Below are 72,089 nucleotides of genomic sequence, written 5' to 3' on the forward strand. Positions count from 1 at the left end.
TGTTGTTGAATGTGTCTGCAACTGTTTTTGGATCGCTAACAAAATTACCCTCACTTTTGATTTGGATATTTTCACTACAAACTGCATTTTTCCCCGTTTCCTTCTTTACAAATTTCCAGATAGTTTTTACTTTGCTCGAGTTGTCAATTTCTGCCTCCAAGCACATGTTTTTGCTTCCTGAATGGTCTTATTCAGAACTTGATTGTAGATTTTATAGTGTGTAATCCTACTGTTATCATTTGAACTCCTGGCTGCAGCATATAGTTCTCTTCTTGTTTTACAAGAGATTTTGATGTCTTTAGTAATCCAAGGCTTGTTTCGAGATTTGAACAGGTTTTCTCTCACTGATTTTTTTAGGAAATGTTGCTTCAAAAAGGTTTGTAACTTCATTGACCATTTCTAATATTTTTCATGGATAAATTATTGCAAATATCCGTATCTACAAATACATTATCTATTAAAGTGCTAGAGCTGACAGTTACTCTAGTTGGAGTGTCCACCAATGGTACCACATTGTAACAGTACATTAAATGTTCAAAATCTGTCTTGTTTCTATTTTCTGTTGAAAGGTCCACATTGAAGTCACCCATAACAATGATAGATTTAGTTTTCCTACACAGGTGGGCCAGAACTGATTCAGCTTGTCTTAGAAATACATTTAGATTTCCAATAGGTGCCCTGTAAACAGCCAAAACAGTAACAGTTGCAGTGTCTGCTCTTAACTCAATGCCACACACCTCAAAATGTTGTTCATCACAGTATTTGCTTAAATCTAGGGACTTATACACTATATTATTTTTTATAAATATTGCAACACCATCTTTTTCCATAACAGATCTACAGTAATGAGTAGCTAAACTGAAGTTCTCAATCTGTATCATGTGGATCCCACTCATAACGTGATGTTCTGAGAAACACAGTATATCAGGCTCACTTTCACACTCGTCTTTTAAATTTATTAGCAACTGGTCTATTTTATTCTTGAGGCTACATATATTTTGGTGGAATAAAGACAAAGTTTGATTTTTTTCTCACCTCTGCATTTGCGTGATGTATGCTAGGAGTGGCTTTTTTCAGTACATTAGTTGATAGTTTTGCTTGAGGTGTGGAAAACTCACATTGAACACACGAGAGAGATGCTTCACGCAACTTTGAATCCTCATCTCTCGTGTTACTCACCATAAAAAATGTTGAGTTTGTTTTCTGTTGAGGTTGGACGGGCAATAGTTACCGCTGAATATGTTCTTTTAGCTGTTGGTTCCACCACTGATGATTCTGCTGCTTTTGAGGATGCTTCATTTTCTTTTGCTGAGACTGGTCCTACGGATTTTTATGTTAAATTTTAAATCAAATATTATAGTAGTTTGTCAAAGTCATAATAACTAGTAACAATGGATTATAATATTTTCCTTGGTCTTAGTTGTGTGTAATATTTTGATATAAACATTTTTATGCCAATTTTAGCGACCTTTTTGTCTCCCTCCTCTTCAACTCTTTTTGCACGTTTGTTTCCAGATTAACTACATGCTTTTACATATTGGTAATGAGCTTCCTTCGATTCCAGTCAGGCATAGTGTGCATGTGAAAGAGTCATACCAAAACATGAAAATTTTACTAGAAGCCATCAAGTATAATGATTCTCAATGGCAGATTTTTGTGGTGACTTGAAAGTAGTTGCACTGCTGTTAGGTATACAGTTAGGGTATACTGAATATTGCTGCTTTCGCTGTGAATGGGGTAGCTGAGCCTGTGCATCTCTTTACAGTAAATGTGAAAGTCCCACCAGAAAATATCTTCAACCAGGTATAAAGAACATTAAGAGTGAACCTCTAGTAGATCCTAAAAAGATTCTTCTCCCGCCCTTGCAAATCAAGTTGAGTCCCATGAAAAACTTTGTTAAAGGAATGAACCAAGATGGTGACTTGTTGAAGTACTTAGGGCAAAAATTCCCTTACTTAAGTGATGCCAAAGTCGAGGAGGGCATCTTTCTAGGCCCACAGATTTGAGAGCTTTATGGAGAACACACTTTTGATGGAATCATTCAAGGTGATAAGAGGTATGCATGGGAATGTTTTAAGATAGTCTGTTTACAGTTCTTAGGGAACAAACGAGAAATAAATTACAAGGAGATTGTAGATAACATGTCTTATGAAAAACTTGGTTGCAACATGTCTTTGAAAATGCACTCCTTACATAGTCGTCTTGACTTCTTCCCCAAAGATTGTGGTGCAGTAAGTAATGAAAGATATTGCTACATTTGAGAAGAGGTGTGTCAGAAAGTGAAGCCCTACTATTTTAGCAGATTACTGCTGGACTGTCCTAAGGGATGTTCCCAAGCATGTGTATAAATGTCATCTTCTGAATTTATCTCTGAATAAAATATGTAATTGTATATGCTGTAGATATTGACATTTAACATTTGTAATCCTTTATATACATTTGTGGCCAGTTAATTTATATATTTTCTTTTGTGCTTTACATAGTTCTGGCACAAAGTACACATGCAAAGTATTTTCATTCATGTAATATTACCTTCATTTTTTCTTAATATTTTACTTTTGTACTTCCAGAATGGTACTGAAATTTATCAATGGATAACGCATAACATAATTCAAGTAATTATTCACTCAAAATTTGTTATTCTGAAACTTGTAACATGAATGAATACTTAGTTAGTGAGTTATTTATACAAAAATGTAGATTACTTTTTTAAAAAAAAACTAGAGCTAAATATTATGAAGATAATGATTTTGTATCATTTTGTGTTGAAATAAACATAACTAACTCAAAAATATGCAATTTACATACTTTCACTTCAAATTTGTTATTCAGTGTAATCTACACTCCATCAGTCACCGTTTATATTCAGTGTCGCGGTATTTGTCTGGAAAAAACACTTCATTTGGAGGTAATGTCATACTTCGATTTATAAGGCTTGTACAGTTTTTAACACGGAAATTGTTAGTGATACTTGTGGGCACCTGTAGAACCACGACCGACTGTGATAGTAACATGGTCGTTGCCATCATGTTTTTAACATCTAGTGGCTTGTAAGACGGTTACATTTCTCTTTCTAAGACTCTGTGGTACCACTGGCAAGAAAAACTTATGAGACATGTCCACCCACCGCTGATTTTCGGTCAGTATTGTTTCGTATCGCCAGCAACCAGTTATTGGCGAAGTATTATACTTAGTAGTAGGGAACGTGTGATAGTTTCGCCTTGAGCATACCATGTGAAATTACAAATGTTCTTGTAATCCCAGTATCTGGAGATGATTGTAAAAAGCAAGCAAGCAGGCAGGTCGGGGCTAGAAACGGTAATGCCTTTGTGCTGAGGGGAACGCACCCAGCCTTTGTACAACAGTTCGGAGATTGACTTTGGTCCGCTGAGGGCATTCTGGTCATGTGTTGGGCTAGCATGTGAACAGTGGCGATTTTGCATGGCGTAGGATACAAATTGTATCTTTACTACATTGACACAGTACCTGGTGATATATAGCTGGGTTGGAGATGTTTCACGCTGTAATATTCAACCAGTGTAATTGAGTAAGTGTCTTTCCGTATTTGACGATCTGTAGACCACTTTTGCAGGGTTTAACTGTCAGTGCAATATGGCAATCTGTACAAAATAGTTTTGGTGCTGAAAGTCTTGTCTGCAGAAAGAAATGGCGGACAGTGCACCTGCACTGGCAGCAGCAGCAGTTTGGCGGATAAATTTAGTAAGAGCCAATTCACAAGACATCCTTTGTGCTGGGTCATAGGAGACTCTATATAGCAGTGAGAACGGTTACCGTTTCAGAGAGGTTTGTTGAAAGCATGACGTCACGATTTCCAGGAAAGGTAACATGTGATGAACAAGGTGTCTCATTAGGACCATCAGGAGGAATGCACTCGGCGTTATCCTGGGCTGTTTTCGTAAACAGGTCTTGTTAGGACAAGAATTTCCATGCAGACAAGCTGAGACATCCCAGAAGCTCCTACAGCAACGAAAGCGACTATTAACTATTTCTGCGACACTTTATGATTTCCGAGAGGTGCACTAGGCTATTATTTACATAGATATGTGAAGTATATCTCGCTCGTCTCTGGACCCGCAGTTCTGAAAGCTATGAATCAGCTACGGTAAAAACATGCGTGGCTAGACACATCTTGCATGTGGGACGGACTGTTCCATTAGGATCTCTAGGAAAAATGCATCTGCTAGAACTCTGTAGTGAACAGTTCACTGATACGTTGCGCTCGAATTTCGTAATGATTGTTCGAAAGCTGATTTACTTGCAATGAGTGTTTATGCACTGCATTACTTCGGTTGTTTAAGCGTTGTGAGCGTGTTTGCTTAGTGTAATACATGCATTATTTTTGATAATTTTACGCATAGTGAACGTGTCTGTGCATCAGTGTGCTGTATTATTTCGGTGATTTACGAGTATTTTGCAGGTCTGCAGGTCGTGCAATGCATTATTTCAACAGTTTACAATTAGGAAGCGTTTTTTCAGAGCGCTTTACATGCATTATTTTGACAGTTAACGAGTTGTTTGCATATCTGTACATCAGTGTACTGCATTACTTCAATGATTTACAAGTAGTTTGCAGGTATGTAGGCTATTTACTGTGACCCCAAGCACATCAGGGCACCTTCATTTGTATCAGTGTAATGATTAACTATGTGAAATCCGTCCCTCAATAAACTGTTCCAACTTCCCACTGAAAATAAATAAAGTACACTCCTTCCTCTCTCCTGCAGCTGGTCACAGACTCAGTCTTTTTCCTGCCAATTTTCCGCAGACAGCCGTGGGAGGACAGTGCCCTCTGGTGGCAGTTCTGTGTACTAGGTCAATAGGAATCTGGACCTGAACACACTGGATGGAGCTACTGCCTATGACAACTCAAATTGTTTAAATAAACACTGTATGCAAAATAAATATTTACATGCATCCTATCCAGCAGCCTAGCACAGGCTGAGTCCTTTTACCGCCAATTCCAAGTAAGAGGTAGTGATCAGATGACTTTGGTTAGTGGAGGTAGTCCAAGTGATCTGTTTTCCCACCACTTTCTTAGGTTAGTGGAGGTAGCCCAAGAGATCTATTCTCCCAACAAACTTTCAACTTCTCACCATGATGTCACTGCGACGTCTTGAATAAAAATGGTTCAAATGGCTCTAAGCACTATGGGACTTAACATCTGAGGTCATCAGTCCCCTACACTTAGAACCACTTATACCTAACTAACCTAAGGACATCACACACATCCGTACCCGAGGCAGGATTCGAACCTACGACCGTAGCAGCAACGCAATTCCGGACTGAAGCGCCTAGAACCGCTCAGCCACAACGGCCGGCGTGAAGGGAAGTGTCCAGGCCTCTCGGAGTGATCCAAAGTGATGTTGTTCAGACATGGAGGAGATACAGAGAGACAGGAATTGTCGATGACATGCCTCGCTCAGGAGGCCCAAGGGCTACTATTGCAGTGGATGACAGCTACCTACGGATTCTCGCTCGGAGGAATCCTGACAGCAACGCCACCATGTTCAATAATGCTTTTCGCGCAGCCACAGGACAACGGGTTATGACTCAAAACGTGCGCAATAGGCTGCATGATGCGCAACTTCACTCCCGACGTCCATGGCGAGGTCCAAATGGTTCAAATGGCTCTGAGCACTATGGCACTTAACATCTGAGGTCATCAGTCCCCTAGAACTTAGAACTACTTAAACCTAACTAACCTAAGGACATCACAAACATCCATGCCCAAGGTAGGATTCGAAACTGCGACCATAGGGGTCGCGCAGTTCCAGACTAACCGCTCGGCCACACCGGCCGGCGCATGATGTTTCCCTGGACGGTCAATAATGTATGTGGTTTTATCATTATGGTTCCCCAGCCCATTACGCAACTGAAGCACGGGAGGCATTAAACCGTGTTTACCCTGGTCGTTGGATCGGCAGAGGTGGCCCTGTTAACTGGTCAGCTACATCTACATCTACATCTACATGATTACTCTGCAATTCACATTTAAGTGCTTGGCAGAGGGTTCATCGAACCACAATCATACTATCACTCTACCATTCCACTCCTGAACAGCGCGCAGGAAAAACGAACACCTAAACCTATCTGTTCGAGCTCTAATTTCTCTTTTTTTATGATAATTCCTACCTAGGTAGGTTGGGCTCAACAAAATATTTTCGCATTCTGAAGAGAAAGTTGATGACTGAAATTTCGCAAATAGATCTCGCCATGACGAAAACGCCTTTGCTTTAATGACTTCCATCCCAACTCGTGTATCATATCTGCCACACTCTTTCCCCTATTACGTGATAATACAAAACGAGCTGCCCTTCTTTGCACCCTTTCGATGTCCTCCGTCAATCCCACCTGGTAAGGGTCCCACACCGTGCAGCCATATTCGAATAGAGGACGAACAAGTGTAGTGTAAGCCGTCTCTTTAGTGGACTTTTTGCATCTTCTAAGTGTCCTGCCAATGAAACGCAACCTTTGGCTCGCCTTCCCCACGATATTATCTATGTGGTCTTCCCAACTGAAGTTGTTCGTAATTATAACACCTAGGTACTTAGTTGAATTGAGAGCCTTGATAATTGTACTATTTATCAAGTAATTGAATTCCAACGGATTTCTTTTCGAACTCATGTGGATCACCTCACACTTTTCGTTATTTTGCGTCAACAGCCACCTGCCACACCATACAGCAATCTTTTCTAATTCGCAACTGATACTGGTCTTCGGATGACCCTACTAGACGGTAAATTACAGCATCATCTGCGAACAACCTAAGAGAACTGCTCAGATTGTCACTCAGGTAATTTATATAGATCAGAAACAGCAGAGGTCCCAGGACGCTTCCCTGGGGAACACCTGATATCACTTCAGTTTTACTCCATGATTTGCCGTCTATTACTACGAACTGCGACCTTCCTGACAGGAAATCACGAATCCAGTCGCACAGCTGAGACGATACCTCATAAGCCCGCAGCTTGATTAGAAGTCGCTTGTGAGGAACGGTGTCAAAAGTTTCCCGCAAAGATAGAAATACGGAATCAACTTTAGATCCCCTGTCGATAGCGGCCATTACTTCGTGCGAATAAAGAGCTAGCTGTGTTGCACAAGAACAATATTTTCTGAAACCATGCTGATTACGCATCAATAGATCGTTCCCTTCGAGGTGATTCATAATGTTTGAATACAGTATATGCTCCAAAACCCTACTGCAAACCGACGTCAATGATATAGGTCTATAGTTCAATGGATTACTCCTACTACCCTTCTTAAACACTGGTGCGACCTGTGCAATTTTCCAATTTGTAGGTACAGATCTATCGGTGAGCGAGCGGTTGTATATGGTTGCTAAGCAGGGAGCTATTGTATCAGCGTAATCTGAAAGGAACTTAATCGGTATACAATCTGGACCTGAAGACTTGCCCATATCAAGCGATTTGAGTTGCTTCGCAACCCATAAGGTATCTACTTCTAAGAAACTCATGCTAGCAGCTGTTCGTGTTTCAAATTCTAAAATATTCCATTCGTCTTCCCTTGTGTAGGAATTTCGGAAAACTGCGTTTAACTCCGCTTTAGCGGCACAGTCGTCGGTCACAGTACCATCGGCACTGCGTAGCGAAGGTATTTGACTGCGTCTTGCCGCTTGTGTAATTTACATACAACCAGAATTTCTTGGGATTTTCTACCAAATTTCGAGACAGTGTTTCGTTTTGGAACCTATTAAAGGCATCTCGCATTGAAGTCCGTGCCAAGTTTCCCGCGTCTGTAAATTTTAGCCAATTTCGCATGCTTTTTCCGTTGCCTCTGCAACAGCGTTCGGACCTGTTTTGTGTACCATGGGGGATCAGTTCCATCTCTTACCAATGTATGAGGTATGAATCTCTCAATTGCTGTTGCTACTATATCTTTGAATTTGAGCCACATCTCGTCTACATTTGCATAGTCAGTTCGGAAGGAATTGAGATTGTCTCTTAGGAAAGCGTCTAGTGACACTTTATCCGCTTTTTAAAACAAAATTATTTTGCGTTTGTTTCTGGTGGATTTGGAAGAAACGGTATTGAGCCTAGCTACAACGACCTTGTGATCACTAATCCCTGTATCAGCTGTGTCGCCGGATTTCTGTCTGTGGGGATATTTAAAAGATAAGGTGTGCCAGCAAATGCCAACAGGCCATGAAGACATGGATGACAGCATCAGAAACACTTGGAAAGCGAATAACTACGGGCATTGAAGTTGGCGAGACTATCTTCGAAACTTAATCTAATTATAAATATAGTGGTGCGTCGAGTAATCACTTGTTCGATACGTCAGAGGAATACAACGTTGCGAATGGGATATACAATTAGAAATTATGAAGCATTGGACTTCCCCGCACTCACAGCATGGAAATGGAGTCATATGTGACATTGGAAATTCAAGGGCCATTGAATGGCACGTCATTAATTGCGATTGTGTTCCCATTTCTATTCTTCCGATTACAGCGCCATTAATGGCTAAACGAATAAATTGCTTTGGACAAAACGTAGGTTTATTTTACCGTAGAATCACAGTCTGCAATAAAAACGGTGGTTTACAGTGAAGAATTAAGATTTCAAAATTGCCCCTCGCCACCCACACATGGGATGGGGTGTGGGGTCGGCGTGGTGTCACTGGATGTCCCCCTCCGAGAGAAACAGACTGGAATTGTAACTTGTTTTGATGCAATGTGTAGTTTTCGAAATATTTCAAAGGCTTCAGTACCTCCTAACTTCGTGTCGGACCTTCTTTTTCTCAGCACAGTGCAGCAACTCGAGGTGGCATGGGCTCAACAAGTGTTTGGAAATAACCTGCAGAAATATTGAGACATGCTGCCTTTATAGCCGTCCATAAGTGCTAAAGTGTTGCTAGTGAACGATTTTGTGCTCGAACTGGCCTCTCGATTATGTGCCATAAGTGCTCGATGGGATTCATATCGGGTGATCTGGTGCTTGTGGCCGTCTTCAAACGAGTCACATCGACATCGTGCCTCTTTCGATTTAGGTGCCTTGTTGGAATATATCGACGCTTGCAGCAGAAATGCATGGGCTATCGATATCCACTGTGTATATTGTATAGTGCTTCCTAATGGCGGTTGTAGGTTGATTGTTTTCATGAAACGCTGAACGTTTATATACATACAATGTTAGTAAAGTTTTCTCATGTAAACAATCTAAATAACGGAGTCACTTTAAGTGATGTTTACTACGTGAATGTTTCAGCCTATGAATAAAATATACTCGTGAATCACAAATACACAAGGGAATAAACGCCATAACGTTGTTTAACAAGTGCTGAATTATAAATAAACACTAAAAGATATGCATGGTATAGCCAACCCTTATTGCTTTAATGAGTATTCCCGTATGTTGAGTGAGAGTGTGCAGCTTACCACTTATTTAAGTGCAGACGCTAATCGTCGGAAAGATGCGGCATACTAAAGTTGTTCGGTGACTTACTGGAGTTTTACATTGCCACATGTAAGTGTATAGTTCTTTTACATAACATCGTCATTTTCATATAGTATGAAGAGCGAGGATTCGAATTTGATGACGGCTCACGAAATCTTTCGGCACCATACTGCCAGATATACATTTCTGTTTATTTGTTTTTAATTTGACAAGGACGCTGTCTAGCTTGTAATCTTGAAATAGCAACAATGAACGTTCTTCTGATGAAATAATCTGCCGCATTGTTAAAAGAAAACAGCCCACCAAAGTATGAGTGGGTTGTGTTATACGTTCTCTTAAAAGTAGTAGCATGGTGGAGGGTACTGCATGAGTTGTGACCTGTCAAGTTTACCTCATTTTTTAGCATACTATAGCCCTTTCTTGTATTGTTGTTGTTTTTGTTTTCTTGTATCTGTTTGGAGGAATATGGAACGCTGTTATTCCTTAAATCAATGCAACAGATATATTTCTTTGTTTTACTACCTCTGCATATGCATTTAAAGGATATAACCGTAATTCGCAGTCGCACGACATTAATGAATTTAAGGAAGCTGAACAAGTGGGGGGAATACACAGACATAAATTACAGAAAGAAATCGACATGTTATGCCGTGATTTTTTCCCAAACCGTGAAGACAGATGTTTTCTAAAAGATGAGATTTTTTAAGGCTTTGACATTAATTTTCGTAGTAAAATAAATGAAAGGTAATCACACATGTGTACATGGGTAATTTAGAGCTCTGCTTAGCAAACATCCTATTTCTCTTGGATGCCGTGACATTCATGTAGATAAAATATTATGTAGGAAATTTGAATGCATTTTATGTTCTGAACTTATTATAATTGAAATATAGTAAAATTTTGTACTAGTTTTCAAAAATATTTTCAGTGAGAGATTATTGTTTAATTCAGTCCTCATGTCCCCACACTTTTTTTTCTTTTTTTCCCTCCAGATATCAGCAGTTTGGTTTGAGCACTGCAAATGATTAGCCACTGTGATTTCGTTTAATTACAAAATTAAGAATTTAAAATGAATAAAATCACATCCCAATAACATCTTTGCTCCATCAGATTCTTGTTTTTTTTTTTTATTTCTGTGTTTCATTTTATTTTTATCTTCCAAAATTTGCCACTCTGACTGACTATAGGGTGGTTATTATACTTGGATTTTTATCTCACTCAGATAAGAACAGAGTGTGACCTTACTTAAAGAATGATCAGATAATTTTGCCTATGTGGGTTAGAGAAACTATGGAAAAGATTTTTTTCTGAAAGGAAGACATGATTTTAGTACCCTAAACATTGTGTCATCACTATCGTTTTTATGAAATGTATGGTGGACATTTGCTCTGCTCTTTCCCTCTCTAATCGCCCCTCCCCCATCCCTCTTCCACCGTTTATGTAGTACAAAGCATGATATAAGTTTTTAGTGTTGTTGTGTTTAATCTACTCACTGACTTCTTAGTATCGTTCATACTATTGGTGATAAGTTGCAAACTTTTACTAGCGTGTCTCACAACCCAGCTCTATAGTGGAAACACTTCCGTAAGTACTTGCAGCAAGTTTCTGAAATTAACTTCTCAAAGCAACATGCGGAAGTTAACAGTTACAAGTTTTTATGCTAGTCTAAGCATTTGCAGAAGTTACTTGCTAGTGAATACACACCTTAACGTTCACCTCTCGTCACGTTCTTTGAGGCCTTGATTTCTGTGGTTGATGCATGAGGTTACTCAGTTTAACATCTTCTGAGTTCTGGGTGTAATGCAATAACATTTTCGCTGTATAAACCATACTTGAGAACATGCTGTATTGGATAAGTATGAGGAAAGAAATCTGATATAGTCTTGTTGGAGGATCAACCTGCCATTTACCTGAGATAATTTTGGGAAATCACAAAAACAATATATTAGGATTGTTAGATTGGATTTGAACCCCATTCCTCTCAAATATAAATCAAATGTCTTAAAAGTAGTACCTCCTCACTCAACATCATATTTTGCAATCACATTAGTTGCCTCATCCTCCAGTCTCATCCCTTTTCATTCTTTCTCTGATGTTCTCTATTTCTACCAGTGCTTCCCCATTTCTACCAGTGCTTCTAATTCATGTGTCTGCTGATCACTGCTTTTCTTCATATATTCGCATTGCACTTTCTCTCCTTTTGATCCTTGTTCACTCTGACCTGATCACTGTATCCCTTTCATCTGCCATCGTATTTGACATCAGTTGCCACCAGGTCTTACTTTGTTAACTGTATTCATTCTGAATCATAAAGCTATATATTCCTCTTACAAACTTTTGTGAGAGAGAAAAACTGTATCATACTCTACCTGCTTCAAATTTTGTTTTGACCATTTGAAATATCATAAATTTAGACATTTTCAATGCAATCAGTTTGTTACTTGCCTCCTCCTCTCCCCCTCTCAATCTGCACTGGACGTTTGCAGGCCACTGTAACCCAAGTCTGTAAGGAAACATAGTGGTATGTTTCTCCAGTGATCTCTGCTTTATTAACATTGGTACCACACTTTTATATTTTATTGTGGGAAGAGTTTTGATTATTGTTATTATATTATTTTTTCCCCTACATGGTGTAGTGTGGTGTGGCCTTTGTGTTCTTGATGTTGTCTTTATCTACAACATACCATTTATAGGATGTAGCTCATAATTCATCATGAGCTTTTCATTGATGCACACTTGTTTACATATAGCAGTGCTTTTAAATGATAAATTTCGTTTTAGAAGTGTTCAGTGCCATTCCACACTTTTTCCGGGCATTTGTAATCCATATTCATTATCAGCATCAGAATGTTGTCATCAGCATACCTGAGATTATTACAGTCTTGTTGAGATCTTTAACTGTTCCTCTGTTTATTTCTTTGGAATATGTGTGTGTGGAATAATAAAAGAGAGAATTGACGACTTTGAAATGTTGCTTGACATATCCAGAATGTCATTCATTACAGCCAGAATTGCTCAACTAATTTCTCTGCCTTAACAGTTGGTATTTTTTGCCAGTAAAGGATAGCAACAATCTGCATATTATTCTCACATCTGTATGAGACTTGTAACTGTAAACTACTGTCTGTGTTGTGTTGTGTTAAAGGCCCTTCAAAAACAACCAAAGACAACTTGGTTAATTCTTGTGTATCTTTTTGCCATTACTTGAATGCTTCAAAGTACTTTGCTCCTAAAACCATATGAAATACAAAATGTGTGTATTTTATATTTTTCTTCAAGTTGCATACACAGAGGTGACAGAAGTCACACGATATCTCGTAATATTGTGTCAGACGCTTTTGCCCAGCGTAGTGCAGCAATTTCATGTGGCATGGACTCGACAAGATGTTGAAACTCCTCAGCAGAAATACTGAGCTTTGCTGCTGCCATAGCGAAAGTGTTGCCAGTGCTGGATTATGTTGATGAACTGGTGTCTCTCTTATGTCCCATAAATATTCTATGGGTTTATGTTAGATAATGTGTGTGGCTAAACCATTCACTTGAATTGTCCAGAATGTCCTCAATCCAATCACAAACAATTATGGCCCAGTGACATGGCATCATTGTTTGGGTCGCAAAGGGTCTCATAGTAGCTGAACATAACCATTTCCAATCAAAGATCAGTTCAGTTGGACCAGAGGACCCAGTCCACAGCATTATGGAGCCACCAAAAGTTTGCACAGTGCTGTGTTAATGAATTGCATCCATGGCTTTGTGGGGTCTGCCCCCACATGTGAATCTTGCCATCAGCTCTTACCAACTGAAATCCAGACTCATATGTGCAAGCCACTGTTTTCCAGTCATCCAGAGCTACCAATATGCTCACAAGCCCAGGAGAGGTGCTGCAGGTGATTTTATGCTGTTAGCAAAGGCATTCGCATCACACGTCTGCTGCCATAGCCCATTAACGTCATATTTCGCTTCGCTGTTGTAATGGATACATTTGTTGTACATCCCACATTGCTTTCTGTGGTTATTTCAGGCAGTGTTGCTTGTCTATTAACACTGACAACTGTACGGAAGCATCATTAGGTAAACGCTATCAGCCACTGCGTTGTCCGTGGCGAGAGATAAGACCTGTAACTATGGACCTCGGAATAAGATATTCTCTGATGATTTACAAAATGGAATGTCTCATGCATCTATATCTAACCACTATTCTGTGTTCAGAGGCTGGTGATTCTTATCATGCAGCCAGAATCACATTGGAAACTTTCTCACATGAATCATCTGAGTACAAATTATAGCTGTGCCAATGCACAACCCTTTTATATCTAGTGTACATGATTCTACCACCATCTGTAAATGTGCATATTGATATCCCATGACTTTTGTCACTTCAGTGTCTTGTAGTGTAGTAGCTTCATGCTAATGCCAGTGCTGATGGCAATGTGGCATGATTACAACACCAAAAGGACCATTGAACAGTTACAAGTAATGTGAAACCATTTACCGTAGACAGTAACTAGCTGCGTACAATTAGCAACCACAGAACTTTGTTTCTACAGAGTATTTACATTAGTTACATCATCATGTGCTTCTAAAATAAGCACTGTCCAGCCATCTAGGTTTACGTTTTCCATTATTTCCCTAAATTAATTAAATTGAATGGTTACTTTGAAAACAATACTGTTAATTTCCTTCCTCTTTATTGTCCTATAGAAATATTCTTTCTCCCCTTCTGTGTACATTAGTGATTTTGAATCCCTAATTGCTGTCTGTGTGTTCTATACGCCATGATTATGTGCTATTATTTCATAGGGTAAGTGCAGCCCCCCCCCCCCTTTCTCTTTGTGTGTGTGTGCGTGCGTGCGTGCGTGCTTCTAAGAGCTATTTGATCAGACGTAAAAGTAGTGCACAGAAGCTCAGTACTCTAAGCACATTAGCTTTTTAGTGCCTGTTAGCAGTAAGTGTCAAACTTTCTTTCAGTTCTGTACATCCTTAGGTCAGATTGGATGGCTCTTGGTCTTTTTAATACAAGTTGTGAGTTGTATTTTTTAGTTAAAGTTGTTTAGGGGCAGTAAGTTTCAAGCTGCTGTTCTTGGCTGCATCAGTGATGTCTGTACTTCCTCACATGCTGCCTGGGAGCACTTGACACTACAGTGCCATCTTACTGTCCTATAGTGCACATCACCTCAAAGAGCAGTGGTTCCTAACCTGGGGTAACTATCCCTAAGGGGTAAAATGGAATTACCTGAGGGATAAAACAAAAGGGTTCAATTGTATTTTGGCCACAAAACTAAATTATTTGCAATGGATCAGTATTTCATAAGATTATAATACTAATTGTGAAAGTTACCAATAATTACATCTTTAATGTCAAATACTACTATTAATACATGAGATACAGTGATGGAGGTTACAGCTTGCGAAACAAATGTATTAACATATTCCTTACATAGTCCACCCACTACACACATACTTTCTACCATATGCCTATGACAGTAAAATAATTGTGCCATATGTATCACATATGCTTACATATCTCATGAAAATGTCTTCTCCAAGTTGTAAGTAATTCCCACAATAGACCAGAAATTATTTCATTATTCACGCAACAATAAACAAGCTGATTGACAGCACAACACTATGGTAACTATGTAATTGCTACCACACTACCATTGTGTCTACACATTATTATTATTATTATTATTAATGTGTAGACCAGAAGAGGACCATGTGAAGTGTCCACTTGAGGTGATATTTTCTTAAGTGCCACAGTTCTTCTTATGTGCCACAGTTCTTTCATCTTCTCACTATGCATTTCCTTCCTTTAATCCAGCCAGGTTGTTCCTGACTTGAATGTCTTGACCTCTTGGCTCACTTTCCACTTGAGTACTTTCTGCTTGAATGTTTGTCTGTCATGTATATCTGATTCTGTTATTGCACCATCCTTCAGATCTCTCCTGACTTCAGTAATCCACATCATGTTTTTGATGCTTTCTGTATACTCAAACATCTGTTTAATTTGTCAGGTGTCTGGCATTCTCTTGATATGCCCATAAAATTTCAGTCAGCATTTCTTCATGTCACGTATTATCTTAGATATCTGTTTGGGTTCTTGCTTTCTTCACTATCTGTAGTCTCCTACCATCTTATTGGGCCCTAGGATTTTTTTGCTGACTCCACTCTCAGGTTCCTTGATATTTCCTAGTGTACTTTTCCACTCCAGGATGGATGTATCTGGTGTGTTGTGGTTTCTGGCATGATGACAGTGTTGTAATGTCTCACTTTTGCATTATGTAATACGCATGATGTAGATGTTTCCATTTCTCAAGAATGCTCTACTCGATCTTTTGATTTCTTTGTTCTTCAGTTTCCTTCTGTACCCCATTTGCCCATTATCAAGTCCCCAAGGTACTTGAATTTGTAAACTCCCTTGATGTTATCATATTTTGTCCTGATCTTTTTGATTTGAAATGTGTTCTGTTTTCTCAAAGTAGATCTGTAGTCTGACCTTTTCAGCCTTCACCAGTGAATGCCAGGCAGCCAGTATCTGGGGGTGGGGGGTACTAGGTAATATCTGATCTCACTCACGGGTAATAATTCAGAAAGGTCGGGAACCACTGTCATATAGTGTTTCTAAGTGTAGGGGGAGAAAGTGTGTGCAATATGGAGTTATGAATAGGATGAGGTCTGTTAATGTATGGTGGCATGTTGATACTCCTTACAAATTGTTGCTGCAGACAGCACTGAATGAAAATGTATGAGCACTAAAGGCTACAGTCTGGAGGAGAGCAGTTATTTACTTTCATTGTCACTCATGGCAGTGCACATGAAACAAGACTAAATCTCACTGGCTGCCCTTAGCAGAATAGGTTGCAAAGAATGGTTGAAAATTGGGCCTTCTTGTGACACAATACTGATTTTAAAAGAGATGGATTGCTATTATCTGTGAGTGATTGGTGGACTGTGCAGAAATTGTATGTCTCCAGGCTAAAGGTTAATTTGGGCACCTGTCACTTAGTTGTGCCCATACACCTTAAAAACAGCTATGAGACAGTGGCTGTTGCTGATAAGGTACCTGAAACAGCAGGAGTCACCTCACCTCTTTGGAACTAGGTCCAGTCTTTCTGCAAGGCTTGGACTTGCATCGAGCAAGGAATTTCTCACTATTGGGAGCTCAGTTGTGAGGCAGGTAATGCAGCCCCTCTGGGAAATAACAGTCAGATCAGGAAAAGTTCAGCTCTCATACAGTATGTTCCTGACAGATCATGTTCTGAATATGAAGAAGCCTCTGGTTACAGGTATTGAACCCAGAGGATACAGCCAGCCACAAGTTATGGCTCATATTGGCATCAGTGAGATATATTGCCTGGCTTCAGAGGATACTGTCAGTTCCTTTCAGCAATTGGAAGCAGTAGCAAAGAAGGCTGCTTACACTCATGGGGTGGAGGCACAGTTTGCAATTTATTGTACCATTCCACACACCGACTGCAGTCCCCCAGTTCGTATCTCAGTGGGAAACTTAAACCAGAGGCACAACAAATTCTGTAACAAATGCACGTTTCTTGACATTCACTGTTAGATAGAGCCATATTAACTTGTACAGATTAGGCATTAAGTCATTCACTTCATACAAGAAGCAATTATTAAAAGCAACAGAGTAAGTGTGGCATGCACATGAATATTTTTTAGGTCAGAGAAACCCCCTTTGAAGGCTCGACAAATAGTTTGTACGTCACAGAACTCTAAATGTGTCACCTGTGTTTGTTATGGAGCAATACACACCCTTGCAGATCAAAAGAAGTAAATGTTAACCCTATATTTGCTAACTGCAAAAACATTCATGGTAAGATCATAGAATTACTCTCATTTTTTGATGGTACTAGTGTGCTTATAATGCTTAGAATAAAAAGGTAGCTTGGCACAAAAATAAATGACAGTAAATTCTTAAATTTTGAATGGAATTTATGTTGGGAAAGCAGATTGGCCTCCAATTGTGGTGCTGCATTTATCAATGTAAAAAGTGTCACTAATGTGTAAGGGGATAAATCCATACTGGGAATGCCAAATAATCTGGATGAAGATAAGCATCACAAGAGGTCCAAAAATAGATTGTCCAATCCATCTGTCAAATGCCTCAATAACCACCTTTTGCAGTGCAGATCACTGCAGCATGTGAAGATATGGTAGAAGAGAGTTGATGAGGTCCTGGAAAGTACCAACAGGGATGTGGAGCCATGCCGACTCCAGTGGTTTCTCAGTTGAAGATCCATGGTGTGACAAGCCTGATTGAGGTTTTCCCTCAGATTCTCGATTGGGTTTAAATCCAGGGAGTTTTGTAAACTCATCCTGGCGCTCCTTGAACCACACACATACAATGCAAACTGTGTGGCACATTGCATTGTCCTGCTGGTAGATGCCATCATGCTGAGGAAAAACAAATTGCATGGTTCCCAAGGATAGGTGCATACTTGTGTTGATCCATTGTGCCTTCCAGAATAACAAGATCAACCACAGAATGCCACAGAAATATTCTCCAGACCATAATTCTCCTCCCTCCAGCGGACCCTTCTGACAGTTGTTGCGGGATGTTTGCTTTCAGATGTTTCATGCCATACAGTCCAATGACCATCTGTCCGATAGAGCACAAAACATGATTCATCTGAAAAGGCCACCAGCCACCACCCAGTGGACATCCAGTTGTGGTATCGACATCCAATTTCCAGCCTTTGTCGCCAATGAATGGCAGTCAGCATGGGTGCATAGACCACGTGTCTGTTGCAGAGGCCCATACGCAGCAATGGTCATTGAGGAGACACTCTTGGTAGTCCTCTGGTTCTTCTGGGTGGTCAGCTGGTTAACTGTTGCATGTCTATTCACCTGTACACATCACCACAGCAGTCGTTCACCTGCCATCTGTTATCTGTGGCGCACCACAGTTGCCTCAGCATCAGTTTCTGATAGCACCATTTCACCATGCACGGTATACTTTAACCACGGTGGCATGCAAAAAGTTTACAAACTTAGCCATTTCAGAAAAGCTTCCACACATTGCACAAAAGTCAATGATAAAGCCCTTTTGGACACCAGATGAAATGTTCCGTTTTCACATTACAATGCTATGCGCACTGTTTGCTGCCCCCCTCCCCTCTCACCTACCCAGGCCCCTCCCCGACACACCTTATATACCCTCCACTGCTAATGCTGCCACTTGCCATCTGTGCATAGTTATTTGCACATTGACGTAAAACATAGGTGGTGGTCACATTAATTTAACTAGACCGTGTGTTAACCAGACATCACATAGACCAACTGCATAATTTTCAACACTGCAGATAAAGCTGGGAAATATTGCTTGTAATGGCTTGGTCATGTTATTGTAATAACAAGAGATTTCAGTTTGTCAGCCGTGTGTATATATGAAAAATGTCAAATTACACTGTGATTTGGAATCCACATTAAACTGTAGGTTCCCCTCTAACTGGGCTTCTTAGTCAGGAGAAAGGGAAGGGCATACCAATGAATCTTCCTGGCATATTAAAATTGTGTGCCGGACCGAGACTCGAACTCAGGACCTTTGCCTTTCATGGGCAAGTGCTCTACCATCTGAGCTATCCAAGCGCAACTCACGACCTGTCCTCACAGCCTCAATTCTGCCAGTACCTCATCTCCTACCTTCCAAACTTCACAGAAGCCCTTCTGCAAACCTTGCAGAACTAGCACTCGTTGCAGAAAGAATATTGCAGATACATGGATTAGCCAAAGCCTCGGGGATGTTTCCAGAATGAGATTTTCAGTCTGCAGCAGAGTGAGCACTGATATGAAACTTCCTAGCAGATTAAGACTGTGTGCCGAACCAAGACTCGAACTCAGGACCTCTGCCTTTCGTGGGCAAGTGCTCTACCATCTGAGCAATCCAAGCACGACTTGCGACCCGTCCTCACAGCCTAAGTTCTGCCTGTACCTTATCTCTTACCTCTGCAAGGTTCACAGAAGAGCTTCTGTGAAGTTTGGAAGGTAGGAGATGAGGTACTGGCAGAATTGAGGCTGTAAGAACAGGTCATGAGTCGTGCTTGGGTATCTCAGATGGTAGAGCACTTGTCCACGAAAGGAAAAGGTCCCAAGTTTGAGTCTCGATCCAGCACACAGTCTTAATCTGCTAGGAAGTTTCACATCAGTGCACACTCTGCTGCAGACTGAAAATATTCTGGAAACATCCCCGAGGCTTTGGCTAATCCATGTCTCTGCAATATCCTTTCTTCAACGAGTGCTAGTTCTGCAAGGTTTGCAGAAGGGCTTCTGTGAAGTTTGGAAGGTAGGAGATGAGGTACTGGCAGAATTGAGGCTGTGAGGACGGGTCGTGGGCCGTGCTTGGATAGCTCAGATGGTAGAGTACTTGTGTTCAAAGAAGTCTTTGGGTTGAAGACAGTTTTACCTGACGTCTAAGACTGGAAGGCGTACATTTAAAATGGGTGGCAGAGACAAAGATTCATGCATCATTGCGGTAAACTTGTTTCAAGAATATTATATTCACTATTTGTGATGCTAACTTATCAGATTTGGTAGCAAGAAACTTGCTAAAACAATCAATTTAGTGAATGTAGAGGCAAGGGTCAAGAACTAAAAGACTATTATAACATCAATGATCACTGGTTTTGAATGGAAAGTTAGTGAAAATAGAAGATATTTCTGCTTAACGATTGCGGCAAGGGAAGGTTACAAACTAGCTGATCAGCAAATGCTGAAGTCTATGTAGAAGATCTACAGCAAAAATTCATAAATATTCTTTGACATATGCTAAATAATTTCATAATCTGGAAGATAGTGAGTGGGTGGAGTGATCATTGTTCATTAAGGCACTTATGACCGCAAAAGAATAGTGTGTTTATGGCAGATTTCAAGGAAGCAGAATCCTTGTTGACAAATGAATGCTTGACAAAGAAAATACAAACAAGTTCAGCTACATAAATAGTGTTCAATAAATTTGAAAGCAAGATCCTGCCTGCCAAAGTTTCAAAATACCATAAAAGTTATTTTATTCATGTTGGGTCTTGTTGAACTCTGTGGCTGTATTCAATTACGGATTGTTGATGGAGAACACGACCAACAACAAACACATTTAAAAAGCTTTAGCATACTGCCAGAAAGGGCTTCGTGTTATCATACCCATTTTCAGAAGGCTACACTTGTTTTGTAACAGTATTAGATTTGTCAGTAGTATGTTGTCTGCTCCCATACTGCATAAGAATATTTGAGTAGCTAGTGCCACCTATATGGTGTTAATGTGTATGCAGTTGATAACAAATAAAGTGAATTACACGCACTTACATTTGTTCTGTTGAATGGAATTTTGTCTCATTTTGATCCTTTTTGCGTATTGTAATTCACTCATGAAATAGATCACTTATAAAAACTCCTCTCTGACCAGTTCTTGAGTATTATTTGCCAGTTTGTGACTCTAATGAAACTGTATTAAATGAACAGAGAGAGAGAGTGTAGATGATCTTGTGTTTGTTTATCAGTGAGAGGGTGTTGCAGAAGTGTTTGGCAAATTCTAGTTAGAGATGCTACAATAAAGGAGATGTACATGGTGGAGAGCTTTACTCTGAAAGTTCCCAGAGCCTATGTTCCAATATTAGTCAAGAAGAGTGTTCCTTTCTCCAGTACACATCTAGTGTTGGCCACAAGGTTAAAATTGGAAAATTCAGCCATATACAAAGGAGTATCAACAATGGATCTTCCCAGTCTGCAAATCAAGTCAGAAATGAGATCATCATCATCATCATTTAAGACTGATTATGCCTTTCAGCATTCAGTCTGGAGCATAGCCCCCTTATAAAATTCCTCCACGATCCCCTATTCAGTGCTAACATTGGTGCCTCTTCTGATGTTAAACCTATTACTTCAAAATCTTTCTTAACCAAATCCAGGTACCTTCTCCTTGGTCTGCACCGACTCCTCCTACCCTCTACTGCTGAACCCATGAGTCTATTGGGTAACCTTGCTTCTCCCATGTGTGTAACATGACCCCACCTTCTAAGCCTGTTCATCCTGACTGCTACATCTATAGAGTTCATTCCCAGTTTTTCTTTGTTTTCCTCATTGTGGAAACCCTCCTGCCATTGTTCCCATCTACTAGTACCTGCAATCATCCTAGCTACTTTCATATCAGTAACTTCAACCTTGTTGATAAGGTAACCTGAATCCACCCAGCTTTCACTCCCCTACAACAAAGTTGGTCGAAAGATTGAACGGTGCACAGATAACTTAGTCTTGGTACTGACTTCCTTCTTGCAGAAGAGAATAGATCGTAGCTGAGCGATCACTGCATTAGCTTTGCTACACCTCGCTTCCAGTTCTTTCACTATGTTGCCATCCTGTGAGAATATGCATCCTAAGTACTTGAAACTGTCCACCTGTTCTAACTTTGTTCCTCCTATTTGGCACTCAATCCGTTTAGATTTCTTTCCCACTAACATTACTTTCGTTTTGGAGACGCTAATCTTCATACCATAGTCCTTACATTTCTGATCTAGCTCTGAAATATTACTTTGCAAACTTTCAATCAAATCTGCCATCACAACTAAGTCATCCACATATGCAAGACTGCTTATTTTGTGTTCACATATCTTAATCTCACCCAGCCAGTCTATTGTTTTCAACATATGATCCATAAATAATATGAGCAACAGTGGTGACAGGTTGCAGCCTTGTCTTACCCCTGAAACTACTCTGAACCACGAACTCAATTTACCGTCAACTCTAACTGCTGCCTGACTATCCATGTAAAGACCTTTAATTGCTTGCAAAAGTTTGCCTCGTATTCCATAATCTCGTAGAACAGACAACAACTTCCTCCTAGGAACCCGGTCATATGCCTTTTCTAGATATATAAAACATAGATACACTTCTCCATTATTTGCCGTAAGCTAAAGATCTGGTCCTGACAACCTCTAAGAGGCCTAAACCCACACTGATTTTCATCCAATTGGTCCTCAACTAATACTCGCACTTTCCTTTCAACAATACCTGAGAAGATTTTACCCACAATGATTAAAGAGATACCTCTGTAGTTGTTACATTCTTTTCTGTTTCCATGTTTCAAGATTGGTGTGATTACTGCTTTTGTCAAGTCTGATGGAACCTGTCCCGACTCCCAGGCCATTTCAATTATCCTGTGTAGCCATTTAAGACGTGACATTCCACTGTATTTGATGAGTTCCGACTTAATTTCATCCATCCCAGGTGCTTTATTGCACTGCAATCTTTTGACCATTATCTCCACTTCCTCAAATGTGATCCTATTTCCATCATCATTCCTATCCCATTCTACCTCAAAATCTGAAACACTGCTTATCGTATTTTCACCTACATTGAGCAACTCTTCAAAGGCATCCACAGGATTCACCAGCAGTTTTCCTGACCTGTCCAAAATACTTGTCATTTCCTCGGACCTTTGGAGATGACGGAGTCCCGCCTCTAACTGACAAACCAGGGACTCCTAAGATATAACTTGGCAAACAAATGGTAATGAGTTGGGGAGCTATTAATATCAATGGGGGCTACTCTGGGAAGAAGGTAGAGCTGGCAGAGGCTGCAAGTAAGATGGGGCTGGACGTTTTAACTGTAAGTGACATTCGGGTAAGGGGTGAGAAAGAAGAGGAAGTGGGAGAATACAAGGTCTACCTTTCAGGAGTCAAAGCAGGAATAGCACAATGGGGTGTAGGGCTGTACATTAGGAAAGAAATGGAACCCAGCATAGTTGCAATAAGGTATGTGAACGAACGACTGATGTGGATAGATTTGACAGTGTCTAGCAAGAAAATTAGGAGTGGGCCAGTATATTTGCATTGTGAAGGGACAGATCAAGATAAGATGGATAGTTTTTATGAGGCACTCAGTGATGTTGTTGTTAGAGTGAAGGACAAGGACAGTGTTCTGCTCATGGGTGATTTTAATGCCAGGATTGGAAATCGAACAGAAGGGTATGAAAATGTTATGGGTAAATTTGGAGAGGATATGGAGGTCAACAGGAACAGGAAACAACCCCTGGATTTCTGTGCCAGTATGGGCTTAGTAATCACAAACTCCTTTTTCAAACGTAAGAATATTCACCAGTATACTTGGGAAGGCAGGAGAACCAGATCTGTCATTGACTATATAATAACAGATCAGGAATTCATGAAGGCACACGTGTATTCAGGAGATTCTTTGATGACACTGATCATTATGTAATCTGCAGTAAAATTGGGATTGTGAGACTGAAAGTGCAGAAGGTCAGATCCATATGTAGGAGGATAAGAGTGGAGAAACTTCAGGATAAGGAAATCAGGCACAAGTACATGACAGCGATCTCAGAAAGGTACCAGTTAGTTGAATGTAGTCAATTACAGTCATTGGAAAAGGAATGGACAAGGTACAGGGACACAGTACTAGAAGTGGCTAAAGAATGTCTTGGAACAGTAGTGTGTGAAAGTAGGAAGAAGCAAACAGCTTGGTGGAATGACACAGTCAAGGCAGCCTGTAAAAGGAAAAAGAAGGCGTATCAAAAATGGCTACATACTAGAACTCAGGAAGACAGAGAAATTTATGTTGAAGAAAGAAACAAAGCCAAACAGATAATTGCAGCATCCAAGAAGAAATCTTGGGAAGACTTTGGAAACTGATTGGAGACTATGGGTCAAGCTGCTGGAAAACCATTCTGGAGTGTAATTAGCAGTCTTCGAAAGGGAGGTAAGAAGGAAATGACAAGTATTTTGGACAGGTCAGGAAAACTGCTGGTGAATCCTGTGGATGCCTTGGGCAGATGGAGGGAATATTTTGAAGAGTTGCTCAATGTAGGTGAAAATACGATCAGTAACGTTTCAGATTTCGAGGTAGAATGGTATACGAATGATGATGGAAATAGGATCACATTTGAGGAAGTGGAGAAAATGGTCAATAGATTGCAGTGTAATAAAGCAGCTGGGGTGGATGAAATTAAGTCGGAACTCATCAAATACAGTGGAATGTCACGTCTTAAATGGCTACACAGGATAATTGAAATGGCCTGGGAGTCGGGACAGGTTCCATCAGACTGGACAAAAGCAGTAATCACACCAATCTTGAAACATGGAAACAGAAAAGATTGTAACAACTACAGAGGTATCTCTTTAATCAGTGTTGTGGGTAAAATCTTCTCAGGTATTGTTGAAAGGAAAGTGCGAGTATTAGTTGGGGACCAATTGGATGAAAGTATACCGGTGAATCTTCTAATATTTAAAAAATGAGTTTGTGATTACTAAGCCCATACTGGCACAGAAATCCAAGAGTTGTTTCCTGTTCCTGTTGGCCACCATATCCTCTCCAAATTTACCCATAACATTTTCATACCCTTCTGTTCACTTTCCAATCCTGGCATTAAAATCACCCATGAGCAGAACACTGTCCTTGACCTTTACTCTAACAACTACATCACTGAGTGCCTCATAAAAACTATCCATCTTATCTTGATCTGTCCCTTCACAATGCGAATATACTGACACAATCCTAATTTTCTTGCTAGACACTGTCAAATCTATCCACATCAGTCGTTCGTTTACATACCTTACTGCAACTACGCTGGGTTCCATTTCTTTCCTAATGTAAAGCCCTACACCCATTGTGCTATTCCTGCTTTGACTCCTGACTGATAGACCTTGTATTCTCCCACTTCCTCTCCTTTCTCACCCCTTACCTGAATGTCACTAACAGCTAAAACGTCCAGCCCCATCTTATTTGCAGCCTCTGCCAGCTCTACCTTCTTCCCAGAGTAGCCCCCATTGATATTAATAGCTCCCCATCTCATTACCATTTGTTTGCCAAGTCGTATCTTAGGAGTCCCTGGTTTGTCAGTTAGAGGTGGGACTCCGTCACCTCCAAAGGTCCGAGGCATTTTGCTCTGATTGTTGCCAGCATCATATTTAAAGTATCGGGGAATCAGGTTGCTAGCCTTACTTGCCCCGAGTCCCATTGAGTTTTACCCCTAACGGTTGAAGGACTAACCAGTGGATTTGGTAGTCTATGCCGTATGAGCACAAAGGTGACCACGACTCAGAATATGTCCGAGATGCCCAGACTTATTCCAAAGTAACTGGTATCCCGACTGTCGGGACCACTTACTTGGCCACTCATACGTTGCCCGTGGTTCATGAACTAGGACATGACTACAGGAACCCACACCATGAACCAGAAATGAGAAGGTTGACAAAATTATTGTGGTCCACTTTAAACTCTCTGCCATAGACTGCACAGTGCTTTGCAGAATGCAGATGTTCGTGTAGGTGTATGGGGGTATTCTTTGCTAGCTGCCATCAGAGCAAAAACAAAATTAATAAGGAAAAATACAAAATTTGGTGATTCAAATACTGATTTGGAGGAGTCCGTGAAAATTTAAGTTGACCAAACTTTAAAAAACTTACAACTCCAGTGTTAAAATATTGATATGTTCCTTTGATTGTAAATACCACATAAACAGAATTGAATAATGTGATATTGAGGCAAACCCATGTTGTTAATACAGTAAATAAAGTTACGTTGAGGGAGAAAAGCAAACTGTTGGTAAGAGCTTTTCTAGATTAGTTACAGGATCCACAGATCATTTGTAGATGATATCATAATTATGTGAAGATAGTCACTTTATGAGCTATTTAATATAAATAGTATTGAAATACTTTCCTTTGCAAAACATCTTGCAGATGTGTTAATGTAAAAGTATAAAATAATTTCTAAATTTACCTCACCATTGACTGCCATAAACACACAAACATTTAGATTGTAGAAGTAAATATATAATCCTTTTACACTACGTAAATCAGCTTCTTTTCAAAAACCTTTTTTCATATTTAAATTTTGGAACTTCAGAGGGAAGTACAGCTAGGCACAAAGACCATTCACCATCTACTAACGCATATTTGAAAGACTTTCTCAATGGTTTAGCATCTGGATCAAATATAGGGATATTCAACAGGGTACCGAGAAAACAATAACACTGAAAATGCATTTTCAGAAAAAATGGCATTTAAAACAGTTTTTATTTTCACTATTTAGTTGTTTACAACATATTTCATGGGCAAAAAGTACTGTGAAACTGGAAAAAAAAGAAAAAAGTACCAATGGGGTATATTGATGGCTGTGGGGTCTAACAAAAGTTGGAAATGGTTTCGTACCCTAGAGACCTCACCAGTTTCAGACTCTATAAGACAGTGTAGTGGTTAAAACATTAGACCTGTATGTGGAAGAGCTAAATTTGGATGTGGTTATCCTTAAGCTAAACTAGGGGTCATCTTAAAGTGTTAACTTGGCTTCGTGGTGTTGGTGCTTAGCATGATTTGTGATGCACCACTGCAATCTCGATATGGTGGAGAGTGGGGGTACCCTGAAATACAACACATGACCTGTAGGGTGTAAAGCACAAATATCACATAAAGCAATTTGTGTTGTAGTATATTTTGTGCAGGTGATACCCCACATCTCGTAAGTATTTGCAAAAAGTTCTATTTCAAAGCCACTAAGTGTTTCTGATAAACTGATTCTTTATTTACTACCAGTTTTAATCATCTTCAGTTATTGGAAATTTTTATGTACCTGTAGATTATCAGATGATTGAAACCAGTAGCAAATAAAGAATTATTTTATCAGCAGCTCTCTGTGGTTTTGAAATGTATGTTTCTCATGTAGTTGTAAAGCTGTTCCTTTTCATAAGTGGAGCTGTGTGCATGTCATAAATTCATGAAAAAACTCTCACTATTTAGTAAAATACAACAATGTCTTATTTCATTTTCCAAAAATTCAAGACAATCTAACCTTAGCCCTTGGTTAGGGTGGGGTTATCAGGTCTCCTGTATTTCTCACATTTTTGCCTATTTTGACTCTTTCTTTAGTCTCACATATTTAAGAACATTTCTCCCATATTTCAGTCTGATATATTATAGTGTGGTTGAAATGAAGTATTTCTTAAAATTTTTAATTATTCAACTTCGCTTATCAAAATATTATGAGCTGTAGATCGAACTATACATTGGCAGCATAGCATTGTTCTAAAGCAGTAATGAACTACTGTGCAGCACATCAGCATCAGTTTTACAGGCATAGACTCAAATGTGCATGGTATTAGGTTGTAGCCACATGGAACAAAATTATTAAGTTGGTTAAGCTAAAGACTGAAAGCTGAAGGTATGGAATCTCCCTTATTTTCAATTAGAAAACCAGGTAACCCTTGTCAGGTATACAAGTTTAATGAAGATAACAAATTCAACAGAACAATTGCTAAAAACATGTTTGTCATCCATGTTACATACCAAATACTGAAAAACAAGCAGTAAACATTCTGGATACAACTAGGGATAAACAGATGAGCTTTTCATGGAATCATAATGTAAAATACGGAGACAGTTACCTCAGGAATGGTACAGTGAATAACAAATACACCACATGAAAATGGTGGCTTCAATGGTGAACTGTCCATGACTGTTGCCCCATGGTTTCACAATATAGCTGGCTGAGATAGAACTGCATCCTCTTTAATATTTTCCTATGAAGAAGTACTGCTGTTAGTGTTTAGAATCATTTGTGGTCATCTCTGCGGTACTCACTGCTCATGTTTTGTAGATGACACAGCTACCAGAGTTCCCAAACTCACCTGCTGATTCCAGTGATGCTGGATGTGGTTAGAATGGACTGTGGTGCTATTGTGATCTGTGGGGTGGTCAGCAGTTGGCTTTGGTCCTATCAGGCACCTGGTGGTGGTGGTAGTTCACCTTCAGACCTAGCATGGTCCTCATCTGGCCATCCAGAGTTAGCTTTTTGTGATTTCCCCAGATCATTTAAGAAAATATCAGGATGATTCTGTTGAAAAATAGATGACTGATTTCCTTCTCCATGCTTCCTGAATTCGAGCTTCTGCTCCAATTGTAATGATGTTCTCATGGATTAGACCTTAAACCCTAGTCTTCCTTCTCTCCTTCATCTGTGGATGGTAGCTGTGATACTGGTTCCTTAGTGTTTATCATCCCTCCCCTCCCCTCCCCCCCCCCCCCCAAAAAAAAGAAGAAGGTAGTGGGCCAGTATTTGATATGGACCCTAAGTGGTATTGCTTATTTTCCTACTATTGTGGACATCACATCACTGATACAAAAACATCAAGGCCATATCTTGTTTTTGTGGGTGAATGCTACTGCACCCCTGTAGGGCTCTGCACCACTTCCGGCACTGGGCCTTAGAGTATGAGTGTGGTGCCAGTTGTCCACCTAGGCTGGCAGCCACACCTCCCACTGGGCACAGAACTCTAGATTCTGCAGCAGGAATGAATATTCAAAACAAAAAAAGGGCAGGGGAGCAGCTGCTGCATGTGTAATAGGAGACAGTATGCTGCCCTGCACTAACTGCTATGGACTGACTCAGAGTGCTGTACATAAGGTACTCGAGGAGGTCATGAATGTTGCAAACCGAGTTTCTCCATAAATGCTATTGTCATGTGTATGGCTTAGGCTGCTATGACATTAGAAGATAGAGATCAATGTACAGAGAAGGAGATAAATGTGAGCAATCCAGAGGCAGAAATATATGACAAACGAAGTTGAGAGAAACTGACATAAATGACTAATGTATGATGCACCACTCAGTGGTTTGCATGTGATTCAGAAAGGATTCAATGTTGTCTGTGTACACACAGTCCAAGACATGAACTGGTGCAGTACTAGTTGAGATAAGATGCGAATGCTGTACTGGCTGATGATCTGTTTGATATTCTTGTTACTTGCTAATGAGTATCTCTATGCAAGTTATTTGGTAGAAAACATCCACCTTCAGTGTCCCTCGTAGGAGACTCTCGCAAGATCTTGAATCAGAGAATTGTAGAGATATCAGTATGATTTCCTTTGCTAACTTCTAATCTTCCTTCTTTCCTTCCGCCTTTGCTGACACACTTCTTTTGTTGCAAAGCCATCTTCATCCTTTGACAAGCCGAAGGTGATAGGGAAGGGCCATAAACAGTTGGTAATTCAAATAAATTACGGTATATGGCAATAAGGGCTGGGAACGAGCACCGTACTCACTCAATCTACATTGGAGATCTATTCAGCATCTCAAAGTGTTCATTCTAACAGCAATCTTGAACACAGGTTACAGCCAGTTGTAGATTCTTATTAACATCAGAACAAACAATGCTTTTCACTTGGATACTGAGGTCATATGTAGTATCTTCCAACAACTGACTGAGAAGATTAAAACAATCAGTGTTGCTTGTGATGCTTTGATGAAGCTCACAGCCTGTAGCATTGTTCCTAAAAATTGCCGAGAATCTCCAGGTTTGAGCCAATTAGAAGACATAAACCAGAGACTTTGGCAATTCTGTGACAACATAGGCTGTGACTACCCAGAATTGAGCTATAGGGTTTAATCTGACTGGCTCTTTAGATCATGTGCAAACTCTTGTCGTACTTTTCATGTGTGGGTAGTGGAAATGAAGTTGATTTGGTGTTTCTAGACTTCCACAAAGCTTAGTATGGGACCCACATCAGATAACAATAACTGGTTACCAGAGGGTTTATAAATCAGAGCAATGCAAATGGTCACAGGCTTGCTTCATTGGTGAGAGAGTGTAACAGAAATGTTGAGAATAGGCAGACATTCAAAGAAAGGTGCCGTACTTCTTGCAAGGACCTTCTTAGTATATTTCAAGACCAGGATTTGCAAGCAAAATCTATAAATATTTTTCAGTCTTCCTTCTATTTATACTGTATCAATTTTGGAAATAAAATTAGGTGAATAACAGCTCCCAGGGAGGTGTGCATCTAGTCATTTTTACCATGCTACTCCTGTGAATCAAACAGGAAGAAACATTAATATTCCGTACAGTAAAAAGTGCCCTCTGCCATACATTTCATAGTGACTCATAGAACATAGATGTATATATAAAAGGGGATGCTAAAAACACCTTAACTGATTCTCAGGAGATTGCAGAGGCAACCGAAATTCTTGACATTTGTGTGCGTGGAGCAGAGTCTTTAAGGCCAACCACAGTTGTGTGTACGCTACAGGTTTTAGAGTGTAGTGCTCTGTTGGTGCATCCATGTTACATTGTGTATTTAATGTGAGGGTCATGGGAGGTGGATTTTCTACCTGAAAACAGATTTCCATCAAGCTATCAGAGTTTACTTTGGTCCCATGGGAAGCCTAGACAAGACATGAAGAATGTCTGTGGAGCAAGTGTTATTATTCCTTGTATTCAGGAACACTGTGCCTAAGTCCAAAACTCACCAGAATAGCATTGCAGTCCACAAACATTTTAAACAGGAACATTTATAGGTAATCAAGTGACTTACAGATGCCATACATTACGGTGAATCTACTTTTTCAATTTGTAAATATTTTTTGTGAGATTTTGACAGAATGTTCAAAATGTATGTGAACGGATGTTCTGCTCCAGTCGTGTGTTATGCTATAGCATCAGGCCTCATCAACACTATTGCAAAAATGAGTGGATGACCTGATGTGACATACATGAAACATTAGCACTTATTACAGTCATTGCTTTAGATTCATGGGAATTTGTTGGTTGCATTCCATTCTTTCGAGGAATATGTTGCAGGTGCTAGATTTCTGGATGAAAGAACTGACACAATGTAGACCTATCAGCTGTTGTAGTAAAATACCAGCCGTATGTTGCACGGGTGGTCAGATCAACTGTTTGTGATAACTATCTCATGAAGGTAATTTTTGAACTGAGGTGCACCAAATACAAGCTGTTCTAGAAAAAGCTGAGTAATAATGATTTCTAGTCTGGAAATCAACTCTTTTGTATTAGGCAAGAGATATGTTATCTTGAAATAGCCACTCATTTGCAAGGACTTGTCTGATTTGTGAACAGCTATTGGGGGTGGGGTGGTGGGGAGCTCAAATACTGGATAGAATGTGTCATGGAACTCCTATTTCCACCAGGCAATTGAGTTCTTTGTGAGCTCATTCCAGAGGGTTGTGGTGTAGGACATGCCCTAGGAAACTGAAGAGTGGGATGGAATGTAGTTTTGTGAAATATTGCACATGTACAATGTTCTTCTGAAATAAGCAAGAAAACCCATTGTATAAGTTACTGGGTTTATACATGATATAAGGCTAGATGTGACGCACACCGAATTGCCCACAGGAAATCTAAATTTATTAAATAAATTCAAGCTAAAGGTATTTGCAATTTCATCTGAAGCTGACACTACAGACTTGTGTGTGGTGGCCACTAACCTGATGCCTGGTGACAACCTATACATAATCAATATTATTATGGTTTTCAGCAGCAGGACAGAATTTAGCTTCCAGTAACTTGTGGGACCAAATGTTGCTGCTGCTTCAGCATCCAATTAAAAGGAACCTTTCAACTGGCTGTGGTGATCTTGATCCACAGCCTCCTTATCTCTAGATATTCTCACTCGGTGCAGCACGTGTTTTGCAGCCGCCTAGGTTAATGGCATGCAGCACGTGTTTTGCAGCCACCTAGGTTAATGGCATACCCTGTACAGTCTTCTCTCTGCTGTTGCTTGGACTTAAGGAATTATCATTTAATTTCCATACTGACATCTTCTTCCCAAATATATGAAAAAGTAATGTATTCAAGAGCAGTGCCACACTTAAATGAAAACAGTTTACTTAACAAATCACAGTTTGGATTCCACAAAGGTTGTTCAATTGAGAATGCTATTTATACATTTACTCACCAAATAGTACAAGCATTAAATAGTAATATATTGCCAATTGATATTTTTATCATCTCTCCAAGGCTTTTGATAGTGTACACCTTGATACTATCTTACAAAAACTCAAATTTTCTGGAATTGATGACTTAACACATGCTGATTTGAATCGTACTTGACAAGCAGAATGTAAAAGGTTGTGCTGAATATTTCAGACAATGCGTAAAGGTAGAAAATTTTAGTGACGGGTAAAATCACGAAGGGAGTTCCACAGAGTTCAATTCTGGGTCCACCCCTATTCCTTATATATCTGAATGACCTTCCATTTAACTTTCACTGAGCAAAATTCATACTTTTTTGCAGATGACACTAATGTTACAATCAATCCCATTAGAGAGAAAGCAACGGAAGAGTTAGTAAATGATGTGTTCCATAGAATTATTAAGTGGATCCCTGAAAATGGACTCTCCCTAAATTTTGAAAAAAGAGAAAAGGAAAACACTACATTCCGTTCTGTAAAACAAGTAGAGTCATACCAACAATGGATGTAGCACATGTGTAGGAGTCTGTAAATACTTTAGAATACTCCAAATTTTTGGTTGTAGATATTGATGAAAACTTGAACTGGAAGAAGCATATTACCGAGGTCCTGAAACAATTAAGTTCTGCTACTTTTGCTCTTCGTACAATTGCTGGTCTTGGAAACAAATGTATCAACCTCCTGACATAATTTGCATTTTCCACTCAACGATGTCTTACAGAATAATTAGCTGGGTTAACTCATAACTTACAAAGAAAATATTGATATCACAAAAACAAGCAGTAAGGATAATAACTGGTTTTCGGCTATGGACGTCATATAGGTATCTCTTCAAGGAGCTAGGCATTTAACTGTGCCGTCACAGTTCACATTTTCACAAATGAAATTCATCATAAATAATCCATCACAATTTGAGAAGAACAGTGATGAACGTACCTGCAAAACTAGAGGCAAAAATGACCTTTATTACCCATTGTTAAAGCTTTCAGTGCCTCGGAAAGAAGTTCAAAATGCAGCAACAAAAATGTTTAATCATGTGCCCATTGTCATAAAATATCTGACAGGTAGCAAAGCAAGTTTTAAATCTAATTTAAAATCATATCTCCTGGACAACTTTTTCTATTCCATTGACAAATTTCTATTTAATAACTGGTATACAGTATTAAAAAAAAACTTGTTTTTAAATATAGCTGCATAAGTAGGAATAAAATGACAATATCTTCATTAATGCTAACACTAGTCATGTATACATAGCCTTTAAACTCACTCATTCAGCATCATTTTGATAAAAGAATCTGTTGTTGTCGCCGTCTTCAGTCTGAAGACTGGCTTGATTCAGCTCTGAATGTTACTCTATCCTCTGCAAACCTTTTCACCTCCAAATAACTACTGCAACCTACATCCTTCTGAATCTGCTTTTGTCTCCCAAGTTCTATTCAGTACTTCCTAGGGATTGATGACCCTGTAGTTTGGTCTCTTTACATCCCAAACAAACCAACCAATCAGTACTTTCTCATTAGTTACGCGATAAACCCATCTAATCTTCGCCATTCTTCTGTAACACTACATTTCAAAAGCTTCTCTTCTTGTTTTATCTAAATTGTTTATTTTCCATGTTTCCCTTACATTCTTGGCTACATTCCAGGCAAATACTTTCAGAAAAGACAACCTAACATTTAAATCTATATTTGCCGTTAACAAAATATCTTTTTCAGAAATGCTTTTCTTGCCATTGCCAGTTTGTGTTTATATCCTGTCTACTTTGGTTATCATCAGTTATTTTGCTGCTGAAATAGCAAAGCTCATCTGTTACTTGAAATGCCTCGTTTCCCTTAGCATCACCCAATTTAATTCGACTGCATTCCATTATCCTTGTTTTGCTTTTGTTGTTGTTCATCATATATCCTCCTTTTAAGACAATGTCCATGCCCTTCAACTGCTCTTCGAAGTCCGTTGCTGTCTCTTACAGAATTTCAGTGTCATCTGCAAACCTCAAAGTTTTTATTTCTTTTCCCTGAACTTTAATTCGTACTCCAAATTTTCTCCCCCCCCCCCCCCCCTTACTGCGTGTTCAATGTACAGTTGAATAACATCAGGGATATTCCACAACCCTGTCTCACTCCCTTCTCAGCCACTGCTTCCGTGCCATTCCCCTCAGTTCTTATAACTACTGTCTGTTCAAGTTGTAAATTGCCTTTCACTCCCTGTATTTTATCCCTACTACCTTCAAAATCTTAATGGGAGTATTCCAGACAACACTGTCAAAAGCTTGCTCTAAGTCTACATGTGCTGTAAATGTAGGTTTGCTTTCCTTAATGTATCTTTTAAGATAAGTCATAGTGTCAGTATTGGCTCGCGAGTTCCTACATTTCTCCGGAATCCAAACTGACCTTCCCCGAGTTCAGCTTCTACTAGTTTTTCCAGTCTTCTGTAAAGAATTTGTGTTAGTGTTTTGCAGCCATAACTAGTTAAACTGATTTTCACACCTGTCGGCAACTGCTTTCTTTGGAATTGAAGTTATTACATTCTTCTGGAAGTGTGAGGGTATTTCACTTGTCCCACACATCTTGCACATCAGAGGGAAGAGTTTTGTCATGGCTGGCTCTCCCAAGGCTACCAGTTGTTCTGAATATCGTCTACTCCCAATATCTTGTTTCAACTGAGATATTTCAGAGCTCTATCAGATTCTTCTCGCAGTTTCATATCTCCCATCTCATCTTCATCTACATCCACTTCCCTTCCTATAATATTGCCTGCAAGTTTATCTCTCTTGTATAGACCCTCTATATACTCCTTCCACCTTTCAGTTTCCTCTTCTTTGCTTAGGTCTTCTTTTCCATCTGAGCTCTTGATATTCAAAAAGCTGCTTCTCTTTTCCCCAAAGGCCTGTAGGCAGTATCTGTCTTTCGCCTAGTGAAATGTGCTTCTAAATCCTTACATTTATCATCTAGCTATTCCTGCTTAGCCATTTTTCACTTCCTGGTGGTCTCATTTTTTAAACTTTTTATTCCCTTTCGCCTGCATCAGATAATCTATGGAACGTGTAGATAATGAACTAACTATCTGATGTGGTACAGACTGAGTACTTTTGAGTATTTTCCTTGATCAATAAAGTGTCCAATTTGAAGGCTTCAGGTAACTTCATCTTGTATCAGATGATCTTTTATGAGGCTTTCCATGAGCTGGAGAAGACAAAACAAGGGCCTACCTATACATATCATCTTAGCAGCCATTTCTAAATTTGATTAGCCTGGTTTTTTCTTTTAATTAAAGATGCAAAAATACTTGGACATCCCATACACTTGCTGATCATAGTATTGGACCAGCATCTTTATTAGTTCTTAAAGGTCAAAAGAAGCTTTTGCAACAATTAAAAGACTTGTGTGCCACAACAATGTAGGAAATAATCACGTCAGGAACAGTATCTCTCTTACGAGCTGCCAAGAGGTGGTGCTGTAACTGTGTGGATTAGTTATTTCAATATTTGCAGCCCCTCTCATAATTTAGGGAATAGATCAAGGAACCATTGGGCCAGTGGTGGGGAAAGGGGAAACAGTGAACATTGCAATATAAGTTTTTGGATAAGCTATTGATACTGCTAAAGTGGTTGCTTTTGTTACAGCTATTAAAAAGGAGTCATGGCATTGTTGGCTGGCAGTTCCTTAGGGGTGGGGTTAGCCATCTAATCGCAAAGTATTTTCTTTCTACAGCCTCAATTCCATTTTCCACACATTGTGTGAGAGTTGTGTCTTAAGTGTATCTGTAGATGACCATATTGGGTGTGTGATAGTGTGGTGTCATGTTTGCACTGTATGAAGATGAGAGAAGGCAGAGGGTGAAACCCAGTTCTTGCTATAGCCTACACTTCTCAGATAACATTAAGGAGACCTCCAGACTTAACATCGACATCTGACAGACAGCTCACCATCAGCAGCATAACATGCATTCATCTCATGAGACATTATGAAGAGGTTTGGAATTTTATGCAGAACATTGGTGCCAAGTATAGTGATCATGAGCTTTACACCACCACCCCTCCTCTGATTGTCAGCCAGATTTCGGTGGTGAAAATTTCTTCCACCACGAGCTACCAACAAGTCAAGAATCTCCACAAATGCATTCATTAGTGACTTCGGTTAAGGAGTCAGAATTGCAGCTGTTGCTACTCCATCTGTTACCATAGCACTAAAGTTATATATGAAGTCTTCACTGGTTGTTAGCTGAGTAGCATCGTCATCTCGTAGCAACATTTTGATGGAATGCGTCTCCATCACCTTCAGGCGAAGTGCCGGGATATCACCGGTCACATGCTTATATCTCTGCTGGACCGCTCTCCACTTCCCGCAGCCAGCCAATCACGCGCGTGCGGAAACACCTGATGCGCCTGGATTGGCCGGTGGTGGTGGTGGTGGTGGTGGTGGTGGTGGTGGCGGGGGGGGGGGGGGGGAGGGAGGTGGCATGTACGGGGTTCGAGTCCTGGCATCCGTCTCTGTCTGCTCCGTCCGCAGCTCTCGGTGGAACAGAACATTCTTCTCTGATTTTCCTGGTTGCAGGCTCCCAGGCTGTGCTGAGATGGTAGCCACTGTTGCAGTTGATTAGGTTGTCGTGTAACTGTATTTCTATGGACTCTTTGATTACTGAGTCCCAAAAACCATTTGTACTGCATATTTTCTTTGTGTCCTCTAAATAGAAGATGTGCTTCTCATCAATACTATGTTCTGCCACAGCAGATTTGTTGGTCTGACCCAAGCGTACATGCCTAATGTGTTCACTGCGGCGCTGTGAGATGCAACGCTGCGTCTGTCCTATATATAGTCCATAGAAATACGGTTGATGTGTCAGCCTGAAACCGGTAACCACTACAGCTGAATTTTATATCAAGATGAAATAAAAAAAAAATAATTATCAAATTTCCCCAATACCGAACAGTTCTCTGCAGTTCACAAGACTGAAAGTTAAGACATTTTGTCATACTTAGATATAAGGTCTGCAAAAGGAAATTGTTGCATACCAGTTGTTAGGAATAAATAGTGTGAAAAATTGTATATGGAAGGTGCATGTTAAATGGAATGTTTGATGCTAATATACAATGGAAATGTAGCACAAGAAAGGCTATAGGTCCTAAACATAACTTTCTGAAAAAATACAATTTGTTGTTTGTGAAAAATCAGTGATTCTAATAGAGAGCAGATGAAGTTGTTATGTAGTATCTGTTGAAAACTGAACATTTATATTTCTCTTAATCTTTTTTTAAATGTTTACCTTTTATTGTAGTTTTGTCTTATGAATAGACTTTGCTTCATTCTAGAACCATCTCCATATACATGAATCTGATTTATATTTGTTGTAGCTGACTCTTTATCTTGGACGTGTTTCTTTTCCTGTTGAAGGTTTGATTACCGGCAGGCATCTGTGCGAACATCAATGGCCCTAGAGTCAAATGCTTGGCTCTCGTCCAACAGTACAGCTGCAGGTACAACAGCAAGGGAACAGCAGCAACAGCAACAACAACAACAGCAGCAGCAGCAACAGCAGCAGCAGCCACCGCCACCACCGCCACCTCCTCCACAGCATACAGCTGTTGTAAAGACACGTGATGATCAGCTTGGTCAAGTTCCACAGCATGGTAGCCAGAATTTCATTGGAGCAGATGATAATCAGCAAAGAAGTTTGCTGAAAATACCATCATCAGTTGTTGGCAAATGTTCCATGTTCACACAGACTGAACACACAAACAGGTAACCTTCTACCATTTCACCCACTGGGGACACCCTAAAGCATGAAATAATTTTATTTGGTGGATGCTGTTTACTGTATGTTGTTGTAATGGGTAACTGTTATGTTCAGAGTAGCTTTCTGTGTAGAATACTGTACCATTGATTCCAGTCATTGCTAGGCACTAAATTTGTTCTACTTTGTAATAGTCTCAAATGTTGTTACTTTATGGAACTGTCTGTGTGCCACTTTGTCATTAGAATGTTTTTCATTGAGGCATGCTTTCTGCTTCTGTTTTCGTATTCTTCTACATGCACTCTCAGTTTTCTAATCCCATTGTTAATAGTGTACTCATTCTTAGTCACTGCGTTTATTGTTTGATTTATCCCTGTTAGTCATGCTGTCACTTTAGTCACTTGTCCTTTTGACAGTCACAACAGTTATCTCTGTTGTTCTTCTTGCTCTAAAGAAGGATGCATCATCTTCATCTAGTGTACCTAACAATATCTTGCTAGTCTCACCAATAAAATTTAGTATTCCCGCAGGGCAGGTCACCAACACACTTCCCATAAGTGCTGTTACCCAGAGTGCCTATCCCCCTGACATCTGTAATAGAAAGAAACACTCAGCCTACTGGTCGTACCCTCATTCCAGAAAAACTGTTTTAATTGATTTGCATGCACTTTTATAAATTTCTTTCCCGTAATCTAATGGCTCTTTCACATCCACAGCAGTATATGGCCCTCACCGTGTGCTATCTAATTTGTTACTGCATCCCCTTCGTACACTTTCATCATAAAGTAACATGCAGTCATGCTTCTGGAACACTTTTGGACTCTGGGTCTTGTCATAATTTAACTTATACTTTCCCTTGTGCTGATGTCACTACTCGAGTAGCCTGATGCAGCATTTGCATCCTTTGCCATATTTCAGTTGCATAGTCATAGTAATTACAAATCCCATTTGCCAGTTGCTTCTGGAGCCAAAGTTATAGGTTAAATTTCCTACCAAAAAATAATTCAAACAGGGTGTTCCCTATTGTGTTACAAAGTGTTGTGCTATATGCAAACGAGGTGTACGATACCAAAAGGTCCCAATCTGATTGACTGCGACTAATATAGTATCGTAACAACTTTGTTAGCATACAGTGGGTTTGTTCCAGCGCACCATTGGTTTGTGTGTGATAGCTTGTGTCTGGGCATTTTATATCTTTAAAGGCTTACATGTCTGCCTCATGCATGCTACCACTTATAAAATTACTGACCAAGTCACTTAATAGTGATGTTGGTATCCCAAATCTTACAATTACATTGTCAAATAGATTTCGCACAGCCATGTCAGCATCTTATTGGTCAATGGGCTTGGCTAAAACAAATTAAATTAGTGTATCTTGAAATGTCAGAATGAGTCAGTTACCTGCATTTGTTTGCGGTAACAGTTCTATGATGTCAGTACTGCATCTTTCAAATACAAATTCTGGTGTAGGGGTCAATTCCAATGGCTGCTTCGTCTTTGTCTGTGTTATATTGTTTATGTGACAGCTCTCACAATTCTTAATAAATTCCTCTACATCAACCTTCGTCCCAGGCCAAGTACAATATTGTTTCATCTATTCATAAGTTCTCCCCATCCCCTGATGTCCACCTATAGGGGATATGTTCATCTGAGTTAATAGCCAGTTTGTGTGCCGGATTCATTGTGCTCTCTGTGCTTAGCAATGGTGTGTCAACATTTTCACCCTAAGCTGACTGCTCTGTTGTCTCAGCGATTGTTTTTATCACTTTGCCAGCTGTCTCTGTGCATGTCTCCAAGGTTCCCGGCTGTGACTGGCTTATCATCACAAACACTCACATCCTCAGCTGGCTCAGTCAACTGTGTTTGAGCTCTGTACCTGCATTGCATATACTTCTAATACGCGACAGTGCATCAGCCACACGATTTTGTCTGCCTTCCTTGTAAAGTATTTGATTATCATACTCTTCCAGTTTTAAGTGGAACTTCATCATCCAGGAAGACAGATCAGAGGTGCTGCGTAACAACACAAGTAGTTTGTGTTCCATGATAATCTTAAACTTTCTGCTGAACATAAATATTTCACAGCCTTAACTATTGCTAAGACTTCATGTTCTACCATGTTGTACTTCTGTTCAGCTTTGTTGAGGGTCATCAGATTGGCTCTTGGCTAAGTATATGCTGATCGTGTGATGGCTTGCATCTGTCATAATGAAAAGTTCCTTAGTGAAACCTAAATACATGAATACTGTTTGCAGTCCAAGTATCTTACCCCTGATTCAGTGGTGCATCTATGGTGATCTTTGTGACAGCGACCATTTCTCTATTGTTTTCTCCCTTTCCACATTGGTCACTTTGGAAAGCTGACTGGCAGACTTTCTCATCTACAGCTACTTTTGCAGCCAGTTATGCAATGGATATTGACAAAGTAGTACAAGATACTATTATTCATGACGCAGCAGCAATTCCCTATGCCTATGGCTCATCCGACCAACAGCCAGTGCTATGGTGGTCTGAAAATATGGTCACAGCTATCAGGGAATGCCAGAAGTTGTGTGCTTCAATGGATAATTTAATAGCATTCAAGAGACCCTAGGTGAAAGTGCAGTTTTTGATAAAGAAAAGGAAGCAGGAGTGTTGGGAGCAATATGTATCATCCGTGCGATCCCATACACCATCATCCCAAGTATGGACTAAACTCTGCTGCATTTGCAGCCATCCATCACCTACGATGGTTCCTGGCATCATCGTCAATGGTAACGTCTGCACTGATCCCGTGATACATGCCGACTTTTTTGTGGCTCACTTTGCTGAGGTGTTTACATGCCGACTTTTTTGTGGCTCACTTTGCTGAAGTGTCTGCTTGTAGTAATTACCATCCTCATTTCCTGACACAGAAACACCTTTGTAAGCACTGCCCAGTAGCCTTCCATGCACATGGTTCTCTATCATAAAATTCTCCCTTTAGTGAATGGTAGCTTGGCAGGACTTTGGTAGATTGTCGAGATACATCCCCTGTACCCAAAAAAATCCACAACCAAATGCTCTTCATGCTGACAGCATGAAACATATTCTCAGGCCTGTTAATCGTATTATGTGGGAAGGAGAATTTTTCTCCCAATTGCAGGAAGGTATTATTATTCCTGTCCTGAAACTGGGAAACGATCCACATATTTTAACAAAATTCGGGCCAGTCTCTCTGATGAATGGCCTGTGTAAACTATTCAATTAAATGGTCAGGCGCCGTCTTTGTTGGTGCCTTGAAGCCAGAGGCCATATGTCATCATTCCAAAGTGACTTTCAGGCTTTCCAGTCCAACACAGATCACCTGGTTCATCCGAAATCTGCAGTGCTCAATGCTTTTGCACATTGCCAACATCTCATTGCTGTGTTCTTTGACCTGCAGAAGGCATATGATATACCTGGCAACATCAAATTTTGTCTACACTGCACGAGTGAGGTTTTCGGGGAAGTTCACCCATTTTTATCCAGAATTTTCTATCTCTCCAACTTTTTTTGGGTCCATATAGGTTCAGTTCCCAGTAACCGATGTGTACAGGAAACTGGAGTACCTCAGGGATCAGTTCTGAGTGTAAGACTGTTCACTATCACCATCAATGGCATTGTTAATGCAGTGGGTCCCACAGTCTCTCCATCTCTGTATGTGGATGATCCTTGCCTGTACTATGCCTCTGCATACAACTGTGCACCACTGAGCAGGTAACTACAGGGAATATGTTTGGAGAATACATGACTGGACTTTGAATCATGGTTATCAATTTTCTCCCTCAAAATCAAGAGTTTTGCATTTTTGCTGATGCCAGACTGTGCACCTGCACTCATAAATTTATCTTCATGAACAGTTACTTAAAGTTATTGGAACGTTTCAATTCTTAGGTATTTTATTTGACAACAAGCTAACTCGGCTGCCACATGTCTGCCGACTCAAGGCAGCTTGCTTGAAGAAGCTAAATGCTCTTCATTTTCTTATTAACTCCTCATGGTGCATGGACCACATAGTTCTTCTGTGATTCTACAAAGCACTGATTTTATATCACTTGGATGAAATGTGTTACCTATGGGTTGTCAGCACCATCTGTACTGAGCTTGATGGATCTGGTTCACCACACTAGTGTGTGGTTGGCAACAGGGGGCCTTATGTACAAGGCCTGTTGACAGCCACCTGGCAGAAGCTGGTGTTCCACAGCCACAGCTGGGGGAGGGGAGTGGTTAGACGACGGCAGCTTGTGGCTAATTCCAAGCCACTATCTGTCAGATGCCTTCAACTCTGTTCCACAACCAACAGTTCAGACTGTTTACACACTGCTCAAAACCACGTAGACCAGTTGGGATCTGACTCGATACTCTTCTGAAGAACCTCCAACAGCCTCCTTTAGTTTGTGTTTTGTGTTCCTAGGGCTCCTTCTCGAACACCCTCTCCCCCCTCTGTGTTCTGTACCCTATCCTGTGATATGGATGGACCTCTTTTGTGGCCCCAAGAAGGATGCTGATCCTATTCTTCTCTTGACACCTGTTTCGTTTCATCCTCCATGATTATGCATCTACACAGACAGATCGAAAGTCAGTGACAGGGTTTGTTATGCTTTCATATGTGCAAGGTGACACAAGAAACACTCTCTGCTAAGTGCCTGCAGTGTATACACTGCAGAGTTGGTTTCCATATCTCAGGCTTTGCAGTACATCAGATCCCTTGCCACGACAAACTTTCTGAGCTTTATCGACTCCAAGAGTTGCATAAAAGGCATATTCCTGTGCTATCCCAAAAATCGTTTGGTTCCCAACATCTAGGACCTACGAGTTGACCTCTACAGCTCTGGAAAGACAGTGACCTTCATCTGGACAGCGAGCCACATAAGCATCCCAGGAAGCGAACTTGCTGACCGTCTCGCTAAAGACGCCACTACAGGAAATCAACTTGATATCTGAGTACCGGGCCCAGACTTACAATTACAACTTTGACACAATATTTGAGGCTCTGGGAATTGGGATGTAGGCTACTATGACCCAAAACAAGAGCGATAAAAGGTCCACTAAGGTGTGGCATACGTTTCTCCAGGCCTCTCAGAAAGATGCCCTTGTGTTGTGGCCTCATTAGCCTCACTCATTTCTTCCTTCTGCATCAGGAGAATCCTCCTCACTGCAGCTGCAGTAGTTATCTATCATGTTACAACTATTGTCACACTGTTTTCCAACTCTTTGACTTCCTTGTATAGTTGGAGCAGCCAAGTCCTCACTTGCAACTTCCTGGCAGATTAAAACTGTGTGCTGGACCGAGACTCGAACTCGGGACCTTTGCCTTTCGCGGGGAGGTGCTCTACCATCTGAGCTACCCCAGCACGACTCACGCCCCGTCCTCACAGATTTACTTCTGCCAGTACCTCGTCTCCTACCTTCCAAATTTTACATAAGTTCTCCTGCGAACCCTGGAATCCTGCAGAACTAGCACTCCTGAAAGAAAGGATATTGCAGGGACATGGCTTAGCCACAGCCTTGGGGATGTTTCCAGAATGAGATTTTCACTCTGCAGTGAAGTGTGCGCTGATATGAAACTTCCTGGCAGATTAAAACTGTGTGCCGGACCGAGACATGAACTCGAGACCTTTGCCTTTCGCAGGCAAGTGTTCTACCATCTGAGCTACCCAAACACAACTCATGCCCTGTCCTCACAGCTTTAATTCTTCCAGTACCTCGTCTCCTACCTTCCAAGCTTTACAGAAGCTCTCCTGCAAACCCTGCTAGTTCTCCAGGAGAGGAGGCATTCTTTGCTTGAAAATGTTTCTTGCATTGTGGTTGTGTAAGAGAAATACCTACTGGAACTTTTTTTGTGATTAGTAACAAATCTTTTAATGAGAAAAAGTATGCTGGCTTTGGTGCATGATTACCTCGTGAAGAAGACCACCAGTTTGTGTTGCTTATTAGATACCAGTTACAATATATCACACTTTGAGGACATGCGTTTTATATCCAGATAGAACAGCCACCTGTTGGTTGATTGTTTAACTTTCATTTCAGATAAGAATTACATGAATATGAGACCGGTTTTAAAGATTTTTGTGTTGTCGGGACTACTCCTGTGATACTTAGATGTCCTACGCAGCAGATGGCTCACCCATTTTTTGATTATCCATATAAAAGTAACTTGTATTGTAAACTTCCATTGATTTACAACTATATTGTTTTAGTTTTGGAGAAACAATGCAAAATTTATCCATAAATATGTTCTCTGAATTCATCAGTTGATTTTGCTTCATTCTTATCCATTTTATCTACAGTGAAGGAAAACCTCCAGTAATCTACAGTGAAGGAAAACCTCCAATAACCAGTCCTTTCTGTTCTAAAATTCCAAAATCAAACCAAACTGTGGCAGCTGGGAATCGCTACCCTAAATGAAATCTCTGCTGTGACAATGATTAAATTACTGAGTACTGGCCAGTTGGTAGCAGCCCCAGAGGGATTGGGGTGGAAATGTATGTCTGTCAAGAAACTTGCTTCATTATCTTAACAGTTTTCAATATTTTGTTTTTAATTTTGCTGCACATTAATTTCTCCTGTCTGCTTTACATAGATTATCAGGAGCAAGCAGAGTACTTTATGGATGAAGACGTTTCTTTGATATCACATTGAGTTGGTACTCTTCACAAAAACTTTCATTGAAATAGGATGATAGCCGTCTATCTCATGTGGTCATCACTACTCAGCTTCTACAAAAATATACTAGAATAGTTCTTATTTTTATTATGCAACATCTAGTTTCATAACCATGAACTCCATAGATTGTGAGAATGTTATCAGTTATCCCAGACTTTGCTGGTATTCATAGTTGACAAGCCAGTATTTGATTGTCCCCTCCAATATATCTTACAACAGCCTTAGGGTGCTCTCTCTCTCTCTCTCTCTCTCTCTCTCTCTCTCTCTCACTCACTCGCTCTCTCTCTCTCTCTCTCTCTCTCTCTCTCTCACACACACACACACACACACACACACACACACACACACAGATATAGGAGATACGTCAAAATATTACTTAGTAGATTATAACATGACTAATTAGTAACTATTATTAGATATCTGAATATATTTTTTGTGACATAATACTAATTTATATATTTTACAGTATATCTTAAAACGTGGAAAATATAGATGAAATATCAATATGAATATTAGGCTAGATTGCTAGAGGAGGCATTGAACAACAGGCAGGCACATGTAATAGTAGACTATTACCCAGATTCTAGCTATCAGAGAAAGTCCATCATATATAGGAACAACTCACAGTGCACAACTCACACACAGATACCTGTCATATTAAATGTGCCTTTCTGGTGTTCTGTGACAGATCTATGTAGCAAATAGCAATCTATCCTAATAATTATATAATTTACATCTCAGGAATAAATGAAGATCATTTAGAATATGTTTGTAAGTTACAAGTTTTATTTCTAAAATATAGTGCAATAAATTGCCAGAGAAAATTGTTTTTTGCATATGATATTGTCTCTCTCTGTACCTGAACACCTGTGAATGCTTGCATTAGTGCAATGAAATGTGGTGTATGTAAGCATGTAATTTCTTCTTTTTCTCTTTTGCTTTTTTTGCCTTTTTCTTTATAGGTTCACACAGACAGAACATCCAGCTGCCAGGTATGGTGGTATTTGTCTAGAAAACGGCAGTAACGGAGGTAACTGTAAAGCAGATTCATCTACCATGTTTGACCCAGCAGGTATGCAGCAGCAGGGCGCCAGTTCACAGATGTATAGTGCTTCATCTGATAAAAATAAGGATCCTGAGAAAACATCTAGCAGTGCATCAGCGGATTTCCCTTTCTGCTACAACGTGAACATGCTTCAGAAAGTCCACCAACAGAGCAATTCAGCTGTACCTGTTGGAGGAATAAGTGGTGATGACAAAGGCTGCTATAGATTTGATGTAGCTCAACCATTTGGATACAATTATGCATTAGTTAATCAGATGTCTTTGGCAGCTGCTGCATCAACTGCAACATTTAAGTGTGATGTTTGTGGTTTAGTGTTTGCTCATCTCTCTCTCTTAAATCATCATAAAAGGATACATAACACAACTAATATGCTGGCAACTGGAGCTCAAAATGCTGCAGAAAGTGAACGCCAGTTTACTTGTGATATGTGTGGTGTGAGTTTTAGTTTAGCAGGGGAACTTAAGAGCCACAAGAATGGAGTTCATGGGAAAGCTAATCAGAATCAGCAGCACATAGGAAGTAAGTGCTGTGAGTCTTGTGGTGTTGAGTTAGCTTGTGAACATAACGGTGGTAATTTGGTGAAAGGTAAGAAGAATGGAAAGTTTGTGAAATGTGAATCATGTCAAGAAATGATGTCAGGCAGCAGTTCAGGTTCTGGCTCCACTCCTGTGTACAGCAATAGCAGTGGTTCGGGGAGTGAGAGTGGTGGTACCAACAATGCTGCAAATAATACAAATCTGGGTGAGATTAAACCTGGGCATCATCCAGTGAAACGTAGAGGTGTGGCCAGTGTTACAAAATGTCATAAATGTAATGGATCTGGCATCATTTTCATTGGTGGGCCTCGTAATGCAACAGCTGTTGACAAACCCTTCCACTGTAATGTTTGTGATGGAACATTTTCCAGATATTCTAGTTTGTGGAGCCACAAAAGATTGCATAGTGGCGATAAACCTTTTAAGTGTGAAATCTGTGGTCTCGCATTTGCGAAAGCGGCATACCTGAAAAACCATGCTCGTGTGCACACGGGAGAAAAACCTTTCAAGTGTGCCGTTTGCGGGATGCAATTCTCACAGTCCCCACACTTGAAGAATCATGAGAGGATACATTCGGGTGAACGTCCGTACCAGTGTGAAGTGTGCGACAAGACATTTGCCCGTCATTCGACACTATGGAATCACAGACGTATTCACACCGGTGAGAAACCTTACCGATGTGAAGTCTGCGGCTCTGCATTCAATCAAGCTACCCACCTAAAAAATCATGCCAAGGTCCATACTGGTGAGAAACCACACCGATGCGACATTTGTGAGGTTGGCTTTTCTGACAGATTCGCTCTGAAGCGCCACCGTGGTATACATGAAAAGTATGGAAGAACGTCTGTTAGTGCTTCAAATAATCCAACTGGAAATGTGCAGAACAGTCAGGTACCTCCAAATACTTCAAATGTGAATGTTAGTAGTGTTAATGTAAATTCTGTTTCTAATGTAAATGCTGTGAATGTTAACAATGTTAATAACAGAAATGGGTCAAACCCAAATTCAGCTTCAAATAATTCACAAGCTGGAATAGACGACCTATACAAATGTGAGGTTGGAGGGCCAGTGGCATTTCCTGGTTGTTCCAGGCCACATGATGAGAAACAGTGAAAGAGAGAGTGCCCTTGCATGTAACCCTATTGTAAATAACAGTATTGAGACAGTCACAGTCTATAATGTGTAATTATGAAGGTTACATATATGTCCACTAGCATTTTCTGAACTGTGATTTTCTCAGTAGAGCACTAGGATTGCCGCTAGAGATCCCTTTCTTTTCAGGGTGATTGGGGATTGTAGCTTGATCTGTTTAGTATGTATTGTCACCATTATTAGGCAGCCTGTCGCGTCCCAAGCGTGGGTTTTGCGAGGGATTGAGCGACACGGTTCGTAAACGGGAATTAGCCGGTTGACCTAATTGAGAGGGAGACTTTTGATCTGGCTAAGATGTTAAATTCCCTGGTGTGAAGGTACAAGGCTAGGATGTTGGTAGAAGTAAACTCGTATGGACGTTATAAAAGTTCTAATTTATTCATAAAGAATACAGATCACCCTAACTGCGTAGTGATTGTACCTACAGAATAGCCAAGCCCATTACAGAGACGGTGACTGACTTCCACCGTTCTGGCTGCCTGATAGAACTTTCCAGCACTTTGCTGCCCACACTAGCACCCTACGTCAGAGTCCCGCGGTCGCTGCCTAAACGCTCATCGGCGACTATCTCCAACTGTCGGCCTGCAGCCCGCCCTCAGCCCAAGTCGGCTGCTACTCACGCTGACTACCGTCGCTGCCTAAACCCGAGAGAGAGAGAGCCCCGGAGCGGCGTGCCTCTGAGTTTTGTTAGCTCTTCCCCTTCGACCCCACCAGCGCTTGGCATGACGTAGCGTCGAGTGCAACTTTTCCTTATTAGGGATTGTTTTAGTATTAACTTCAGTACTTTTCTTCAGAAGCTGGGTGGAGGGGTAGAGGGGCCTCTCCCTATATGGTCACGCACTGCGTCCTGAGCCCTTCATTGGCTCCTCATGACGTAGTGCGGTCCCCACCTAGGGCCCTCTTTCTTTCTCTCTCCGCTCCCAGACTTCTCCCTCTAGCCAAGAGTGTTGATACTGTAAGTTATTGCTTATTAAGGGACCTGCCCAGAGCGCCCTTTTTATCTTAATAGCTGAGTCTGCTTCCTTGCTTATCACGCGCAGCTGCCTGGCCGCTTGGACCGCCGCCTCGGCTATCTGGCTGCGTCGTTATCTTTTGTGACCCCTCTGACACGCCTGGCGTCCCCTGTTAACTCTATCTCCCCGTATGATTTCTGGTGTATCGTCTGAGAACAACTGCATTTAGACTTGGCTTTTCTGCGGTTACAACAAGCCTTCAGGAGTTACTCATGGTTCATGATCCTTTTGAGATGGCAGAACATTTAATTTGTGCTTCCACTGTTCACAATGAGGTGCTACTAACAAACTTTGGTGCTTGTGCCTCAGCCAACCTGGTCCTTGGCAAAACCACATAACATAATATACTGTGTGGAAGACCACATGAATGGTTCCCCATTAAAATATCTTCTGATAAAAAATAGTGTACCACATTGTGTCACACAGCTATCGACCCTGTTAGTACTCCATGAATTTATTGGTTCCAGCATATTGCCTGAGAGTGGTGCAAGGCACATTTGCTTCCAGAAATGTGATACAAATGCTCACTGTCATTGGTCAACAAGATAAATAAAGATATGAAGATGGTATCTGTTCTTTCAGACATGTCTGAAAGAATAGATACCATGGGTGACCATGCAGCTCTCTTAGAATGAAATGATAATTAAATCAAGGCCCTAAGCTGTCGACAGGCAATGATACACATCAACAGGGACAGTTGAAAATGTGTGTCCCAGGACTCAAACCCGGGATCTCCTGCTTACATGGCAGACGCTCTATCCATCTGAGCCACCGAGGGCACAGAGGATAGTGCGACTGCAGGGATTTATCCCTTGCACGCTCCCCGTGAGACCCACATTCCCAACTTAATGTCCACACACTATATTCGTAGTGCCCCTGCCCATTACACTCATCATTACTCGCGGCAGACAATCTTACCGAGTCCCGTAAGAGTTCGGGCAATGCGTGTACATCCAGCACAGAAGAAGGAGGTCAATGGCCTGTTAGCCTTAACTATATGAAGATGGTATCTGTTCTTTCAGACATGTCTGAAAGAACAGATACCATCAGTGACCATGCAGCTCTCTTAGAATGAAATGATAATTAAACTCATACGGGACTCAGTAAGATTGTCTCCCGTGAGTAGTAAGTGTAATGGGCAGGGGCACTACGAATTTAGTGTGTAGACCATTAAGTTGGGAATGTGGGTCTCACAGGGAGCATGCAAGGGATAAATCCCAGCAGTCACACTATCCTCTGTGCCCTCAGTGTCTCAGATGGATAGAGTGTCTGCCATGTAAGCAGGAGATCCCAGGTTTGAGTCCCGGTTGAGGCACACATTTTCAACTGTCCCTGTTGATGTATATCAATGCCTGTCGACAGCTTAGGCTCTTGATTTAATTATCATTTCAGATAAATAAAGTGTGACAAATCACTGCTACAGTGGGCTGGATTTAACATGTCGTCAACTAGCTATCAACATACTACATCAGTAACAGCATTAGTCAAAATGTTAACAGGTTAAATTCCTATAGGACCATTCACAACACACGTGTTTTTTAACTTGAACTGAATCTGATATTATGCCTCCCTCACCCCCATCTGCAGAATACAAACACCGAGAGAGAGAGCACTTTGTAGCATGACCTACTATGTGTGACAGTAGAACATTGCCCTTGTTGCTTATATCTGGCAATAAAAGGGGAAGGGATTGGCCAGTTCCTTGTTTGATAGACTGTCCTGTCATTTATAATGAATAAGTAGTAAATGCATAGAGAACTTTGCTTTGAGATGACTTTGCTTTGGTTGGCTACAAAGTGGTTGTGAGTTTAGCTTTTAACTGGTGTACCGTGTAGCCATGTAGAAATTCTCTCTTTCAACAAATACATAGGTGTGAAAATTATTAGCCTCTAGCAGAATTTATGTAAAAAAGAATATTTCCGTGTTAGATATTTATTTAACAGTTAAATGCTTCATCCCTGTGTTTTGTGTGTATGACTTTCATGTTTATTAACAGTTCAATTATCTTTGGCATGCTTTCTGTTAGAATTGGGCTGGTGTTTACATCAGAGTGTCATCTATCTGTAAACTTATCTATGAGTTAAGCCTCATTATAATAGCAGTTTTCTTCTATTTTTGCTTTACAGCCACCCACAGATTCTCTATTTTGTTCAGGTCTAACCATTCCCAAACCATGACACATTTTTTGCACTATTTTTAGCAGATAATCGTCATTTTCTTGGCTTTATAACAAGGTGATCTATCATACATGAAGGTAAGGTCGCCATCAGGAAACCAAGCCAGTTGAGGCCAAAGATTTTGTTTCAGTACCTTTTACATTGCTGTTGAGCCATTGAACATTCAACAATATGGAGACTACTTGCACTATTGATCGAAATGATGCCCAACACCCTAGCAGAAATTAGATTTTTTGTGACTTGAGCCACATTACAGGAAAAACTTCTCATCTATAGCTCTCCTCACACACTGGCTGTTTTCTTCACATAATGTGACTATGGACTCATCTAAAAAGCAAAATGTTATACATACCATCAGTGCTACTATAATATCCTGAAGAAAAAGTTTTGCTTCAGTGGGACTAAATGCAGCCACAGGTTTTGCATACCCTGTGTAACTAAATGTGATTTGGTTAAAACAGTGGAAAGTGTTGTGTGGCATAAACTGAGCCATGACAAGAAACAATAATACTGCAGTGATCAGATCGAGTTCTGGGCATCACTGATATGCCCATGAAAGTTCATCACAGAAGAAATTTGCTTTGTGTTCTGTGTATAGTCAGACACAACTGCCATTAAGTAATGATGGCAGTAATTCAGTGTTCTAGGTGGAAGCTCCATGTATCCTACTGTTGATATTGGCCATAGAAGATATGTGAGCAACACTGACACATTTGGAGATTTGTTCACTTTGTATATACATTCCAACACACCATTCAGGAAAGGAGGAAGTGAAAGTAGTGCCACATAAAGTAGGGAGGTTTGCATAGTGTACACTTATACTGGATTAATCATAAGAAAAAACCTGATGTAAACATCACATCACATATTCTTCCATGTTTGCTGGAATCTAATTGGATTTCGTTTCACATGGAGCAGGAGCCAAGCTGTCTTGAGTACAGTCAAGCACGATAATGAAGATACATTTCATGCTGTTCATTGCATGCACATTTACTGATTAATAGTATGGGATAATAGCTTTACAAGTGCATTTAACTTGGACAACACTGACCATGCTGTTCTGTATCTCACCAGTGTTCAGCAGTGATGTGTGACAAATTTTCATGCATTAGCTCCAGTATGTCTGGCAGCTTAAATGTCATGTTATTTCTCGTGGCAGATCCCCTAATTTGGCTGCCCATTAGTTCTGTTGGGTTCATATAGCAAACTGTAAAAATGCAGTGTTTGTATTGCAGGCGCGATACTGTGAAAATGATTGTTTTTCATGTTTCTACAATACTTATCACTCTGGCTCATGTGGCACCACATCAGTGATATAAAACGATAGACATACTCCAAATTAAGACTGCTTATCATTTTTGTCCCAAAAATTTAATTTGTTATGGTTTTTTTTTAAGCAACCTTTATTAACAATCTTTTGTAAAATATCGATAATTAAGAATTTATATTTTAATGAAAACTGGAATCTTGCATTCAATATATAAATAGAAACAGGAAAAAATGCATTTTTCATAAAAAAAAATTATGATTAGATATGTGTTAATTAACACAAATTTGATGAATTTTAGATTTAAAAGACGTAGGTAGTTGAAATTGAACAAGAAAAAAAAAGGAAGACGAAAGCAAGATTTGAACCATCAACCCATTCTGCGTTGCTACTGACTCAGTTGCACATGCCATTAATGAAATGCTTAAGCTATAGTAAATACTCTCGGAAAACTTCAGAGCCAATTTTTTCAGTAAACTTGTGAAAAATATTGTAAACAATGTGTTTCTCACTGCTTTCTAATGGCGTTCCATGTGCGACTTTCACTACAAAACAAAGCAGAGCCGGTCATTTTCACACTGTGTATTAACACTGCAACAGTCGGAGCACAACAGTGACTGTACACAATTTTTGGAATAAAAATTATATAGCTAAAGTGTGATTAAAAAAAATGATGGCTGTTTATGTATTAGGCTATCTTAAATATTTATTTACCATAACTTAGTAATGAGATATTTAATACATAAATAGAACCTACTTTCAAGAGCATAACAACACTATTTTATGTGATCAATGGCTTCTGACCAATCATCATGTTTGTGTTTGTTTACATCAAGCTTATTCTTATGATGAAGAAAATATACGCAGAGAATATATTATTCCTGATGAGCTTTTCTTCGATTGTAACACATTAGTCCATTTAGGATTTCTTTAAAAAGAGTAATGGAATTACCCTGTATTTTGTGACTCTCCCTTCTCTTTCTTCAAATAATTTAACTATGTAGCCAGTGAACTGAACCATCAGTGGCACTTATGGTCCATCAAAGTCTACAAATGCTGTGCTCTGTAGCCCACCACTGACAATTTGCAATTCGTGAAACATATTGGAAAGCTGATATACCAGGTATGACAATATGAAAACAAGACTGCATACATCACTAAGGAACTATGAGGGCACTTCAAAAAGTGAGTTGTAAGTATTATGGTGGGCCAGGTAAATTTTATTGATTGCCACCGTACACTTCAAAGTGACAGAGTTACATGGCACGATTTTAAACATAATTACCAAGTCCCTGGAAACAATGATTCTAATGTTCTACCAGTTGTTCACTTCCTAGACTATAGAAATCTGTTCCTTGGTTATGGAGCTATTCGAGAACTGCTGTGTGATGTCCTCACCATTGAGGAATCTGCGATTGCTACGAATCTTCCTTGGCTGCATGGACATTGTCTGTGGTCAATGTCAGTGGCCTTCACTCCCAATTTGCATCACCAACATTGTGCAGTCTTGGTCAAACGTTTCTCACCATTTCATAACAGCTGGATGTGACATTGCATTTGGTCCATATACTGGCAGATTTTCTTTGTGAATTTGTGTGCAGTTTAGGCACTTTGCCCACAAGAATCATATTGTCCCAAATACTTCAGCTTTGGAGGAAGTTTCCAGTTTCCGTGCTATTTCGTCCCACGTATTGATTCACCAGTTACCTGCACGACAGGAGAACTGTCTCTACAGGAAACCCAGAATGTTTAACATGGGACGACGGGTATAACTTATTTTTTAAAGTCCCCTCTTATTTGACATGGCACTTTTTTTTAAATGGATGACTGTTTTTTGACCTTGAACTATTTTCTTCATAGCTGATCTCAGTGATGGTGGATTGTCTGCTTGCCACAGGTATGTTCTTGTGCTTGTCTAGACATACAAAACTTGATATTTCTGTTTAACTTCATGGAAAAAGGCGTTTGATACATTTTTAACCGTGGAAGCAACAAATGCAGAAGTATATACGTTCAAATGGGTCATATTTTAATGACAGACACTAATAATTGAACATATTTTTAAGTGCAAAAATGTCCGACATCTTACATGTTTCTCCTATGTGAGAGCACATACTAAACTTTTTCCATCAGAGAGAAAGAATACATCTGTAATTCACTGCTCCGTCCAATGCCACTCAGTTGATCAACTTTTGTGAAACTAGTTGCAGTGTAACAACATTGTTCCAAGTCAAAAAGTCGCACACTAGTGCACCACAACAAATAGCTTCCTTTTAAGCCAAGCACTCTTGTTTCTCTTTTGTTGGGCCTTTGGTTTGTGTAGTGAGAAACTCCTCTGGTGAACAAGATTTGTGAGAAACCCATACTGTACCACAGTTAATGTTTGCTCTACCTTCTCCTGCCCACCCTCTACATGATGTTGCATTACATGATCTTTTCATTGAAAGGTAAAAGAAAAAGGGACAGTAAATGTATATACCATTCTTATAGTCCGATCCATGAACAATGGCAGTTCACGCATGTTGAGGCACAGACAAGAATAGCATTGTTGACAATCCCAAGCGACAGTTGTGGTACGTGCTTGTGTGTGCTTTCTGCTTGAAAGAAGCATATGTCCTGCAAATTCTGTCTCTCGCTTGCTTATGCATAATTTATCACTTACCACCACCACCACCATCAGCAGTGACAACTCACAACAAATGAAATATAAATTCACCAAGTAACTCCCTATGATCAGGTTTAATGCTCGCATTAGCTACCTCATTCAGAACAGAGCACTCAGAAAAGTACTGAATGCTCATTGACTGTTGGATTATGCGTGACATAGGTGTGCAGAACAAGCCTAAACTCAACCGCCATCATTTGTGACTCCAACTATAGTATTATATAATTACAATTGGACTTTGCTAAATTATTTTTCCATTCTGAGAGAACAAAGTGCTGCATTTCCACAAGTAATAGTCCTAACCTGTATGTGAATGGAAAAGTGTTGTTATTTTTTTAGAAATGTTTAAAATCATACAAATCCATAGTAGATAACCAAAATGTGAGCTGTTTTGGGACTGATATGGCAGCCTCTTGGACTGTGGCAAAGACCTTGGTTCATGAGGTCCATATCATCATTACTGTTTCTCATTTACAGTAGATTGCTATCATTTCCTTGTGCTATGTAAAGTAACCTCTTCACTGTCCTCTTGTTCAGTTTGACTCCATCAAAATACTATCTCACAGGAAGTGACTATCTCATAGGGAAGTACTGTAGACATTAATTCTATATTTAAAATAAACTGTTGATACAGATCCTTCATTGTTTTTGTTAATGCTTTACAACAGACACTCCTCAAATCATATTTGCTGTAAGCAGGAATGGTGTGTGGTATTTACAAGAACCACTTCAACACTGAAATTTATTTCAGCACACTCTCCATTGCAGCCACCAAACCATGGTAATAGTCCTTTGCATCATTCATTGCTTCATTATCCACAATGTGTTTTCAATTTCCTTCTTAGTCTGTAATGGAGTGAAAATGGCACACCTGTTAGGGCACTGGAATTGCCTGTGGGAGGAGTTTAGTTCAAATTTCTGTCCAACCATGTGGATTAAGGATATCTAGAGTTTTTTTATTATTATTACCAGTTAAAATTCATGCCAGAATGATTCATTTGAGATGAACATGGCCAATTTTCTTCCTCTCTCTTGTCTTATTTGAGCTTGTGCTCCATTTCTAATGACACCATCACTGACACAGTGTTAAACCCTACTGTTTCCTTTTCTTAATCTTTCACTATTTCTAGTTAGTGAATTTGTATTATTTGTCATGTTAACAAAGTTAACTGTACAGAGTAAACTGCAAAGCATTTACATAGTTTAAAATTGTTGGACCTCTCCTAGAAGTTTAATGTCAGGTTGCATTATATTTTGTACAGGTGGTGTCCAGTACTCATAGGTGTTTAAAGAAAGTCATATTTATGTACCACCAAGTGCTGCTAATGAAATGAACTCTGTTTGCTATCCATTTCTGTTGTCTCAGGATGACTGTTTCAATGGGAATTGGTATTGAATAAAGGTTTATTTTAACTGCAGCTCATGGTGGTACATCAAAGTTACTTCTTTGTTGTTATCATGCTGCATGATAATATGCATTTTAGTTTCCTCAACCCAGTAGTTATTTGGATAATTTACTAATGTTACCCAGCTCAGTTGCTGACATTTACGGAGATTTTTCATCATCTGTTGCTGGTGAAATAACATAAGAAAATCGTTTTAACAACCAATCCCCCCCCCCCAAAAAAAAAAAAACCAAAATGCATGTTAACGAGCAACAATACCTCAATGTTTACTTATTTTAAATAGGTGTAAACGGTGTGTTTCATTACAGCACAAGAAGAAGTAAGAATAATTGTTATTATTATAATGAATTTACTCTTTGAAAATTATGACAGTTGGACAGGTATAAATGAAATGTGTAAATTCTATTTCTGAGGCCACATGCGTTCAGTTAAAATAACTTTGTGATTGGCATTTCAGTGAGTTAAATGGTATGAGGCTCCTGCTAACCAATCATAGTTCTGTTGTGATCTATCAGTCACAAAGTTAATTTATTCAACCTATAACAGAGTGTCATATGGACTGCTTGAAATATAGTAAAGTAGTGAGCAACTGTGCTTTATTGTATTTTGTCATCACTTTTCAGTATCCCAAAAGTATTTTCATTTAAACATGTCTATTAAACAAAGGCTGCATTACTTATTAATATTTTTAGTTCACAAGAATCAGTTGCTTACAATAAAAAAAGTGATGAATACACTGTTGTGGTGAAATTTCCACTAACACACTAGCACAAAATGTATACACAATTCCAGACTTACACAAAAGTTCTTGCTAGGTCTTTTTAAAGGCTTTTCTAAGGCAATGTGTTGCTGAAGCTTTTTCTTCAATGTTAGGGGAAGAGGGAAGAATATCTGATTTAATATATTTTTCTGTTAAGCCACACTTTTTTAGGTCTGATATAATTGGTGAGCCCTAATTGTAGATCAGCATTATATCCATGTTTATTGTAGTTTTTGAACATTTGTCATCTGAAACTGTTTCAACACAGATGTTGCACCGTCTCATGTAAAATCGCATGTACGGATTTGTTGAACTGAACAGATCAAGTATGCTAATTACAGCATTCTTGCCTCACATAATATTGTGTCTAGATCTCCAACAACAAAAACAAGAGCAGTATTTGGCAGACAGCAAGAGGAGAGGTGGTACGTTAACTTCCTGATCATTCGATTATGCACCGATACTATGGGTTATATCCCAGACATCTTTGCAGTGTGTTGCAGAATTAGATCAAGTGACACTGTTGCTGATGACCTACCTGTCAGCCTTATATGCTCGGATGCTCTGCCCCCTCCCCCCCCCCCCCCCCCCTCCACCCCTGCACCCACCCCCACCTCCAGCTCCCAAAAAGAGCCACCAGCACAAGCACAACATCACATTCTAAATGCACTCACCAGGATCAACTGAACAATTATGCTTCAAAATATATACAGTGCAAGTCACTGTAGGGTACATTCTGGAGAGTACTTTTTTGCAATATTAGTGCACACTGTTTTATTCCAGTCACATATGGAGTGAGGAAAAGATGACTGTGTAAGCCTTTGTACACACTCCAATCTCTCGCATCTTATTCTAATGTTCTGTGTATGAGGTATGTAATGGAGGCACCAAAGTTGTTATATTGCTTGCCTGAAATACAAAATTCTCTCTTGACATACACAAAAGGGTTTTGCCAGTTCAGCATTTTTTTTCTCTAGACTTTCATTTAAATTTCCCAAGTATTGCTGTTACACTTTAATGTGGAATATGGTAGTCTGTTATCCTAGCATTGTGCCTATGAATTCACTTGATACTTGCTGTGAGATCTTATTTGATAAGCACACCAAGTACTAGAGCAGTACTGTAGAATAAGTCACATTAGTGTCACATATGTAGCATTCTTTACAGAGACACTGTGCTTAAGCGGGGCCCTCTCAATGAATCTAACTCTTCCATTTCTCTTCCCTACTTTTCTATTTTCATATGTTCATAGTACTACCCATAAATATTTCAATGACTTGCGACACTCCATAAGTTTACCTTTAATGTTATAAATGGATACTGTCTGGTTGTAAGAGACAACATCCACTAACAATGACAAGGAGCTCAGTGGGTGTGAATAAAGAAAGCATATCTGGTGATGGTGAACAGTTGTTAAATATTTTTTTGAATGGAGTCCTTTAGCTGTTCAGACAGAATAATCTTTATTACACAAAGTTTAAGACTGAAATCAACACTCGTCCGGCTACATAGAGATCTGATGTATTTAACTGAACTCAAATGATACTCTTAGTATGAGTCAAAATGTCCAAAGAATTAATCACATATTTGAGTAGCAATAACAAAATGATTAATGCTGAGTGATGTCCAATGCATTGTAACCTGCATGATGAGCTAACACTGATTGTCTCTTAGCTCTTCATGAAGTTTACATCATGTAAACCTTGTTCTTGTGTTGAATCCGGCCAACTATAGAACACGTAAAATTGTTACTCAGAATAATTGTTCTTTTGAATGAGGTTCTTCTTCCTATAGTCTGAATACTCTTTTCATTCTCTTGCTCTGCCGCTGCTTTTGTTCATGAGTGAAGATTAATCCCTTTTCCTCTCTTTTTCTTGAAAAACCCTTGAAGATTTTTTTTTTCTCAGTTTGTTGAATGCTGTCTTCAGTTATGTTTATCTGTTCTGAGTCTTTGTGAGAATCTTTGATCCATTGATTTCGTTATTGAAGTACTGTATTTATTACTAGTTAATCTATTGTCCTCCATTATTTTCACATGTACAGAGAAACTGGCCGGCCTTCCCTTGGCTGTATCTAAGAGTTTGGAGATTTTTTGGTAGAGTTCCTTTTCCATAGAGTGCTTGTGGTTTTATAACCATTCCATAATACCTAATTCCGCTACGGTCGCAGGTTCGAATCCTGCCTCGGGCATGGATGTGTGTAATGTCCTTAGGTTAGTTAGGTTTAAGTAGTTCTAAGTTCTAGGGGACTGATGACCTGAGATGTTAAGTCCCATAGTGCTCAGAGCCATTTGAACCATAATACCTAATTGTTAAAATTAATGGAGATTGAATTTTTATTTAAGGTGTGATATGCCATCTCCATCTTCTCGAACTTGGTGTTGTGTGCTCCTTTGGCCAACCATTTGGTTTGAATGATTTCTCTTAGATATTTTTGAACTTTGTTAATTTTCCAAAATCTGTTTTGAATGATTTAGGGTCACCTATGATATTTGTCATATATTCTGTTTTGGATGTTAGAATGTGTAGGCCTACTTCTGCTGATATTCTTTTGAGGAAGTTCATTTGGCTGAGAGCTAATCTGCGGCAAATGCTGCAAGATCATCGACAAAGAACAGGCAGTTGATTTTCATTCCTTTCTGTTTCATTCCTATTTTTATTTGTTGATTTATTCAAGCCTTTTGTGGTGCTGTTCCCATTCTCTGATTTTTTCCAAAAATTAAAAGAGTAAATAAGAGTGTCTATCTGATTCAGAAATATTACCTTGAAATTTAACTTTTGATTTAGTGTTTTTGAGATATTCTTTAATCAAATTACAGAGTTACAATTATTGAACTATATAAAAAATTTAAATTAGTTACAAACTACAGTGCTCACTTTATTCAACACGTAAGCATCACTACAGATATTTAGATTTAGTTTATGACATGTTCAATAGGCATGCCCTCATTGGCGATGATGTGGTGCAGATGAATAGTGATATTCTGCCTAACATGCTGAAGTGTCGGGACATCAATGCTGTCGATGACCTCCTGTTTTCTGGTCAGCAATGGTTTTGGGGTTATTGCGTACACCTTTTCTTTAATATAGTCCCACAAGAAGGAGTCGCGGGGACCAATGGCGGTCAACCAAGGCCCATGCCAGTGGCCTTAGGATACCCCAGAGCCAGAATGTTGTCCCCAAGGTGCTCCTCCAGGACATCAAACACACTCCTGCTTTAATGAGGTCAAGCTCTGTCTTGCATGAGAACCACATTTTGTCAAAATCGGGGCCACTTTGGATAATGGGTATGAAATCATCTTCCAAAACCTTCACATACTGTTCGGTAGTATCTCACCGATTATTTTGTGACTGGACATTGCACATCACACAGTCACATGTTGAGGGTGAAGAGACTTCTCAATCGCGAAATGCTGATTCTCAGTCGCCCAAATGTGCAAGTTTTGCTTATTGACAAACCCATCTAAATGAAGGTGGGTTTCGTCACTAAACCAAGCCATACAGACCTTACTAATTCCCATCATGCCCTGCAGCCAGTCATGCAGTTTGAATGTCCTAATGCAAACTGTACAGAAATTATGACAATTTTATTTCATATAGTTCAATAATTGTCACACTGTAAGTGGTTTATTATCTACTTGCAATTCTTGTAACACAGATAATATGGTTGATCAGTTGATGAGAATCCACAAAGGTGATGACATAGTTTTGCCCTGGTATTGCGTAGCCTGGTATTGTGTAGTGCCTTTTTATTGAATTAAGGTTAAAGGTTTGTTCCAGACATAATCTTCCTTTGCAGAAGTCACCTTTTAGTGGAGGAGATGATTAGTGCACATTTCCATTTTTCCATTATTTCTTTTGTACACCAAGTTTTTTTGAATATGTTGTGTAAAATTTTTTTAAAGTTTGGACCTTCTATTTTCCACGTTTTGGATAATATGCCATCTTCTCCACATGATTTATGACATTGTAGTTTTTTCTTCAATTTCCTGAGTTTTTACAAAACCAGGGGGAGGAAGGTTGGTCTTTCACTTCATTCTTCACAGTTGAGCAGTTTTCCAGAGTTGTCAGTTAGCATTACACAGTTCTCTAAGTTATTCAGTGCTGTTTCTCCATTTTCTGTCCCAAAGCATAAATGTGGAAACTGATATTTGTGTAGCTCTTTCTTAAATATTTTATAAGAGTCTATTGTGTTGATCTACTGAAAATATTCTTCAATAGAGTCAAATTACTTCATGTTCAATACATTTCATAGTATTTTGGCTGTTGACTTCTGTTTTTCTTTGAAGTTTTGATAATATTCCTGACTCTTACGAGTGGGTGCTGAAAAGTAATGCCCCCCATTTTTTTAATGTGAAAATCCTTAAAGCTTCTTGAATAAAAAAATATTAACATTCTACATCTTTATTCTTCATGTCTATATCTTTATTTCACAACATACTCTCTGTAGAAAGTTTAACTTTGCTGGACAGAGCCACAACTTCATCTCTGCTTGCACTGCTTGGACACTATCAAAGCGAAGTCATCAAAGGCGTTCTTTAAGTTTTGGAAACAAATGAACATCAGATACGGCCAAGTTGAGACCATATTGAGGATGATCGAAGACAGTCATATAGGTTGTTGGATTGTTGCAGATGTTGCAGCACTCGTGTGTGGTCTGGCAGTGTCATGGTAAAGGAGAGGGTGCTCCATGTGTGGGTGAACTCCTGGAATTTCGATTACAGCATACTCTTTCTCCTGCACCAACATAGTTACATTACACACACCCAAGTTCCAGGCTATAATTCGGATCCCTCTTGTGGCAGAAAGCTGCAAATATGTAGGAATGAAGATGTAGAATGTTAATAACAATTATTTTATTTAAAAAGCTCTAAGAATTTTCACACAAAAAAAATTTGGAGGCATCACTTTTCAGCATGCCCTCATTTTCCTCTGCCATGTTTGCCATGCCAGTATGCTGTTGTCTAAAACTTCATCACAATCTGCATTCTGCAATGTTTTCAGAGCTCTTCTTAGAGGGGCCACTTCCCTGCCAACTTCTGTAATTAACCTGGAAATGTGTCTTCAGTTTTCAGTCTTAGTTTCTTCTAATTGTTGTCTGAATACAAAAGAATCTTTTTAAAGGTTTTTTCTGTCTACCTTCTGTACTTTTTGGGTTTCCATTTGTGTATTTGCTCAAGGGATAATATGGATTTTTATTTTTGATAACTAGTGTTCTGTTTCAATATTCATTCCCTTATTGACTTTTATGTACACAATTTCCTTCTGCTTTAGTTTGGATATTGCTACATGGTCTATTTGAAATTCTCCTAGTTCTGGATTTGATCTCTGTCCCTTCTGTTTTTTTGGGATGTTTTTGAAATGGGTCAGCATTAATGTAAGGTTGAGGAACCTTGCAAAATTCTATTAGCCTTTCATCTCTTACGAGAGATCATTAAATCCATAGAAATCAGGTGTGTATGTCAGATCTTTATGTAATCAGATATGTTTGATTTAAAATTGAAACCGGCTGTGTAATAAACAGCTTGTCCGAATAGCTGAGTAATAGAATCGTGACATTCAGAAAACATATGTGCTTGTTTTGCAGCTGAACCCCTAAGAGGCCCTCTGGCCAACATTACCAAATGGCATTCACATTTTAACTGTGCATGTTGTCACATCCTAGGTTGCAATCTTTTTCTTTTCCCCATACAGAGCTAAGCTGCTTTTTGGCTACAGGATAGCAGCTGTCAGTTAAGCAGAGTTAGTGATAAAATTACTTTGTGCCTGTGACACAGAAGTAAAAGAGTTAAAAATACATTTTAAATTTAAATTTCCTGTTCTTTCTGTGGATTGAATTATGCATAACCTGCAAGTTTTTGTATATGTCAGTGGTACAATGCTCTGCTAAGATAGTAGATACCCTGTTGTTTGTAGTTCTCAAATGATGCAATGGAGTACGATGGAATGCATGTTTAAAACTATAATTTCGTTGGTAAGTGTGCTGAAGCTCACTTACAGTATTTTGTTTCCAAGAACAGTTGACATTTCGAATTTTAAATAATTTTCTCCATTATTTCTTGTCATACAAAGTAGTTGTATCACTGAATCTATCTCATCAAGACATAGTGTACTTGAGGAAAAGGATACATAGACCTATTGGAAAAACAAAGTTGATGGTTAATATTTTTATGGCGACAGTGGTCTTATGTTTTATACCACTTGAATTCTGTTTGTAAGGGAAAACATAATTTTCTCTCTTCTTTAGACAAAGGGTATATGTCACTAACAGAGAGAAATGAGATAGTTATGAATCACTTACAGGGAACATAAAAACTCTATTTGGGCTGAAAAGGTATAAGCATATTTTGAATACTTTGACCGGGAAATTTTTCCGTTGGGTGAACATACACAAATATAAATAACCTTCAGATAGAGTGATATAAGTGTCTCCTGGTAAACTGTGCTAATTGGACTTGTACCTTTATGCCCAAAGAAGAAGAAATTACCAGCATCATTAATATATCAGCAGGTATTTAAGATTAAACATTTAAATTCCTTACTCTTATAAAAAGACTGCTTCTCATATATAAAAGACATGAAAGCTAAACACTGTATAAATAAGTCAAATGAGGTGTTTGATCAAGTATCATCATATGTACAATGTGTCATGTAGTTAGTCTGTATACTTGATTCCAGGCTGAAAGTACTAATCAGCATATTTCATCAATGCTTTATATAACTCTTTTCCTTTGACTGCAATTGTCCTTTCAGAATATTTCACTTGGTATGTGTTTTGTTCTATAGTATGATTTTTTAAAAGTGTATTTGGTAACATATTTTTAACTTAAAAATATGTAACAGACACTAAATTAAAGAAAGAAAACATAGTTTCGTGCAATATGTAGGACTAAAAATGAATTATTGACACTGTAAAGGAAAGTAAAAGGCTGTATATCTCCAAGTGGAACCAAAGCAAAGACATGAAAATATAGTAGGTAGTCAAGAATGTTAAACAGCTTTATAAAGGGGTGGGGACTATGCTCCTATAACAATCTGCTCTTCTTTATGAGTATCAGCAACAATGAAGGATGTGAGCACTGCTTTTTTTCTGGTAATTAAAATGAGTGTTGAGTGGCTTATGTTCACAGATGTTGTGAATGTATTTGTGAAAAGTAAAAAGTATACCAAGGAAATACTGAGAGATGTGGATAGACTAATTATGGGCCCTTAGAAATGCCTGAGTAGTCTTTCTTTTTTTTTTATCCTTCTTCTTTTTGTGGTGAGATTTACTGAGTCACTTTTTCCCTCTCGCAGGTCCTTTCCAAACTTTTCTTAACCATATCTTGTAATTATCAGTGGCCTTTGGAAACAGATTTCTTTATCCCTACCTGGATTTTTCCATGTAACATATTCATAGAATACAAGTACTTAAGATCAGACATTATCTGTTCATATCAGACCAGTGTCTGATAATGACAAACTTTTCCTATTGTAAAAAACATTTTATCTGTACAATAACATTTCTATTTCTTCATAATAAATTGATGCACAGAACTTAAGGACAAAAGTAATTTTCACACAGTATGTCACTGCCAAGTAACGTAGGTCGATGATACTTGGATCATATGTAGAAAGAACTGCTACAGTATAGTTCAGAAGGCAACTGAAGAAAATAAGGAATGAGTCCAACAGAGATGCCACTTTTATTTAAAGAGATTAATTACAGTGAAGTCACGGCAATTCTTGATGGTGCCGTTGACATTACAAAAGGCAGGGCATTGTTCTTAATAGCATGTGTTATCACAAAGGATGGCAATGCATGCTCTGCAACTTGCTCCCATGTTGACCACAATGTTGGTAAGGAAGTCTTGTGTAGGACATTCCATTCCTCCACCAGAGCAGTTGACAAATGCTGGATGGCCATTGGTGCATGTGGACATGCTGCAATATGTCTCCCCAATCCACGCCATATGTTTGATCCAATTTAAATATGGGGAATAGGCAGGCCAGTCCATTTGCCAAATATTTTCTCATTTCAAGAGATTCTCCACATTTGCTGTTCGAAGCAGTCTCACATTGTCATCTGTAAAAATAAAGTTGGGCTGAGTGCATCCCTAAAAGATGGAGGAAGAGAACAGTGTATAACATGGACCAGTGTGTGTATCATGTTAGATTTGGAGGTCAGTATGCCCACATAACATTATGGCTCTCCATATGATGATACATGGACCACCAAACCAGTCTTTTTTCTGCTGGATGTACCCTCATTTGGCGAGAGGTGGGAACACGTAATGCACGTAGGAACATTATTGACCATGGTGTAATTATTGTCGTTGAATAAAAGTGTCATTTCTGTTGGTCTCATTGTGTATTTCTTTCAGTTACCTTCTGTACTATACTGTAGTATTTGTTTCTATATAAGGTCCAAGTTTCATCGAATTGTGTTAATTGGCAGTGATGCATCCTGCAAAAGTTACCTTCGTCCTTACGTCTTGCATACTAGTGTATTTTCTGAGTTAAGCAACAAAATTACTCCATGCTTCTGTTATCTGTCAGTTTTGTTAATATCTAAATATTTTCTGACTAGTACATTTCTGATCATTTGTTAATTTATAGGACCTTATGATCATAGCATATGTTTTCAGATGTGCCTGTAATTGCAAAAAAATTTTAATTCAAATTCATCTGCCTTATTTGTAGTCATACACCTGTTTCTCTATGTATTCTTCATTTCTCTTGTCGCTTACAGTGAGGATCCTCATTAATCTGTGAATCACAATACTTTTCGTGTCATTGCAGTTCACAGCATGTACTGCTCTCTTCATAAGTAATTTAACCATCTCTGATGCATGATCGTTATTCTGGCCCACATAACTCTTCCCTCATTCATATTAACAGCTATTATGGACTGGTAACACAACAAATGTAAAAATTAAAAATCCAAAAGTGTTGGTCTTGATCCATTAGGGTGTGTGTTTGTGTGTGTGTGTGTGTGTGTGTGTGTGTGTGTGTGTGTGTGTGTGTGAGTGAGAGAGAGAGAGAGAGAGAGAGAGAGAGAGAGAGAGAGAGAGAGAGAGAGAGAGGGGGGGGGGAGAGAGAGAGAGAGAGAGAGAATGTCACCATTGCCGCTAGTCTCATTGTTTGCTCCTTGAGCTTATGATAATCTTAACTTCTTCTTACGTGTGCCATTGCCTCTTAAAACATAAATAACATATTACAAACATTATCAGCTTTCTTGTCCTCCTCCTTTGAAATATTTTCTTTCCTTTATATGTCACAAGAGTTCAGCAGTATTGTAAACACGCCACCTTCCAGTTTTCACCGTTCATTATTCCTATCTACAAATGCAACCAATAACCTAAGATTTTTTAAATTCCCTACCCTATTGCTAATCATACAGACAGATTTACATTCCTATTACTTTTCTGATACCAGGTATTGTCCCACATCTATTACTGATTTTTTGTGCATTAATTTTATCAACAATAAGCAGCTTATAAATAGTTGGGAATGAGAGATAATAGTCTCAACATTTTATAAGCTGTTTAATGTACAGCATGCTGTGACTGTTGACAAAAATTGTAGGTAGAATACCAGTCAGAATTATTGAAGAGATTAGAGATTACTCTTCTCTCAGGAAGGCTATGAAACACTTATGGATAGAACATTCATGTTGGAAAACTCTGGATGAAGTTACTGTGAAAGAGAATGGATAGCAGATTGTATAAAGCAGCTTATGGAAAGTGTGGGTTCACTTGATATTGTGATCTACAGATTGAAGTAGAAGAAAGAATATGTTAGAAATTTGATTTCAGCGACAAACTCTACTGCTTTCAGCACATTTGCAGACTCTCTTCTGTTTATATTTTTCTTTTTATTGAGGTAGGAGAGAGAGTTTCTTGTATTTTGGTTGCAAATGGGTGGTAATGAATAGATTATTATCCCAGGTTGATAATTAGATGTGGTATTATTGAAGTAACAAATACTAAATGTGATATGAAAAATTACAAAAAACTGTAATCAAATGCTTGTACTCAATGCTTTCAAAACATTCAGTGTTTTACCACTATGTAACATCATTATGTTGATGATTACCAAGCCCACTTTATTTGTTACACTGTGAAAAGCTTATGTGTTTAAACCTTATTTATGATGTGGAACACATTTTACAGTCTTTTGAGGTTTGTTTTCAATTTACTGAACTCAAATACTGTGCCAACATTTTACATTGATACATAACGTTAAGGAGGTGATCAGGCAATTGTATTGTGTAATAGCTTCTGTGATTTTCATAACTGATAAACAGACAGGAAAGTACTGATTTTTGCTTTGGATTCTGAGTAAAAGAATTACTTTGAGTGTGAAAGTATATTTAGTATATGGTATGGTTTGTCTACAAGACTGACATTGGTGTGGCTGCATGATGCAGGAAATGAAATGGTGTTCTGTTTGTATATAGATGGCAGCAATTCTAAAAATTCAGTATATCTGTTTTCTGCCATCTCATGGTAAATGTTTTACCATTTCACTTCCATCCATATATGTTCTTCCTTGTAATGCTGTGTTAGTATTCTGTGTTTGTGAAACATTTAAGCAAACTGTGAATAGTTTCCAAATAATTTTATAGTGAATATTTAATAAAATAACATCACTGAAATATTCTGTTGTGATATATATAATTTTATTTAGCTCCCAGCCATTCTAAATATGGTTGTGGAATCAAAGAAGATATTTTACATTAAATTATCATCTCACTTTTGTAGTACATTTTTTTCTTTGTTGTATGTCTAAAGTTTATTATGCCTGTTCTTTAATGTTGCACCAGAAGAGGGATTTATTTCTTGCTTATAACTTTGTAACATGTGACTATATTATTTTTATGTTTTAGTATTGATTTTAAGGTTTGTTTCATCCAGTTCTTGATAGTTGTTGACATTGACCTTTTACAAGAGACAAAACAGGGCAAAACTCCAGCGTCATGCTTTGGTAGGTCATATGAATGCTCATGAAAACTGCACAAGAAAATTTATTATTTTGTATGCATGAAAAAAATCATTTTCCTGAAATCTGTCTTTGCCATGAGAAGTAATCTCATTTGAATCACAGTCATTGTGACCCTGAGTAATTTTATTAAGAAGTGTTATTTATGTATGACTATTCTAAAATGTTCATCATGTAATAAGAAAAAATGTTTCTGATATTTTCAGTGTTAAGTGTCATAGTTCAACACCAGAGCTACATGCTAATAGTCCTGCAGAAAACCACTCTAACATTTGGTCTGTTTCTGTGCCCCCTTGAATTCATGCATGAAACGAGGAGCATTACTTATAGAAAGGCAGATGTGTAAGATCATTATCACACTGTGTGAGAGAGAAGTAGCTACACTGAATGTACGTCAGAATAATGATACATCTCAGTGGCTTGCAAAAGTTGTATTACATTCATTAACCCTGATGAGCAATATGGGATATGAATGAGATAGTCATAAATGTGTCCTTTTGCTTCATCAGAAGTCAAAGCATAAAATCTGTTAAGAACTTTAGTAAAATATTACTGCGCTTATCCACCAGATTGGATGGGGAAGACTGAAGTCCTCTCTGACTGAAGTCACTCTGTCATGAGGAATACCTATTCACAGTTTGGTTTTTAGTGTTTTGCATGTTCTGTGGATCATATTTGTGACTACTTGTTATGATGTAGAACAGGTCATTAGGTTTACGAATAAGATACATTTTGTTTTTGAAGACATGGCTACAGGTTGACTATTTACATAACTGGATTTTTTTCCTAACCTACAGAAAAATTTGATATGTGTATCCCACCCACAAACATACATATATGATCTATTCAGAACATCATGTATCTGTAGGAATGGTTGTCAGACAGAAATGATTTCAGTTGGTTTATTAAACGTCCATTGCCTGTTGCACCTTTAATTCATAAGGTGCTCAATATTTTTATAACTTCATACTTCGGTTCTTTTTGTGCAAGAGTAGGTTAAGTTGTGGATAGAGAGGCTATTTTTGTCCCCAGTGTTATATTTATGAATGTGGCAATTATTTTCAAAGTATACCTGATTCTTCATAACAAACTACGTAAGAGTGTAACTATATTGTGAGGCTGTTATTACTATGCCTAATCTTTAAGACAGTTGCCTACATGTAGTTTGATGGTGGACACCAGATGCTAGCCTTACTCCACACCAGATGCTATCCTTACTGCATGTTTCTGTGGAATGGATACTCTGTGTTTGTATGTAAAATTGCCTCCTAGGATTATTCCATATGATATCAGTGAATGGAAGCATGCAAAGTAAGCTAATTTTCTAAATGTAATTGTTGCTCACTTTTAGAATGTTATCCATTGTATACTGCAGAACTCTTCAATGTGTGAGCCTACATTTGCTTCAGTACATCAGTCACAACAATTTTTAGATACTTTTCCCTTTAAAACACATATGTCGAGGCATTTTGACTTTGTGGTATCTGGCATCCTTCATTGTTGTCAAGCTGACATTCCTTTCAGTGTGAATACTCTTCTTTGAATGATTTGTTGCTGGGGGTGGGGGGTGGGAGGTAGTTAGGATGAATTGGACATGTGGATGGTTACTTGTTCTTAGGTTCTCTGTTGCCCTCGTGTATTGATAGGTGCACCTTTAGATACTTTTAGTGAAATTCAAATATTTGTTCTGCCATAACATACAAGAACCTCTATTTTCAAGCTATTAACTTATATTGTAAATGTAAAGATAAGTTATTGATTACATAAACACAGTCCACACACTACTCACGTAGCAGTTGAGTCCGTGTATAAAAGATATGTGCCATGTCTGTTGTTGTCTAAGAAGTTTTGGTTTCTGCCTGATGTTCCATAACAAACTGACTATGCATGAATAGAACAATGTCATGGTTTTGGGTGAGTTGCCGTTTTTCTTATGCTTAGAACGTGCTTTGTTTGAGTATGATATATCACACCATTAGTACTAATAGACATAACTTCAGGCAAAATTTATACATATAAGGAAGTAAGAAGACACAACATATTTATGCTGGATGGCGAGAATTGGAATTGGGGGAAGGAACGGGATAAAGCCACATACAAAATTATGTAATTTCTAAAGTATCGTGTGCTTGTTAGGCCTTATTGAATGAAGAACTCAGGATATTATTCAATGGAATAATGTCAGAAAAGCTTCAAAAAATTTGATTATTTCTGTAATTTTTTTTTAAAATGTGGGATTTTGAATTTTCTTTTTTTTTTGTATGTAATTGGCAGGAAACTCATTATACTGTGTTCAGTTTATACTACATGCTTTAACAAATATAAAGACATCTCACAAACAGTTATTTTCTAACTTTCATTCTTGTAAAGTTGTCATCAGCCTAAAGTTTGGTTTTGGGCACTACAGTGTTTTACGAGCCGTGGTCCAGTTGGGTGTACCTTGCCATTGCCATTCCACCACACAATTCTCTTACAAAGTTCCACTTGACGAGATACACCTAGATTCCACAGGCAGCATAGTTTTTCTTTCCATAGGAAGCAGCTAGAACATTTTATAAATTTGAAAAATATACAGTTGTATCAGTGACACCAAAATAAATTTTTTATACAAAGATCATAATTTAATGCACTGTAAGTACAGACATCTGAGAAAATATTAAATTTACAGCAAGCATCATGGAAGTAGTAACATTTTAAAGTACTGTTCAAAATGTATTAAAGTGATAGATAAACTGTGAATTTGTTTTGTACTCACAACCTCAATACATCAGTATTTTTTTTAATACTGGAAGACACTCTTCACAACCCACTACATATTCCGTATTTCACTGTTGTAGAAGAGTGACTGAAAAATTTTGTAAACTTTTACTTTCAAATGAATTGTCTTTATTGCTGCATCTCAACATCTTGTGCATTTCATTGTTTTAATTTTATTTCAATAACAGATACAACTTGTGTTCACTGTTGCTTACTGTTGTATGTAGAATAACATATGCTGTTTGTGTTTTAACATCATAGGAAATGGTAATAGTTCAGAATTTTCTCATGATTATAAATTGCATGATTTTCAAAGCAATTCACCTTGTCCATCTACAACTATACATTTTCTGTATCATGCTGGCCAAAAATATACTTATGTGTTTGATGACAAACCTTTTCAACTTTTGAATATTCTTAATTATTGGGAATTCTTTTATTTTTACCCTTCTTGTGTTGACTTTCTGAAAGCAACATACCCAGCTGTGTGGTGTTTGGTATGCTTCATAGTTGTGGCCCCATTCATAACTTCACTTGCCATTCCTGCCGTAAGCAGCCATTACTACTGTACCTCTTTATTGTCATGACATGACCTTTACAATGAAGCATAAGGTGAATATTTCCAAAATTATTTTTTGTTTGCTATAATCCAAAACAGGGTACCTCACTCAGTGTGGTATCACATTGTTTACAATAGCTGCACATTTAGTTTTACTTATTTTTCTTAGTGAATGCAGTGCATCTACTTACAGAATGATTTTATTTTTTTGGCAAAAGAACAGTATCTGGAACAGACTGTACCTTTCATATAGTCTTCAGCTATTTGCCTCTTCAGTTCTTGATGTTTCTAATTTCCTTCTATTAATTTTCATGAATGAGAGTCAGTTGGACTTATACAGTGTTACAAATGGCCCTTACCAATGTTTCTTTCATACATATATGTCTTGTAACATGCTTACAACATTGTAATTCAACAAGGACTATGCTACAGAAAATGTGTCTCAAAGCCTCCTCTTCTCATCTGTGAGTACTTCACACAAGTTCTGATGATTAAGATCATGGAAGATTTCTTTTCTTTGCCAGTCACTGTCTGACTGAGATAGTGCTCTGTCTCCAGTTATCTTAGTGATACATAATTTTTTATTTTGAAACTGTATTATGGTAATTCTTATTTACCTATTGTAAAAGAATTTGTAGTGTTAAAATAACACCAATTTTGCTGTATTACAAATTTTGTTTGTCATGTTTGTAGCTACAGAAATCCACAGTTACTAAGTTTGTACAAGTCCAGCAGTTTAACTCAACATTGTTTGAGAGAGGTACAGTCTGTTTCTGAAGTCTCCAGTGATACATTGAGTTTTGGTCATCAGTAACCATAATTATTATTTTTTTTTTTTTTTCGTGCACAAGACCCACGAATATAGTCACAGTAAGTACTTCACTATACCAATTTTGAAGTACGTCTTATTTGCAAACTCTTTTAAATTTAAAGAATGCCAGTTATATTTTATTTGCTGTTGATAACATGATGACGTGCCAGTGCCAGTGCTGCACAGTATATAAACCTTCCCCAAGTGATGCAGTATTCTTGAAATTAGGAAAGAAGAAACATGTTTTGTATGATTGTGTCATAAAACTTAAAATAAAATTTTGAGTATACTCAGTTAATTCTGTGCAATTTTCTGTTAACTGTAATGTCCACTGCCAATGGTTTCCTCATTTATTCTTACTGCTGGTGTTTTATGTGTGC

The 72,089-nt window shown here is 38.9% G+C and overlaps 1 protein-coding gene across 2 annotated transcripts; it reads left to right on the forward strand.

Annotated features, from left to right (window-relative positions):
- Positions 1-9,062: 9,062 nt before the first annotated feature.
- On the forward strand, positions 9,063-49,440 carry LOC126297491 (zinc finger protein ZFP2-like). 2 transcript variants are annotated; one of them, XM_049988370.1, is made up of 3 exons: positions 9,063-9,506; positions 37,553-37,900; positions 45,521-49,440. In XM_049988370.1, coding segments are annotated over exons 1-3 (2,103 nt in total). In that variant the 5' UTR covers positions 9,063-9,504; the 3' UTR covers positions 47,274-49,440. The 2 variants fall into 2 exon arrangements, with proteins under 2 accessions (XP_049844327.1, XP_049844328.1); XM_049988371.1 differs by having other exon boundaries at positions 9,091-9,171.
- Positions 49,441-72,089: the final 22,649 nt, after the last annotated feature.

The sequence above is a fragment of the Schistocerca gregaria genome, chromosome X (assembly GCF_023897955.1).
Source record: "Schistocerca gregaria isolate iqSchGreg1 chromosome X, iqSchGreg1.2, whole genome shotgun sequence".
Lineage (NCBI taxonomy): Eukaryota > Metazoa > Arthropoda > Insecta > Orthoptera > Acrididae > Schistocerca > Schistocerca gregaria.

What these genes read in the sequence shown, in the direction of transcription:
- LOC126297491 (XM_049988370.1), top strand. An exon ending in CAGACTGAACACACAAACAG is followed by an intron (nt 37,901 to 45,520) that starts GTAACCTTCTAC and finishes TTTTCTTTATAG; the next exon opens with GTTCACACAGACAGAACATC.